General features: G+C 36.7%; 1 protein-coding gene across 1 annotated transcript; it reads right to left on the bottom strand.

Annotated features, from left to right (window-relative positions):
• Positions 1-54,843: 54,843 nt before the first annotated feature.
• Positions 54,844-57,105, bottom strand: PRR32 (proline rich 32). Its single transcript, XM_007182089.2, has 2 exons — positions 56,962-57,105; positions 54,844-55,845 (listed from the first exon to the last, which is right to left on the bottom strand). Exons 1-2 carry the CDS (start codon positions 56,979-56,981, stop codon positions 54,969-54,971), a joined length of 897 nt encoding a protein of 298 aa, XP_007182151.2. The 5' UTR covers positions 56,982-57,105; the 3' UTR covers positions 54,844-54,968.
• Positions 57,106-72,089: the final 14,984 nt, after the last annotated feature.

Raw genomic sequence — 72,089 nt, 5'->3', positions numbered from 1 at the left:
GGTAAGGGTTGCCATTTAAAGTTTTATGCTTTTTTTGTAAGTAAATGATTTCCATCTGCTTTGTAATGAATATAAATGCCGTAACTGCAAAGAGTCAAAAAAACACAACAGTCCTACCTCTTGGGAAAACACACCAGGGGCTGAAAGTACTTGTTATCTCTAAATGAAAGATTCCAATAACTTTATAAGATGAATTCTTTGTATAAAATATCAGCCTAATTGTTCAAACTATTATTAGTAAATGATGAAGATGAAAATAATTGAGCACACAGTTTTCATGTTGTTATCCAAATTCACATCTAAGGGAGACTATATTTAGTTACTGAGAAGCATTTCAAATGGCTATCTATGGCAGGATAAGTTATTTATGTCATTATGTGATACCAAGATATATTTTTACCGTGGAAAACTTGACTCTTCATTAAGTTACCTTGATAAATTAACAAACAGTGTGGGAAATTACACACACACAAACACACATTTTTTAAGTGTATGTCAGAATGAATAAATGCATTTAGTTTTAGATAGACAAAAATTACTGTTCTTAAATAGAAGAAACATTTCTATTTGCTGTGATCCATTGGTAAATCACCTACTTAATCATTGCTCTAAGGAGTCTATTGTACATGGCAAGGTACCATTCCTTTGAGAGAATAGATTCCGTGTTTCCAAATGTCCAGAAAGCATCACTTATAGATGCCTTCTTCTGTTTGTCCTTTCTGGGTATGAGTGTCACTCTACTAGGATGTGGAAAACTTGGTAAATGATTTATCAAGTGAAAGGACCCTATTAACTCCAATGCATTATGAAACTAGTTTTTTATTTTCATATTTTTGGTTATACAACTAACTTTAACAGAGTGTCTTGAAATATCTTGGCCCTAAGTGTAAACAAAATGTACTGTGATTTTATACTTGTGAAAATGATCCAGGTAAAATTACTTTTCACTTCAGAATGTAATAAGTGATCATATATCTAATACCTATAAGTAAGTTGTCTTTCAAATTTCTAAAGTTATGTAGTAGTGTATCCTCCCTCTAACCTCTATCTTTCTGACTGAACAGAGACCAAGGGCCTAGTGACCCACATGTTCTACCATTTCCTTGTCTTCTTTTCTACTTTCTCAAGCAGATTTTGAGACACTTTCATAAAACACAACCTAAAATATGTCCTACACTGTGTGTTTGTTTGTATGTGTGAATCACATTTATACGCATATGAAACTGACTTCCTGATGTGTCCTTTTTACCTTCATTTTCCTAGCTCGAATTGTTAAATATTTCATGAATTTTACATGGATTTGTTATATTCACGAAATAATCCAAACAGTATTTTTTCAATATCTTTGATTTGTCGAGCATTAGGTTTAGCACTGCAAGGGATAAATAAAGCATTTTTACCATAAATATATAACACAGAAAAACAATGATTGGAAGTGTGGGGTAGGCTGACTTTTTTTTTTTTAAACATCTTTATTGGAGTATAATTGCTTTACAATGGTGTGTTAGTTTCTGCTTTATAACACAGTGAATCAGTTATACATATACATATGTCCCCATAACTCTTCCCTCTTGCATCTCACTCCCTCTCACCCTCCCTATGCCACCCCTCTAGGTGGTAACAAAGCACAGAGCTTATCTCCCTGTGCTATGTGGTTGTTTTCCACTAGCTATCTATTTTACGTTTGGTAGTGTATATATGTCCATGCCACTCTCTCACTTTGTCAGAGCTTACCCTTCCCCTTCCCCATATCCTCAAGTCCATTCTCTAGTAGGTCTGTGTCTTTATTCCCGTCTTGCCACTAGGTTCTTCTGATCATTTATTTTTCTTTTTTTCTTTTTTTTAGATTCCATATATATGTGTTAGCATACGGTATTTGTTTTTCTCTTTCTGACTTACTTCACTCTGTATGACAGACTCTAAGTTCATCCACATCACTAAAAATAACTCAATTTCGTTTCTTTTTATGGCTGAGTAATATTCCATTGTATATATGTGCCGCATCTTCTTTATCCATTCATCTGTTGATGGACACAGGTTGCTTCCATGTCCTGGCTATTGTAAATAGAGCTGCAATGAACATTGTGGTATGTGACTCTTTTTGAATTATGGTTTTCTCAGGATATATGCCCAGTAGTGGGATTGCTGGGTCGTATGGTAGTTCTAGTTTAAGTTTTTTAAGGAACCTCCACACTGTTCTCCATAGTGGCTGTATCAATTTACATTGCTACCAATATTGCAAGAGTGTTCCCTTTTCTCCAGACCCTCTCCAGCATTTATTCTTTGCAGATTTTTTGTTGATGGCCATCCTGACCAGTGTGGGATGATATCTCATTGTAGTTTTGAATTGCATTTCTCTAATGATTAATGATGTTGAGCATTCTTTTATGTGTTTGTTGGCAATCTGTATATCTTCTTTGGAGAAATGTCTATTTAGGTCTTCTGCCCATTTTTGGATTGGGTTGTTTGTTTTTTGATATTGAGCTGCATGAGCTGCTTGTAAATTTTGGAGGTTAATCCTTTGTCAGTTGCTTCATTTGCAAATATTTTCTCCAATTCTGAGGGATGTCTTTTCGACTTGTTTGTGGTTTTCTTTGCTGTGCAAAAGCTTTTAAGTTTCATTAGGTACCATTTGTTTATTTTGTTGTTATTTCCATTTCTCTAGGAGCTGGGTCAAAAAGGATCTTGCTGTGATTTATGTCATAGAGTGTTCTGCCTATGTTTTCCTCTAAGAGTTTGATAGTGTCTGGCCTTACATTTAGGTCTTTAATCCATTTTGCGTTTATTTTTGTGTATGGTGTTAGGGAGTGTTCTAATTTCATTCATTTACATGTAGCTGTCCAGTTTTCCCAGCATCACCTATTGAAGAGGCTCTCTTTTCTCCATTGTATATTCCTACCTCCTTTATCAAAGATAAGGTGACAATATGTGCGTGAGTTTATCTCTGGGCTTTCTATCTTGTTCCATTGATCTCTATTTCTGTTTTTGTGCCAGTACTGTATTGTCTTGATTACTGTAGCTTTGTAGTATAGTCTGAAGTCAGGAAGCCTGATTCCTCCAGCTCCATTTTTCTTTCTCAAGATTGCTTTGGCTCTTCGGGGTCTTTTGTGTTTCCATACAAAAAATTGTGAAATTTTTTGTTCTATTTCTGTGAAAAATGCCATTGGTAGTTTGATACGGATTGCACTGAAACTATAGATTGCTTTGGGAAGTATAGTAATTTTCACAATGTTGATTCTTCCAATCCAGGAACATGGTATATCTCTCCAACTATTTGTATCTTCTTTAATTTCTTTCATCAGTGTCTTATAATTTTCTGCATACAGGTCTTTTGTCTCCTTAGGTAGGTTTATTCCTAGATATTTTATTCTTTTTCTTGCAATGGTAAATGGGGGTGTTTTCTTAATTTCACTTTCAGATTTTTCATCATGAGTGTATAGGAATGCAAGAGATTTCTGTGCATTAATTTTGTACCGTGCTACTTTACTAAATCCATCGATTAGCTCTAGTAGTTTTCTGGTAGCATCTTTAGGATTCTCTATGTATAGTATCATATCATCTACAAACAGTGACAGCTTTACTTCTTCTTTTCCGATTTGGATTCCTTTTATTTCTTTTTCTTCTCTGATTGCTGTGGGTAAAACTTCCAAAATTATGTTGAATAATAGTGGTGAGAGTGGGCAAACTTGTCTTGTTCCTGACCTTAGTGGAAATGGTTTCAGTTTTTCACCATTGAGGATGATGTTGGCTGTGGGTTTGTCATATATGGACTTTATTATGCTGAGGAAAGTTCCCTCTATGCCTACTTTCTGGAGGGTTTTTATCATAAACGGGTGTTGAATTTTGTCGAAAGCTTTCTCTGCATCAATTGAGATGATCATATGGTTTTTCTCCTTCAATTTGTTAATATGGTGTATCACATTGATTGATTTGTGTATATTGAAAAATCCTTGCATTCTTGGGATAAACCCCACTTGATCATGGTGTATGATCCTTTTAATGTGCTGTTGGATTCTGTTTGCTAGTCTTTTGTTGAGGATTTTTGCATCTATGTTCATCAGTGATATTGACCTGTAATTTTCTTTCTTTGTGACATCTTTGTCTGGTTTTGGTATCAGGGTGATGGTGGCCTCGTAGAATGAGTTGGGGAGTGTTCCTCCCTCTGCAATATTTTGGAAGAGTTTGAGAAGGATAGGTGTTAGCTCTTCTCTAAATGTTTGATAGAATTCGCCTGTGAAGCCATCTGGTCCTGGGCTTTTGTTTGTTGGAAGATTTTTAATCACAGTTTCAATTTCAGTGCTTGTGATTGGTCTGTTCATATTTTCTATTTCTTCCTGGTTCAGTCTCGGCAGGTTGTGCATTTCTAAGAATTTGTCCATTTCTTCCAGGTTGTCCTAAAATGGACATAGAGTTGCTTGTAGTAATCTCTCATGATCCTTTGTATTTCTGCAGTGTCAGTTGTTACTTCTCCTTTTTCATTTCTAATTCTATTGATTTGAATCTTCTCCCTTTTTTTCTTGATGAGTCTGGCTAATGGTTTATCAATTTTGTTTATCTTCTCAAAGAACCAGCTTTTAGTTTTATTGATCTTTGCTACTGTCTCCTTCATTTCTTTTTCATTTATTTCTGATCTGATCTTGATGATTTCTTTCCTTCTGCTAACTTTGGGGTGTTTTTGTTCTTCTTTCTCTAATTGCTTTAGGTGAAGACTTCGGTTGTTTATTTGAGATGTTTCTTGTTTCTTAAGGTCGGATTGTATTGCTATAAACTTCCCTCTTAGAACTGCATTTGCTGCATCCCATAGGTTTTGGGTCATCGTGTTTTCATTGTCATTTGTTTCTAGGTATTTTTTGATTTCCTCTTTGATTTCTTCAGTGATCTCTTGGTTATTTAGAAACGTATTGTTTAGCCTCCATGTGTTTGTGTTTTTTACGTTTTTTTCCCTATAATTGATTTGTAATCTCATAGCGTTTGGGTTGAAAAAGATGCTTGATATGATTTCAGTTTTCTTAAATTTACTGAGGCTTGATTGGTGACCCGAGATGTGATCTATCCTGGAGAATGTTCCATGTGCACTTGAGAAGATAGTGTAATCTGCTGCTTTTGGATGGAATGTCCTGTAAATATCAGTTAAATATCTCTGTTCTATTTTGTCATTTAAAGTTTCTGTTACTTTATTAATTTTCTCTCTGGATGATCTTTCTATTGGAGTAAGTGAGGTGTTAAAGTCCCCCACTATTATTGTGTTACTGTCAATTTCCTCTTTTATACCTGTTAGCAGTAGCCTTATGTATTGAGGCGCTCCTGTGTTGGGTGCATGTATATTTATAATTGTTATATCTTCTTCTTGGATTGATCCCTTGATCATTATGTTGTGTCCTTCCTTGTCTCTTGTAACATTCTTTATATTGAAGTCTATTTTATCTCATATGAGTATTGCTACTCCAGCTTTCTTTTCATTTCCATTTACATGGAATATCTTTTTCTATGCCCTCACTTTCAGTCTGTGTGTGTCCCTAGGTCTGAAGTGGGTCTCTTATAGACAGCACATATATGGGTCTTGTTTTTGTATCCATTCAGCAAGCTTGTGTCTTTTTGTTGAAGCATTTAATCCATTCACGTTTAAGGTAATTATCGATATGTATGTTCCTATTACCATTTTCTTAATTGTTATGGGTTTGTTTTTGTAGTTCCTTTTCTTCTCTGTGTTTCCCACTTAGAGAAGTTCCTTTAGCATTTGTTGTAGAGCTGGTTTGGTGGTGCTGAATTCTCTTAGCTTTTGCTTGTCTGTAAAGCTTTTGATTTCTCCATCAAATCTGAATGAGATCCTTGCCAGGTAGTGTAATCTTGGTTGTAGGTTCTTCCCTATCATCACTTTAAATATGTCATGTCACTCCCTTCTGGGTTGTAGAGTTTCTGCTGAGAAATCAGCAGTTAACCTTATGGGAGTTCCCTTGTATGTTATTTGTCATTTTTCCCTTGCTGCTTTCAATAATTTTTCTTTTTTAAAATTTTTTGCCAGTTTGATTACTATGTGTCTTGGCATGTTTCTCCTTGGGTTTATCCTGTATGGGACTCTCTGCATCTCCTGGACTTGCGTGGCTCTTTCCTTTCCCATGTTAGGGAAGTTTTCGACTATAATCTGTTCAGATATTTTCTCAGGTCCTTTCTCTCTCCCTTCTCCTTCTGGGACCCCTATAATGAGAATGTTGTTGTGTTTAATGCTGTCCCAGAGGTCTCTTAGGCTGTCTTCATTTCTTTTCATTCTTTTTTCTTTATTCTGTTCCGCAGCCGTGAATTCCACCATTCTGTCTTCCAGGTCACTTATCCAGTCTTCTGCCTCAGTTATTCTGCTATTGATTCCTTCTAGTGTATTTTTCATGTCAGTTATTGTATTGTTCTTCTCTGTTTGTTTGTTCTTTAATTCTTCTAGGTGTTTGTTCTTTAATTCTTCTAGGTCTTTGTTAAACATTTCTTACATCTTCTCTTCTTTGCCTCCATTATTTTTCTGAGGTCCTGGATCATCTTCACTATCATTATTCTGAATTCTTTTTCTGGAAGGTTGCCTATGTCCACTTCATTTAGTTGTTTTTCTAGGGTTTTATCTTGTTCCTTCATCTGGTACATAGTCCTCTGCCTTTTCATTTTGTCTTTCTTTCTGTGAATATGGTTTTAGTTCCACAGGCTGAGGAACTGTAGTTCTTCTTGCTTCTGCTGTCTGCCCTCTGGTGGATGAGGCTATCTAAGAGGCTTGTGCAAGTTTCCTGATGGGAGGGACTGGTGGTGGGTAGAGCTGGCTGTTGCTCTGGTGGGCAGAGCTCAGTAAAACTTTAATCTGCTTGTCTGCTGATGGGTGGGGCTGGGTTCCCGCCCTGTTGGTTGTTTGGCCTGAGGCCACCCAGCACTGGAGCCTACCCAGCTCTTTGGTGGGCCTAATTGCGGACCCTGGGAGGGCCCATGCCAAGGAGCACCTCCCAGAACTTCTGCTGCCAGTGTCCTCGTCCCCATGGTGAGCCACAGCCCCTCCCCACCGCCTCTGCAGGAGACCCTCCAACACTAGCAGGTAGGTCTGGTTCAGTCTCCTGTGGGGTCACTGCTCCTTCCCCTGGGTCCCAATGTGCACATTACTTTGTGTGTGCCTTCCAAGAGTGGAGTGTCTGTTTTCCCCAGTCCTGTCAAAGTCCTGCAATCAAATCCCACTAGCCTTCAAAGTCTGATTCTCTAGGAATTCTTCCTCCTGTTGCCGGACATCCAGGTTGGGAAACCTGACATGGGGCTGAGAACCTTCACTCCAGTGGGTTGACTTCTGTGGTATAAGTGTTCTCCAGTTTGTGAGTCACCCACCCAGCAGTTATCAGATTTCATTTTATTGTGATTGCACCCCATGTACCATCTCATTCTGGCTTCTCCTTTGTCTTTGGTTGTGGGGTATCTTTTTTGGTGAGTTCCAGTGTCTTCCTGTCAATGATTGTTCAGCAGTTAGTTGTGATTCTGTTGCTCTGGCAAGAGGGAGTGAGCACATGTCCTTCTACTCTGCCATCTTGAACCTAGACTTTTCTTTAGTGAAGACATAAATATATGTCACTGCCAAAGTTAACTCTTCATTGTATGACCTGCTTTATTATGATTTATACACTTAGAAGAAAAATAAATGAGAGTTTGAGGTCTCAGAAATCTAAAAAAGGCCAGCCAGCTCTGAATGTTGGTTCATTTGTCTTTTCCTGCATGTTTATAAATGAGATGAAAGGTCACTGAACAGTTAACATGGTTAAGTGGTTGAGTAATGGACAAAAAAAGAAAAATAGCAAATGATCACTGAGCTTCTCAAGTACACTTCAATAATTGTATAATAACTGTCAATCCAATATCTAGCTTTATTGCAGGATTATCTTTGGAAAAAAGTTCCAATGTTAATGCCTAGTTTATGATTATTCACACATAATGTGGATCAAGACACAAATGAAAATCTAGGACTTTATTATGTGCTGCATATTTTACCTTCTTATTTCCCCCATCACGTTATAGTTTGGGGTTCATTCTGATTGTAAGGCCACGGCTACTTCTGGCTAAACTCTGTCCTCTTTTTAGGTTTTATCCTTCATGAAAATGCACACCCACACCATTCACTTAAGCATTTGTTTGCATGGCATTTTATTCTCTAAATGACATGTACAAATATTTTGACCATTTTTTGCTGAATTTAATTGCATATTAAATTACAAAAAGATCAGTTCAAGAGAAACATAGAAAGTTTAGTAAACTAGTTTGTCTGACAGCTACATTGAGCTGGAAATGGTGCTTGGCTAATTAGGTCAAAATTATTGAACCAATTGTTCACAGAGACATAGTTTCACCAATATTTATGTTAAAAACAAATAAGGAAAAATACAACAAAATGGTGTTTCTGTTCTTTTTTGTTAATATACATTTATTTATTTATTTGTTTGTTTGTTTGTTTATTTTTGGCTGCGTTGGGTCTTCACTGCTGCACGTGGGCTTTCTCTAGTTGAGGCGAGTGAGGCCTACTGTTTCTTGCGGTGCACGGGCTTCTCATTGCAGTGGCTTCTCTTGTTGCGGAGCATGGGCTCTAGGCGCACGGGCTTCAGTAGTTGTTGCATGTGGGCTCAGTAGTTGTGGCGCTCGGGTTTAGTTGCTCCGTGGCATGTGGAATTTTCCTGGACCAGGGTTTGAACCCGTGTCCCCTCCATTGGCAGGCGGATTCTTAACCACTGCACCACCAGGGAAGTCCGGTGTTTCTATTCTTAACAATATCAAAAAAGTTTTTTCTCACTTTTTTTTTACTACTTTAAAATACAATAACTATGCAAATTGCATTCATGTTTAAAACTGGGAAAGAGTATTAGTAATACAAGTCTGGGTAAAATGTTGAGTGCAATGTATTATTATCTTATTTTTAATTCTCCCGTACTGGTTAATTTATCTTCCTTAATAACAGGAGCAAGTATTCATTATAAACTGTATAGGAGAATGCATTTTTAATAGTTGCCTCTCTGGAGGTCTGGGCCCCTTTGTTTTAAATGATTAATGTAATTCATATAAAGAGGGGCTGTCAAAGCACATGGATTTATGTATATCTTATCTGACTGTAGCTTTTTGGAAACTGCATTTAAATAAGAATCCTGTTAATTTTATGCATGTGAAAAAAGACAATATTCTGTGGACTTGTTAAATGGATCATGTTTATTCAGTGTATATCCATTGCTTATTTTAAAACATCTGGGTTCTGATAGGAATGAAATAGATTCTATTTGCAAATCGTTCCATTTGGAAATCTCAGAGTTACTGTGTTTTAGTGGATATTATTTCTTTTGAGAAGTCTTTTCCTAGAAAGATGGAAGGAGTGGAAAGAAGTAAAGATATGCTTTGTAACAACCTGATTTTATTCAAACGAAACAAATGTAATTTAAAAATCTCCTCTGGGGAGGAGCTTCAAGATGGCAGAAGAGTAAGACATGGAGATCACCTTCCTCCCCACAAATACATCAGAAATACATCTACATGTGGAACAACTCCTACAGAACACCTACGGAACGCTGGCAGAAGACCTCAGACAAGCAAAAGCTAAGAGAATTCAGCACAACCAAACGAGCTCTACAACAAATGCTAAAGGAACTTCTCTAGGCAGGAAACACAAGAGAAGGAAAAGACCGCCAATAACAAACCCAAAACAATTAAGAAAATGGTAATAGGAACATACATATCGATAATTACCTTAAATGTAAATGGATTAAGTGCTCCAACCAAAAGACATAGACTGGCTGAATGGATACAAAAATAAGACCCGTATATATGCTGTATACAGGAGACCCACTTCAGACCTAGGGACACATACAGAGTGAAAGTGAGGGGATGGAAGAAGATATTCCATGCAAATGGAATTCAAAAGAAAGCTGGAGTAGCAATTCTCATATCAGAGAAAATAGACTAAAAACAAGACTTTTATAAGACACAAAAAGAACACTACATAATGATCAAGGGATCAATCCAAGAAGAAGATATAACAATTGTAAATATTTATGCACCCAGCGTAGGAGCACCTCAATACATAAGGCAAATACTAACAACCATAAAAGGGGATATCGACAGTAACACAATCATAGTAGGGGACTTCAATATCCCACTTTCACCAATGGACAGACCATTCAAAATGAAAATAAATAAGGAAACACAAGCTTTAAATGATACATTAAACAAGATGGACTTAATTGATATTTATAGGACATTCCATCCAAAAACAACAGGATACAATTTCTTCTCAAGTGTTCATGGAACATTCTCCAGAATAGATCATATCTTGGGTCACAAGTCAAGCTTTGGTAAATTTAAGAAAATTGAAATCGTATCAAGTATCTTTTCTGACCACAACGCTATGAGACTAGATATCAATTACAAGAAAAAATGTGTAAAAAATACAAACACATGGAGGCTAAACAACACACTACTTAATAACCAAGAGATCACTGAAGAAATCAAAGAGGAAATAAAAAAATACCTAGAAACAAATGACAATGAAATCACGACGACCCAAAACCTATGGGATGCAGCAAAAGCAGTTCTAAGAGGGAAGGTTATAGCAATACAACCTTACCTTAAGAAACAAGAAACATCTCAAATAAAAAACGTAAGCTTACAACTAAAGCAATTAGAGAAAGAAGAACAAAAAAACCCCAAAGATAGCAGAAGGAAAGAAATCATAAAGATCAGATCAGAAATAAATGAAAAAGAAATGGAGGAAGCAATAGCAAAGATCAATAAAACTAAAAGCTGATACTTTGAGAAGATAAACAAAACTGATAAACCTTTAGCCAGACTCATCAAGAAAAAAAGGGAGAAGACTCATATCAATAGAATTAGAAGTGAAAAAGGAGAAGTAACAACTGACACTGCAGAAATACAAAGGACCATGACAGATTACTACAAGAAACAATATGCCAATAAAATGGGCAACCTGGAAGAAATGGACAAATTCTTAGAAATGCACAACCTGCCGAGATTGAACCAGGAAGAAATAGAAAATATAAACAGACCAATCACAAGCACTGAAATTGAAACCGTGATTAAAAATCTTCCAACAAACAAAAGCCCAGGACCAGATGGCTTCACAGGTGAATTCTATCAAACATTTAGAGAAGAGCTAACACCTATCCTTCTCAAACTCTTCCAAAATATAGCAGAGGAGGAACACTCCCAAACTCATTCTACGAGGCCACCATCACCCTGATACCAAAACCAGACAAAGATGTCACAAAGAAAGAAAACTACAGGCCAATATCATGGAGGAACATAGATGCAAAAATCCTCAACAAAAGACTAGCAAACAGAATCCAACAGCACATTAAAAGGATCATTCACCATGATCAACTGGGGTTTATCCCAGGAATGCAAGGATTCTTCAATATATGCAAATCAATCAACGTGATACACCATATTAACAAATTGAAGGACAAAAACCATATGATCATCTCAATAGATGCAGAGAAAGCTTTCGACAAAATTCAACACCCATTTATGATAAAATCCCTCCAGAAAGTAGGCATAGAGGGAACTTTCCTCAACATAATAAAGGCCATATATGACAAACCCACAGCCAACATCGTCCTCAATGGTGAATAACTGAAACCCTTTCCACTAAGGTCAGGAACAAGACAAGGTTGCCCACTCTGACCACTATTATTCAACATAGTTTTGGAAGTGTTAGCCACAGCAATCAGAGAAGAAAAAGAAATAAAAGGAATCCAAACCAGAAAAGAAGAAGTAAAGCTGTCACTGTTTGTAGATGACATGATACTATACATAGAGAATCCTAAAGATGCTACCAGAGAACTACTATAGCTAATCAAGGAATTTGGTAAAGTAGCAGGATACAAAATTAATGCACAGGAATCTCTTGAACTCCTGTACACTAATGATGAGAAATCTGAAAGTGAAATTAAGAAAACACTCCCATTTACCATTGCAACAAAAAGAAGAAAATACCTAGGAATAAACCTACCTAAGAAGACAAAAGACCCGTATGCAGAAAATTATGAGACACTGATGAAAGAAATTAAAGATGATACAAATAGATGGAGAGATATACCATGTTCTTGGATTGGAAGAATCAACATTTTGAAAAAGACTATACTACCCAAAGCAATCTACAGAGTCAATGCAATCCCTATCAAACTACCACTTCCATTTTTCACAGAACTAGAACAAAAAATTTCACAATTTGCATGGAAACACAAAAGACCCCGAATAGCCAAAGCAATCTTGAGAAAGAAAAACGGAGCTGGAGGAATCAGGCTCCCTGAGTTCAGACTATACTACAAAGCTACGGTAATCAAGACAGTATGGTACTGGTACAAAAACGGACATATAGATCAATGGAACAGGATAGAAAGCCCAGAGATAATCCCATGCACATATGGTCACCTTATCTTGGTAAAGGAGGTAAGCATATACAATGGAGAAAAGACAGCCTCTTCAATAAGTGGTGCTGGGAAAACTGGACAGCTACATGTAAATGAATGAAATTAGAACACTCCCTAACACCATACCCAAAAATAAACTCAAAATGGATTAAAGACCTAAATGTAAGGCCGGACACTATCAAACTCTTAGAGGAAAACATAGGCAGAACACTCTATGACATAAATCACAGCAAGATCCTTTTTGACCCACCTCCTAGAGAAATGGAAATAACAACAAAAGTAAACAAATCAACCTAAGGAAACTTAAAAGCTTTTGCACAGCAAATGAAACCATAAACAAGACCAAAAGACAACCCTCAGAATGGGAGAAAATATTTGCAAATGAAGCAACTGACAAAGGATTAATCTCTAAAATTTACAAGCAGCTCATGCAGCTCAATATCAAAAAAACAAACAACCCAATCCAAAAATGGGCAGAAGACCTAAATAGATATTTCTCCAAAGAAGATATACAGATTGCCAACAAACACATGAAAGAATGCTCAACGTCAGTAATCATTAGGGAAATGCAATTCAAAACTACAATGCTATATCACCTCACACCGTTCAGAATGGCCATCATCAAAAAATCTACATCAGTAAATGCTGGAGAGGGTGTGGAGAAAAGGGAACCCTCATACACTGTTGGTAGGAATGTAAATTGATACAGCCACTATGGAGAACAGTATGAAGGTTCCTTAAAAAACTAAAAATAGAACTACCATATGACCCAGCAATCCTACTACTGGGCATATACTCTGAGAAAACCATAATTCAAAAAGAGTCATGTTCCACAATGTTCATTGCAGCTCTATTTACAATAGCCAGGACATGGAAGCAACGTAATTGTCCATTGACAGATGAATGGATAAAGAAGATGTGACACATATATACAGTGGAATATTACTCAGCCATATAAACAAATGAAATTGAGTTATTTGTAATGAGGTGGATGGAGTTAGAGTCTGTCATACAGAGTGAAGTAAGTCAGAAAGACAAAAACAAATACCGTATGCTAACATATATCTATGGAATCTAAAAAAAAAAAAAAAATTGTCATGAAGAACCTAGGGGCAAGACAGGAATAAAGACACAGACCTACTAGAGAATGGACTTGAGGATATGGGGAGGGGGAAGGGTAAGCTGGGACAAAGTGAGATAGTGGTAGTGTGTATATGGACATATATACACTACCAAATGTAAAATAGATAGCTAATGAGAAGCAGTCACATAGCACAGGGAGATCAGCTCGGTGCTTTGTGACCAGCTAGAAGGGTGGGATAGGTAGGGTGGGAGGGAGGGAGATGCAAGAGGGAAGAGATATGGGGATATATGTATATGTATAACTGATTCACTTTGTTATAAAGCAGAAACTAACACACCATTGTAAAGCAATTATACTCCAATAAAAACATTAAAAAAAAAAACCTCCTCTGGTGTCACCTATTTATAACAGAAATTCCAGTAACTGGTCTGTAAATTTAAAATGAAATCTTTGAGACTGAAACAGTAAACAAAAACTTCCCAAAAGCGAAATTCCAGGACCAGATAGTTTCACTGTTGCATTCTATCAAGTAGCTAAATTAATGCTAATTCATGTCAAACTCTTCCCAAAAATTGAAGAGGAGGAATTACTTCCAAACTCATTGTAGGAGGCCCAAATTACCTTGATACAAAAGTCAGAAAAGGACACTACAAGAAAATAAACAACACAGACCAATATCCCTGATGAATATAGACGCGTAAATTCTCAGCAAAATATTAGCATACCAAATTCAACAGCACACCAAAATGATCATACACCATTATCAAGTGGAATTTTTCCCTGTAATGTTTCACAGTATATGAATCAACAAACATAATACACCACATTAGTAGAATCAAAGACAAAAGTCATATGATCGTCTCAATAGATGCAGAAAAAGCATGTGACAGAATACATCATCTTCTCATGAAAAAAGCACTCAATACATTGGGCACAGAAGAAACATACCTCAGTATAATAAAGACCATATATGACAAGCCCACAATGGTGAAAGTTTGGAAGAGATAAAACATCATACTCAATGGTGAAACTTTGGAAGAGATAAAAGTGCCCACTCTCACCACTCCTATTCAACATTGTACTGGAAGTTTTAGCCAGAGCAATCAGGCAAGACAAAGAAACAAAAAGCATCCATATCTGAAAGGAAGAATTAAAATTGTTTTTGTTTGCTGATGACACGATATTATATATAGAAAACCCTAAAGATTCCACCAAAAAACTGTTAAATCAGTGGATTCGGTGAAGTTGCAAGATACCAATTCAGTATGCAAAAATCACTCAAGTTTCTATACACTAACAATGAAATATCTGAAAAAGAAATAAAGAAAACAATCCCATTCACAATAGCATCAAAAACAATAAAATATTTAAGAATAAATTTAACCAAAGAGGTGAAAGATCTATATACTGAAAACCACAAAACTTTGATGAAAGAAATTAAAGAGGAGACAACAAATGGAAAGATGTTCCAGGTTCATGTATTGGAAGAATTAATATTGTTAAAATGTTCATACTTCCTAAAGCCATCTATATATTCAATGCAATCCCTGTCACATTTCCAAAGGCATTTTTCACAGAAATAGAAGAAAATAATCCTACAACTTGTATGGAACCACAAACGATCCTGAATGGCTAAAGCAATCCCGAGAAAGAAGAACAAAGCTGGGGGCAACACACTTCCTGATTTCAAGCTACTAAAGAGCTACAGTAATCAGAAGAGCATGGTACTGGCATAAAAATAGACACATAGACCAATTAACAGAATAGAGAGCCCCAAAATAAACCCTCACATATATGGTCAGCTAACATTTGAGAAGGGAGCCAAGAGTAATCAATGGGGAAAGGATAGACTCTTCAATAAATGGAATTGGGGAAACTGGATAACCACATGCAGAAGAATAAAATCGGACCCCTAGGGCTTCCCTGGTGGCGCAGTGGTTGAGAATCTGCCTGCCAATGCAGGGGACACGGGTTCGAGCCCTGGTCTGGGAAGATCCCACATGCCGCGGAGCAACTAGGCCCGTGAGCCACAATTACTGAGCCTGTGCGTCTGGAGCCTGTGCTCCGCAACAAGAGAGGCCGCGGTAGTGAGAGGCCCGCGCACCGCGATGAAGTGGCCCCCGCTTGCCGCAACTAGAGAGAGCCCTCGCACAGAAACGAAGACCCAACACAGCCAAAAATAAATAAATAAATTAATTAATTAAAAAAAAAATCGGACCCCTATCTTATACCACTCACAAAATATTAACTCACAATGGATTAAAGACTTAAACATAACACCTGAAACTGTAAAACTCCCAGAAAAAAACAGGGAAAAGTTCATTAATGCTGATTTTGGCAACAATTCTTTGGATATGACAAGAAAAGCACAAGCAACAAAAACTGGAATATGTGATGTCAGTCGATATTTTGTATATGCGGACAATAGAAAGTAGCTGCAACTTTAAAGTGAGATGATGTATATATTTTTTAAGCAGAAAGAATTAAAACAGGCTTCTAACTTAATGACCTTTTAAAATTATACTTCTTTTAGAAATATAAAACATCTGCTGTAACTAATCAAATAATAATAAATAGTATTTCCCTCTCCACCAACCCCATTTCCTTGGCAGTCTAATTTCCTCTTTCTTTCTTTCTTGCCACTATTTTCTCTAGACACATTCAAACACATAAACATAAGTAAAGGGGTTTTTCTGATGTGTCTCATTTTTTACCTAGATTCCCATTATTGTCTCTTAAATGGTCTCATTGCTTCCAATATGGCTTTGCTCCAATCACTTTAAATATAAAGAATGAACTCCTTATTTTGACACCAAGACTCTTAATGATCTGACCCCTACCTATCTCTCTAAAGTCCTGCCATATATAATTTTGCCCCATCCACATATATTTACTTGTACTTCCTTAAAAATGTTATTATGCTTGTTTATTTCTATAGACCTCTACATATCATATTCCTCTTACCTAGAATGTGTTTTCCTCCTCCTTTGTCTAGCTCAAAGCTACTCTTTAATAAAAACTTATTTCAAAATCCAGGGATTATTTCCTGACTCACTCATCCTTTTTCCTATACTACACTGTAGAAAACATCTAGGAAACTGAAGACTTATTGCTCCCCCCAAAATCACAACTCTGGTCAAAACAGTGTATTTTTAAAGTCTGATGGTTATACATTCCCATTGCCTCACTGACATAGCTCCAGGAATGAAACTAAGGACTGATAAATGGGAGATGCTCACTTTCCTATATCCTTGGTAATGTGTTATTTAGACAGCCTGTTGCTTGGATTACTTTCTTACTCTTTTCATCATTCCGAAGAGTTTGGCCTGCCCAGAAGAAAGCAAGAAATCAACAGTAAATCCAATGATTACTAACATTTTACAGTTGTGGAAATTGAACACAAAAGGTTAAACTCCTCTCTGAATTACAGAGCTAGTAAGTGAAAAAACCAAAATTTTGCCTCTGGCAGGCTGATTCCAGAGCACATGCTCTAAACCATTATAAAATATTGATTTTTACCCCCAAATGGACAATATACACACATTACACTGGAGGTGCTCAATAAATTTTGTAGTTTTTAAACTAGGTATGACTACTACGTGCATACTTCTGTAGAACTAGTTACATATTTTAATAAATTCCTTTCCTTTTAGCAAGTATTTATTTTTGACCATCTATTAATTATAAACAACTGTGCTAGTTTAATGCTAATTTGGACCAAATAATTTTGAAGTTTGGAATAGTCTAGGTGTTAAAAAAAATAAACTCTGAAAACAAATGAAAAAGGAAACCTCCAAGGGTTTGTGAAAACAACACTGACTCTGACATCAAATTGGGTCTAAAACCAAGCTTCTCTACTTACTAGCTATGTGACATTGAGTGTACACCTTAGTCTTTCCAAGCCACTCTAAAATGATAATTGTAATAGTGCCTACCCTTTTCAGTATTCTGTGTGTGAGAAAGTACCTAGCACCACAATTATCAATCATTGTTAATTCCCTCCTTTAAGCAGTTAATAGTACTATTTATTCTTTAGTAAGCATCCTTTACCTACTTTGGAGAATAAAGTGACTTCAGCATTTTTGCTGAATCACTGAATGCAATAATTCAGCATTACTACTTATCTTCATGCAAAAAGTACGTCATTTACAAATGATCATTATCTGGTGTTTGACAAATGCTAAGGGACCTCTTAGTATTATTTAGCTCATGTAAGTTTTATATACTTGGAAAGAAATTACATGATATGAAAACAAAGTGTTGAAAAATGATATAGTCACAGAAATGAATTTTTACGATACCAAAAAAAGAAAATAAATCATACTCATTCTTTTTATTTTTATTCAGTTCTCTACATTAGTATCCAGTGGTTGCAGTTCCAGTAACTAGCTTAAAGAATATAAATGTTGCTGATCAGATAGTTACTTGTTCTGAGGACTGAACAAAAAGGAGATTGAATGAAATTAGAGCACAAGTAATTTAAGAAAAGAAAGACGTCACTGCCCATGGCTATCATGAGTTATTAAGAAAAATTGTACTGTTTCTTTCTTTTTATTCCTTAGTTTAGATTTTTAATGGAAGTGTATGAGAACTGTTTTCTCATCACTCTCTGACCAATGCCAAAGAATCAATAAGCTAAGCATTTGCAGCAAAAATGAATGATTATATCACTTACCTTGGTGTATCAGGGCTGATGATTAAAAACAAACACACGCACACATTGGGCAACTTTGGAATCACCTTTAGATGCTTGAACATCCCAGGCAAAACATGCATTATGAATAAAGATGGTCTTTATGTGTAATGATGGGAATCTCATTACACAGATGAACTAATACAAAGACCTGTACAATGAACTGTATATATTAACATCATTCTAAGAATTATGAAAACATTGTGTCTTAAACTTAACGGTTAACAATCATTGGTGGAAAATATGCCATAGAGATCAACAATTTAAATATTGGAAGATTGTAGTATTGACTATGTATTTCACTTTTTTAGAAATAGAACATCTAGAAGCTTATTTCTTTTTAAATGGTCAAGATGACTTTGACTTTATCATGACTGAATGGGCTAAATTAGGGATGTTGGACATTATATTAGGTAGAAACAATTTCGGTTGCAAGAGAAGATCCAAATAACACCGTGTCATATGGGAGTCTACTTTTCTCAAATAATATTTCATATTTTTTGCTACAGGAGCTGATTCACTGACTAAATACAGTAAGGCTGGAATTTCTGTGATTCTATTTTTCTTTCCCACAAGGTTGCAAAACAGTTGCCAAAGTTCCAGGCATCCCATTTATATCCCAACCCATCTACTTGTTTATTTAGCCAGAACTTTTTACCTGACCCTTAGATACAAATGAAACTTGGATTAAAAAGTATTTACCTTTTACCTCATATAGACTGGAGGTAAGTAGGGTATAAAGGTTTGGGAAATGTGTTTTGGGGTTAGCTGGCCTACAGTTTCTGCCACAGAAGTAAAACTTTTTAAAGGAGGTCTATATTACTAAGAGGAATTATGGTCTCTCTATTGGACCTGCTCTTCCAATGTGGTTGATACTGTGGATAACAGCAACTATGTTCTCCCATTAAATGACTCTTAGATATACTATAAGAGAGAGATTATATTAGATAGAACATTTGATTCATCCAATGTGGTATTCATTTTTGTTCTTGTATTTATGCTGAATTTCAACAGACAGTATGAGATGTTTTAATATGTATTTGCTTTATAAATAGATGAAGCATCACATTGTCAATTTAGTAACTTCCTTAGAATCATTGCGATGTCAGTGTTATTTCAATTATAATTGATAAATCAGATGGACCCTCTGAATAAGATAGATTATTGAAGTTTCAGTAAAAAACTTTCAGTAAATTCTAAATAAAAGTACAAGCAGAAACACATGAAAATATATTTTAAATTGGAATATGCCATTGCTCAAAGAAACCTAACCCATCACTAAGGTTCCTTACACTTACAAATCTAGCTATGTGGCCCTACTTCAGTCTGGCTGAATCAAAATCTCTGGGGGGTGGTGTCAACATATCTCTATTGTAAGTCACCAGATGGTTCCTATGCATTGGTTTTCAGACTTGTTTAATAACAAGGACACAAAGTGATGTTGCACACCTTTTTAAAAAAAAAAAATTTATTTATTTGGCTGCGCCGAGTTTTAGTTGCGGCACGTGGGATCTTTGTTGCCACATGCGTGATCTTTAGTTGCAGCATGCAGGATCTTTTATTTGAGGCATGAGGGATCTTTTTTTAGTTGTGGCATGCGGGATCTAGTTCCCTGACCAGGGATGGAACCCAGGCCCCCTGCATTGGGAGCACAGAGTCTTAACCATTGGATCACCAGAGAAGTCCCTGTTGCACACCTTTTAAAAAATATTGTCGCTATTATTTTTAATACAGTAAACTGCAAATAAGAGGAATACTAATAGAGTATATGTGAGCCTCATCAGTAAAGTTGATTTGAAATAAAGCAAATAATTTTATTCTGGGAAATTTGGAGCTCCCAAAATTTCAAGATACATTATCTGATCACACACTTGTAACACTTAAGAGGAAAAATATTAAAAGAAAGAGAATTGTACTTATGGAAATTAAAAAGTCTAGAAAGCTTTGATTTCCAGTTCACTGAAATTCAATTAGACCACTTGTCTGAAAAGAAATTTCAGTTCAAGATCCTTGAAAAGTTCAAGTTCTCCTTGAGATTCACTGCTACACAGCTACTGTTCATCAGACAGCTGAGCTTGCTGATGGGTTAATTAATCACATCAGCCCAACTGGAAAGCAGCAGTTTCAAATTACTCAATGGAGTGTTGTCACTGCCAATGATTTCTTATTCCATACCTTGATGGAAGAGAGTTTATCATTAATGAAAAAGTGGCCTCCAAAACTTGGTTAAGAGCTCTCGTAGAGACAAAAAGAATTAAGTTTCCTCCCCAGATTTCTAAATAAGATGGCATGAAACTCAGAAATATGTTAGCAATGAAGAAATATATAGTAACAGTTGAAAAAATAGAATGCATTTTAAATTCTCCAGATTAAAATATTATAAAGGTAATAATTTCAAAATGATAAAGTATATTCTAAATATGGATTATTTTTCAGTGTCCTCTTCCCCTATATATACCGCTTTTCTTATACAGATAACTTTCTATCTTATCTTGACGTTTTTTATAACTTTCCCTATCATTCTACCTAAAGCAATCTAGAGTTCTCCCAACATTTTAGTAGACTTCAGTTTACCATGTACTTTGTGTTATATTTCAATGTGTCTTTGTTTTTATTAACAACAAATGTGAAAATAAGCCTTCAGTATTTAATAAGCTGGCATTCTGATTAGGCCAGCCTTTATCTTTTCACCTTGTCAAGTGTAAATGATAGCGACGAAGTATCAAAATACATTATTATTTCAAATGATATAATAATATTGACTATACAGATAATGTTCAAAACTTGCCAAGCTGGGTAGTGGACTGACATATTTGTTACTTTTCAACCAATTTTTTAGTGCCTATGCAGGCTACCAGATATTTCAAGTTTTATTTTAGTTTTTTATCCAATACATCTCCTTAATAATTTATAGGTAAATAGGAAAAAATCAGAAGACAACATTCTACCAAGGCATCTTTTGCAGAAATCTGTATGTGCATTATTTATTCTTATAAAAAAATCTCATACTCAAATAATAAAACAATAATAGTAATAATAAGCATGGTAAAAATTGTTAATGCTTAGAACATGTTTTCTATATACCAGGCACTGTACTATGTCAAACTGCAACATGGATTCAGACAGACTTAGTTTTAGTCTGTTTTTACCTTGAGAGTTTCACTGAGTTCTCTAAGCCTCCACATCCTCATCTGTAATACAGGCATAATAAATATAAGTGCCTCATAAGGTTGTGACGAATAGATGTGAAAATGAATGAAAAATGCACATTGTAAAAGCAATATGGTAGATTGTATGATGATTATGAAGATGCTGGTGGTAATGTATTAACTCTGCTTCCTCCTCTTAATTTTTAACCTGTTAGTTAATCTTCGTGTCTCTGTTATCTAGCACAGAAGCTGCAACTTTATAATTACTCAAAAACATTACACTGAACAGAGATTATATCAATGTATGGTCAGAGAAGATCTAAATGGATTTTTCCTTTTACTAAGAAGCCAATAAGTCTGCAGCCACAGGGCTATATATAGACACCCAAATATAAACTTGCCATACTTCTGTTCTCTAAACCTTATTCCACTTCCAAATTTATTTATTTTCAACTTAAGCGCTACTTCTTTGATTTTTGCTTTATTGTACCAGCCCACTATACCATATTTTTTGTTTTAATGTTTATTTTGTTTAATCCGTGATATAAATCTCTTTACATTTGCAACCAATTTTCACCCTTATAATTGATTTTATTAACAAAAGGATAGAAAATATAATCAAATGAAGCATATACTCTATTAATGAATAGAGGAAACACAGTAACACAAAACACACGAAAAAATTGTTTTGTGTATATGTGTCTGTGCTGTGATGCTTGTTGGAGGAGATCATAGAGAGGATGTGACCATTGCCTCTGGGCAATCCGAGGCTCCTCATCCCCTCTATCCTTGGAATGTACAATCCATCAACCATTCCAACACAGTAGGAGCTGTTTCAAGGATGCAGCCTTGAGAGAGTAAGGTGTTGTTGAGACCATTTGGATTGAATATGTGACTGTATCCAGTTAAGGCATCTATGTAAACTGTTAAGATTCTGACTGGGAGGTACAGAGGTCTACTTGTCTTGCGGACCACCAAAAACAAGCATCTTATGTAAGTTCCCTTGCTTATTAAACCTGCCACCTACAAGTCTGGGGTGGTCTGCCTATTTCTTTGGTCCCTTCTTGCCCTCTGAGTACAGGGGCCAGTTTCAGATCTCACCTGGGGAACTCCAGAGGTTGCAAACCCACAATGCTATAGTTTGAGTTATTATTTTTAGAAGATATTGGGAAGTAATCAATACCTTTGAATAGAGGGACATACAACATTAGGTTGTAACTGGTCTAAGAGAGGAAAAGTTTTGCCTAGAAATATGAAGTCAGGTAAGATTCCAGCAGTGGTTTTAAAATAGAAATTTCATATGTGTCATTCTTTTGCTAAAAACAAACAAAATAGGAACTGATGAATCTGGGTGGAAAGATAGCATGAGGGACAGACCAATACCAAAGCTGGAAAATAAATCAGAGTCGGATGCAATGTACACTTATTGTTTGGGTTTAGATTATTGAAATATGTTCTCTTTCTGTCTTGAGATAATTAATACAAATGAAGAGTAATAGAAATACTAATGGTAAACAAACAAAAATACATTTTTTGGGCAATTCTAGATGTCTAGTAGGAATTGTAATTTATAATAAGTTCTTTTGGATATAACAATATGTCATGATTTTGTACAAAGATTAAAACCATATGATGAAAGATTAAAAATAGAATCAATGTGATTCTTAGTAGATACGCATCTAAAGTGAATATTATTTCTGCCACAGGCTAAGAAGCATGATATGAGATTCCTATCAAATGCTGTTTGTTTCTTAAAGAGTTGTTACTAATAACCACTTGGAACCTTATGAGGGAGGTCCGATTTCTATTTTAGAATGTAAGTTTTCTTTTTCTTATTCAATTTGTTTTCTGTCTCCTGGCTTAAATAATCAAATAATTCTTTTAAAAAAGAGGTGTTTGGGGAACTCTGGCGTACGCAGGCAACTTGCAAAAATTAACTTATACCTAATTGAACGTCTCCGTCATCTTAGTATCCCTTTAAAAAAGTTTCAGGGGAAAGGAGCTCAATACCATGGGCTTGCTATATAAACAAACTCAATAAAAGGAATAAAAATGTGTCTGGAGTGAAAAATTAAATGAAAGGAGAGTAAACCTATCAAAACAAATTTCTTTTCTCTAAATTGACATGGCAATGTTGTTTCTTCCACTGCTCTAACCCACAAGGATCAAGCATTCAGATCAATGTCTATTTTATTGGAAGATTATGGACTTGGAGCTGTAGGATGTCTTGAGAGCTTCTCTGGTTGATCCCCTTGCCTTCAGGTGAGACTGTCTCTAAACTAGTTTAGACAAATGAGTACTGTAACTTCAATGATTTCTAGCGAAAGTGATCCCATGCGTTTCCTTTATTTATTTCTTTGTTGAGGAACTCTATTATTTATTTATTTACAGCAAAGCATTAATGCGAGTTCTTCAGCCCAGATATTGCAGACTACCTAGAATAATGCCTGATATATTGTAGCTACTCAGGAAGAGTTAAGTAATTAAAATGGCTGAAAGGTCTTGTGTCTTTTTTCCTAGTTTCCCAGTCTTTTAATCCTCTATTTTCAAAGTATGAAAGAATAATAGAACTTCAAATTTGAAGGAATCTTAAAAATATCCCCACAATTCTCAACTTGGAGTTCTCAAGATGAACTCCAGGCTTTAATACTATGCTAAATGATAACAACAGCAGCAACAGCAAAAAATGCAAATGTACTGTGGAAAGTGTGATACGACAAGGAAAATATCCAGAAAGGAAAAGGTCCCCAGATGAAGGTGAAATGGATAGTGCTCTGGCAGCCATCGGGATTGAGCTAGAGACACCCAGAAAGAAGTCAGCGAAGATGATAATCACCAGACAAAGCAATAGGCCTTCCTCACCCAGGTGAAATCACTGAGGCTTCCATGGAGTGAGAAACATAATTTAAGGAGTCATTAAGCATCCAGTGGCTATTGTTTGAGCTGTTGATTCCCAGGTGGTAATAGAGAAAAATCACAGCTTGACCATCTTGGAAATGATGGTTTCAATGCTGATGAAATTAAGAAATTACACTAAGATTGAAAAAAAAGTTTTCTTCTCTTGCCCACCTCCAAAAATGGATGCTACGTTAGAGTTAGTTCAAAGAAGGGATGAACAACATATTCTCATAAATATTCATCCAATGCAGTTTTTTTAGGGCAATCAAATCATGGCTTCCAGTGAGTGGAGTTCTCAACTATTACAATGGACGAACATGAAATGAATGGGCATGAACACCAGGATTATCAAACAATTTTCGTTATTCAAGAAGTTCACATAATTATAAGTATTTTATAATCTTTTCTCTCAATGGATTTAAAATAATTTTGAAGCAAGAATTTCATATACTGCCCAGATTGTAGAGAAAAGGGAATATAGATCAACTCAGCTATAGTCCAGAATATTTGTATAAAAATGTGCCATTAGAAGTGTTACATGATTTGTAGTTTATACATACAAAGAGAAGCTATCTTTTCAATTTTCCTGACTTTTTGTCACCTCTCACATAGGAGCTGGTGGATGGGGGAGAGTAAAGAGTTTGAGATGGATAAAAATGATTTAAGATCTACTTGGAAATACCTTTGTTTGACATTCTGCTGTTAACCTGTCTCATGTCAATTTAATTCTTAGACCAGCCAGAAGAACCTAGAAGGGTAGAGGAAAATTTTTTCCTCCTCAACAAACTGGAAGGATTTAATTGCCATTAGTTGAAATGGGGATGTTGCAATAGGAGCAGGTCTTAAAGGGTGAAGGGAGATGAAAACCTTAGTTTTGATTGTGTAAGTTTGATATGCTCATTAGACATCCAAATGGAGCTACTAGTATCCACTTGAATATGAGACTGTAGTTTAGAAGAGGGTGAATACCTTAGGGAAATGAAAGATGGTTGCTGGGGATCATGCAAGTCCCACTTAAAGTTAGCAATTATGAATCTAAAACAAGACCAGTTGTGAGTTTTCCTCCAGCTGTATTCAGTTGCATGAGTGCTGTCACAGAGTAGGTGGAAAACTATAATTATTGAAGTTTGTTTTTCACCAGGTGAGTATGATGAAGTAAGAAAACGGAAAGAGAACTATACTCCAATATAAAATAAAATAAAATAAAAAAAAAAGGGGTAGCAATTCCTGGTAATGATAGAGTCTAGGATATGACCATGAGAGTGAGCGGCTGAGGTGGCATCAACATCAAGATCATAGCAGGAGACGATTTTAAGGAGCGTAAAGATTCTGGTATTGGAATGATCCTATACACATATATTGAAATTGCCCAGAACAATTACAAGAGATTCAAAACTGGGATATTTTAGGGATATAAAAGGGAGAAGAATGATCTGAAAGTAGCACTGAAGAGTAAGTATAACATTTACCTCACTCTCCAGGCTCAATAATATAAGTGGTGTTGGAAAAAAAAAAAAATAGCCACCACTTGAGAAGCAGAGTTTCTCAATCTCAGCACTATTGACATTTTGGGCTGGATACTTCTTTCCCTTGTGGTGAGGGCTGCCTTGTGCATTGTGGGATGTTTATCAACATCACCGGACTCTATCCAGTAGGTACTTGTAGCAACATCCGTTTGACCCCCGTCTTGTGACAACCAAAAATGAGGTAGATAATGGAAAAGTTAAGGATAGTGGGGATTTTTCCCCGGGATTTCACCTACTTTTTTTTTTTTTTTTTTGGCCGCACAGTGCGGCATGCGAGATCTTAGTTCCCCAACAAAGGATTGAACCCGTGCCCCTTGCATTGGGAGCGTGGAGTCTTAGCCACTGGACGGCCAGGGAAGTCCCCATCTATTTAGTCCTCACAGTAAAATTATTTCCATCTTAGCCTACTTCTCCTATGGAAAATAATTAACGAAAATGAGGTAAAAACGTGATTTTCCTCAGATGTCACAAACTATCATTTCCATTGTAAAATCATAAAATTTCCTTATGAAAGGAAAACATGGTTAATCTCAGTTGAGTAGATACAGCACAATTTCTATCTTATGGCATAAGGTAGACTCTAGTGTCCTTCACTGAAATTACTGTAGTTTAATACCTTGTCATCTTTCACCTGAATTTCTACAGTTCCCTCATAACACCTACCTCCATTTGGTCTGGCCTCCCTTTCCTACTCACATTGTCACACGAAACTCAGGGTAAATGTAATCAGGTCATGTGACGCCCTTGACTAAACCCAAATGCACATAGAATAAAATGGAACTGCTTACGATCTGTAGGCACTATATGATTTAGCCTTGCTTGCCTCTCCATTACATCTGAGACCACTCTCTTCTCCTCAGGCCAGAAATTCCAACCATAATTGCTATTTTCTTCGAACAACTAAGCTCACAATCATCCCACCTCTGTACCAATGCGTCGTCTGTTTTCTGTCAGGAATGTTCTTCCGTCACACTGGCTCCTCATTATTGAGATCATAACTAATGTATCACCACCTCAGAAAGTCCTTCGCTCACCACTCAGTGTCAATTAGGCACCACCCCAACCTGAGAAAGTGATTGCAAGTCACTATCACATCACCCCGTTTTAGTTCCTTCATTATACTTGCCACTACCTGAAATTATATTATTGGTTTATTTATATATTTACTTGTATAAAATATGCAAGCTCTGTGAGATCAGCAGTATATTCCCAGCATCTGGCTCATAGTAGGTACTTTGTAAATACTTGATGAATGAATGAATGAATGAATGAATGAATTTGTAAAGTGGGGCTTGTAATATTTCCTGTCTCCTCTCTGTTCAATTCACTGTAACTTAAGTTTGGTTGAATTTTTCAGTTTTAATCCCACTATTAATTGACACACAGAAATCCATCTTTGGGGGTAATTCCAAATGTAATTTTGTGAAATATTGTGCTAAGTCAAGAGAGAAAAGGATTCTAATTTTAATCCACTTTGAAATCATTCTGTTTACCTGTTGCCTAAGGAGGATCAAGGAGATTAAATTGGCTCTGAATAACCACGAAACTAATTAGAGGTGATAGAAAAAAATGTAATCTATCCTTTTATAATGACACTTTTAAGACTTCTATTATACACAAATTTGGCTAACATGGCAATGTCTGGTTTGGCAGTGTGAGGATAACATGAAATTTGAGCATTTCTTTCCTTAAGTACTTTTTAATTTATTACTTAGTCTGAAGGGATTGGAGTGGCTCTTATATGATGCTGAATTTTATTTCCTTAGTTACACAGAACAGTTGTGGCATACATTGCAATTAAATTTAATCTATTCTTTGATTTCATCTCAGTGATGTTCTCCAGCCCTGAGTCAAATAAATTATTGTTGCAGGATATCAGTTAGGTTGAGTTTCAGTAATAGCAGATCAGGCAAGTTTTCCCTCTCCCTTTCCCACCTCCTCTACTTCTAGAAACAGAGCCAATAAGTTTTCTTGATTTCACAAATTATTTTCAGAAGGAACAATTGTCTCAGGATCATTGGAGTGCAAATGTTATGCTAATATATGTTAGTAGGTCTAGTTATAACTATTATTGGTGTAGTCTACAACCTTGCTGAAAAAGTAAGCTTTCTATAGATCTTTTCTGCCAGGTATCCAAACATTAGGATTATCCAAGGCTATTACAACTCTGTGTTTTCCAGCAGCAAATGCCATATTCATAATCATTATTGAGAAAAAGAGGCTTTTTTGTTTTATTTTTCTTTTATGCCTTATTCCTTATTCCTTTTAATCCAGTTCTGTGGACCAGTGACAGAAATAGGATTTGTCTATGAAAACTAACCTAGATTTGGCAAATCCCAGTCTATAGCTAGTTCCCAGTTAACTTTCACCAAAGCACTTTATAAAAAGAAATGAAACCATTACCCAGAATCCAATTGTACAGCATAAGTGCCTATTATCATATTTAATTTTCCCTAGATCCCACTACTGGTATTACAGTCTGGCTTAGTACCTTTTTTACTGCAAGCAAGTGTCAAAAATGATACCCACTTTTTAGTATTTGACACAGAATCCAATGAGAAGGATCAGATAGACCCAAGAAGTCATCTTTTCATTCAATGAACAGATATTTATCTCCTACTGTGTGCAAGGAACCATGCTCAGTACTGGAGATACAGTGATGGGAAAGACAGACATGGCCCATGCATAGGCGATTTCCTCTTTCACGGACACTTATGTAAAAGATTATCTATTTGAGGTAAAGTAAAATTACTAGTTGTGCTAACTTCTACTTAGCAGCAAAGATGGAAAACGACTTGCTTACCATAAATTTTCAGTTGTGTATTTAATGGTGTATGTTCTATTCTTTCTATAAAGGCTAGCACTTGGAGAAGTAATGATTACGTCTGCTAATTTATTTAAAAGACTCTCTAATGATGCCTACCAATACTTCCCCTTCCATAGGATCTCTCAAAATATATTTGCACTTATAACTACTCTCTGCTCGTGCATTATTCTGTCTAATGTATAGAATTTATCCACTCTCAACATTTTCCTCAGCATGGAGCATCTTTCACCACAGTGTGTGACTCCGTGTGGAACTCTTTTCTTATATTTTGTTTACCTTTTTGAACTATTCAATATGATATAGCATAACGATAGCAAGCCTGAAAAGAATATATATTTTAAAGTATCTCAGGTTGTTATAGAAGGATAATTTGTTGAGTAAGGAACAAAATATGTAGAAAATAAATGGGTAGAAACCACAGCTGTTGCAATGAAAACTGGAGGAAAAGAAATACCCTCTGCATTTAGATTCATTGCAAACTATTCCTGTTCCAGCTGAAATACACATTCTTAACTAAATAAACAGTAATTTGGGTTTGGGATCATAAATCTGGAAAATAAATATCCTAATGCAGGAACAATAAAAATAATTAGAACCCAAATAACAGAACCCTCATTTAAACATCCCTCCCAACTAATTCTTCATGTTTTGTAGAAATGGACAAATTTTCAAATATACTGGTTATAGAGATTTATCCACGAAACACTTCCAGAGGAATGATATGGAATCAATAAAGATTCAGCTAATTCTTTTGTATCTTCCGTAGCCCCACCAATAATTTTAGGCAAAGAAAATTTACATTTGCATGAAGGCCCAGGGATATTCACTCATATCATGCAACTTCCCACCACACCACAGCAAATTAAATTTGATAATTTTGAAGGCCAGCTTTATGTAGAGGTAAATTGCATGAGGGGTTCTATTTATCATACCAGACAATTAGATTATTACTGAAATTTTTGTCATAACTTTCCACTTTTAGCCTCTTCTCTACTTTGATGTAATTAAGAGGGTAGTTGATGATTAAAAAAATATATTGCTTGGTAAAATGAGTTTCCTAAAGACAGCTTTTAATAATCAAAGATAAGGTTGAGGGGGTATGAGCAGTTGAAGACTATGGAAAGACATTTCCAACAAGGACAGCTAATTGGGATTTGAGGCCTGGGTTTCAACTAACTATTCTAACATATAATATAATACCACTTCTCAATAATGCACATATAGCATCTAAACAACATTAAGAACCAATGGTGTTTATAAAACTCTACTACTAAGACTTTTCTAGATGTCTATGTAGTTTAATAGTGTTTTATATCATAAAATAAGGACATGCTCATTATTAAAATATTTGCAGTAACAGAAAGAGTAAAGCAATTGCTTACCGTTCCACCATCCAAATTACAATTACTATCCGTATATTTTTTATTTATTTCCTTTCAATATTTTCTAAGTATATGTGCATTTTTCTCCCTAGTTATCCACTGAACATAGCTAACTTCATATTTAGCTTATTACATCTGGAATTAATCAAGATTCATGTTTACAAGCAACAAAAACTAACTCTGGACAACATAAGCAGAAAAAATTAATTTATGAAAGGTGTTGAGCAGCTAACCAAATTCATTGGAAAGCCAGAAACTCTGACTCAGAATATAGGCAGGAACCAGTCTCCATTTTCCAGTAATGATAATCTACATAAGTTATACCAACCTACTCACTGAGGCTGAAATATATATCTTCTTAAAAACATCTTAGAGCTAACAAGTAGTGAGGAGTTACTGAGAAAACAGACAGAATAGGAGATTCCAGAGGCATAAGCATAAGTAAAGCACTAAGTGTTGCTTTTCCATAGGAATACTTGCAGATCTGGAAGAAACAGTTTTAGGTGAGTTGAACTACATTGTAAATGGCCTAAAAGGACTTGAGAGAAAGCTAAGACCTCAGAAAGGTCAGACCCCATGTATTAATTTTGTATTGCCACATAAAAATTACCACAAATATTGTGGCTTAAAACAAAACCTATTTATTATCACATAGTTTCTGTAGGTCAGAATTCTGTGCATGGCTTAGATGGGTGTCCCTTTTCAGGGTTTCACAAGGCTGGCATCAAAATGTTAGCTGAGCTGCATTCTCATTTGTAGGCTCAATTAGGGAAGGACCCGCTTCCAAAATCCCTTGGTTTATTGGCAAAATTTGTTTCCTTCCAGATGTAGAATTCATGTAAATTTGCTTCTTTAGAGCCAGCAATGGGGAGTCTCTCTGGTACTTTGAGTCTCTAATTTCCAGGAAAGATGGGATCCTTTGTTAAAGGTTTCACCTGATTAGGTCAGGCCCACCATGGTCAATCTTCTTTGATGACTCAAGGTCAACTGATTAGGGAACTTAATTAAGTCTGTGCAATACCTTCACTTTGGTCATTTTCTATTGGTTAGAACTAAGTCTCAATTTCTGTCTACATTCAAGGGGCGGGGATGATACAGTGGCATAAATAGCAGGAAAGTAACAAAAGAAGAGTAAAAGACACATAAAATGGCTGAGAAAAATAAGAAGTATATACTATAATATATAATATATAATAAACTTGTAGATATAAACCCAAATAGATCAGTAATTACATTAAACATAAAAGGACAACTGATTTAGATAAGACATGATGATTGTCAGATGAATTTTTAAAATTAAATGCTACTGTAAAAAACATAAGGTGAGCAAAAATTTGAAAATAAAATGATAGAAAAAGATAAACAAAAACAAAAATCAAAAGAAAGCTGGTGCTATTATAATAATGTCAGACAGATTCGACTTTAAAGCAAACTTAATTAATATGGACATTTCAAAATGATTTTTTAAAGATTTAGGTCACCAAAATGATGAAATAATTTTATATTTCTATGAATTGAATCATCTAGCTTCAAAATATGAAAAACAAAAGTTGACAGAAACAACGAGGAATGAAATTTATCACTATATGGTATAATTTTAACTATTGTTTCTCATTAACTGATTGAATAAGTGAGATTAAGTAGACAAAAATTAGTACTATTTGAACAATATGTTTAACATGCTCTTAAGTAGTTTACATATATAGGTCAAAACACTCCAAAAGTGCAGAATACACATTATTTTCAAGAACAGAAAGAAATATTTATAAAACTTGGCCACCTGCTGGGCAATAAAGCAAGTTTCAATACATTTCAAGTTTCAACACATTTTAAACGACTGACATAATGCAAACTAAGTTTTCTAACCACAGCGCAGATACGCTAGAAATCATTAACAAAAAAGGAACGTAGACTATTCTCCACATATTTGGAAATTTAAAAATACAACTGTAAACAACCTGTGTGCCAGAACATCATAATGAAATTAAAGAATAATTTAACCTAAATAATATTTAAAACATTAAATATCAAATTCTGGGATATAGTTAAAGCTATACATAGAAGAAAATGTGTTGTCTTAAATGTATATGTCGGAAGAAAATAAATGATGAGCATACCCAACAAAAAAATTCCAATTGATTTTCAGCATAAATGTGAAGAGCAAAATTATAACGCATTCAGAAAGCATTATTGGAGAATATAAAGTACTTCAGGGTAAGGAAAATTTTCCCATACATTATACAAAAGCACTCAGCATAACAAAAAAAAAATCACCAAATTTATCTACATTAACTGTGACGTATAATTTAATTCAAAACTTACCTTAAAGAGAATGAAAAGCATAATGAAGAATGAAAAGATATTTATAAAACATATAACTGACAAAGGGCTTGTATCCAGAATATATAAAAACTTCTACAAATCATTTTTTTTTTTAAAAAAGGCAAGCAATCCAATAGAAAAATGAGCAGGGAATTCCCTGGCGGTCCAATGGTTAGGACCCCACACTCTCACTGCCCAGGTCCGATCCCCGGTCTGGGAACTAAGATCCCACAAGCCCCGCGGTGTGGCCAAAGAGAAATGAGCAAAATACCTAATAAACACTTCACAAAAGACAAAATCCAAATGGGCAATAAAGATATGAAAAGGTTCTCAAAATTATTAGTAAATCATGGGAATGCAGGTCAAACCACACCCACTAAATTGGCAAAATACTTTTAAAGTCCTGGAAACATCAGAAGTTAGTACAGATGTGGAGCAAAAGGAATTTCTTATACATTGTTGGTGAGAGTGTAAATTAGTGCCACCATTTTGTGAAATAATTCAGCATTATCTAATAAGGTTGAATGAACAGATGTTGTTGGGCGGCAGGGATATTGAATAATATTCTTCTGAGAAGGAACTTTGAGACTAAAAAACGAAGCAGGCAACTCCGTAAGTGCAATTATGAAGTTTATTGTGGGTAAATTACATATAGGCAGGATCAGGCTGACCACGATCCAGAGGAAAAAGTAGCTGCACTCCGCACCACCAGAAGGGGCAGAGGAGAATTTAAAGGGGCCAAGGCTAAAGATAGAATCTGACTACTAAGGGAGAAGCACACCTGCGCCAATGGGAAACAAGCATTTCCCCCCCCCCGGGGGTCTCATGACCATTATTACTCGAGGACCATTAATCATCTACATCAACAAAAGGCATGCTTCCAGTTTTCATATCAGATGAAGGCAAGGGTAAAAGTTGATAGGGAACTTAACTGGATTGGGCATGTTCCTTGTGACTAGGCTAACGCTCAGTCTCACAGAAAAGGGAGTGGGTAGGACTATGGGCCTAAGATGGAGCTGACAAAATGAGGCCAGTGTGATGCAGCCACAAAAAATGTGTTACCTTTGACCAGCATTTCACTCTTGGATATACGCCTTAGAGAAATGCTTACAAATGTACACCAAGAGACATGGATTATAATGTTCATAGGATCAGCGTTGTTTGAAATGGTCCTGGAGTGAAAACAACCAAATGTTCATCAACAGTTGAATGAATACATACATTGTAATATTTTATGCAGTGGAGTTTTATAAATCAACAACCATGAGCGAAGTATAGCTATATGTTGCTACATGTGGATAATTCTTACAAATAAATGTTGAACAAAAGAAAAAGAACGCAAACTGATATGTAGATTCTTGTATAAATTTCTTAAAGTTCAAGAACTCAAAATTAGACTATATTGTTAAGGATTCATGTATAATGATAACACTATAGACTAAAGCAAGTAACTGCTTATCATAAAAGCCAGAATAATCTTATTTCTGTAGGGTATGGGGTAGTTAAAGGAATCTGAGAAAGGATACATTGGCAGCTTCTGGGGTGCTGTCAATTTTTAAAATTTTTATTTTGTTTTATTTTTGGCTTTTTTGCTACAGTCAATGTTTTATTCATTGATTTGGGTTGCTTTTATACAGGTGTTTGCTTTACAATCAATCACCATACTGTACAGTTATGTTTTATGTACTCTTCTCATGTTATATCTCACTATAAAAGTTAAAAAAAATTAAAAACATTGAAAATAAATCGAGAGGAGCCAAGGGAAGCTAGGCAATAAGTAACGTAACAAAGCTCTCTGCCTCAGTACTTTTCAAAAGCTATGTAGATGATTCTATCATACATCCATAGTTGAGAATCAGTGTTGAGAAAAAAAAAAAAAAAAGAATATCTTAAGCACAGTGCTTGACATATATGTTCGTGTCAATCAACATCTGTCCTCCGCTGAAGATGATTGACAATTCTTTTTGTCCATCTCTGAGCATGTAGGTCCTGGAGCAAACTATCAAAAATAATTGTTATAATGAGTTTATATCTGTTCTTAAATTTACTAAAGAATTAGAAAGATGTATTTAAATATGTTGTAGATTGGATAGGGTTATGGGAAATGAGAAATTATTTCTGATGGTGTGTAATATATACAGGCTATAACAAAAAACTAGAAATAAATGAATACATTAAAACCTTTCAAATGGGGACTTTATGGTATAAAATGGGAATTTTAGAATTCTTAAAATCATGATTACTTAGGCAAATACCAGTTTTGTAAGTCAATCTTTGCAGTAGTGACTGAAATGGCACTAAAGTTTTTAAAAGTGTGGCAGTTTTTTTGATATACGGTGAAGGGTGTGATGGTATAATTCATAATGGTATTCTGTAATTAAAGGGGATTATTTTTCCTAGACAACTTTATTTTCTTTTAACTGCTTTGGTTTAAGGAAATAGAAAAAAGAATGAAATAAAAGTCACAGAGAGTTCTTTAGGGCTATGAGGGTGTTTTTCCCTTCAGTTCAATTTCAAGAATTGCTTAAACATGGAAAGGTTTGTCTAGCTGTGGCAAAGTTGATTTTTTTGTGAACAGAGAGACACAAGGAAGAAATTTCTGGATAGCTTCATGAAGGAAAGCAAGTTGAGGAAACAAGAGAGATGTTACAGATTCAGCACCACACAATTTCTCTCACTAGAGACTTTTATTCAATGAGTCCAGTATTTTCCAACAGATGGGGCTGATGAGGCAGGTGTGTAAGATTTGGGCTGAGAGAGAAAAGGGGGAAAGGGCCAGCTATGACTGGAGGATCAGTGGCATTATTTCTGCAACCAGAACAGGAGTGGGAGCACTGCAGTGAATGTTATAGCGTAAATTGCACCCCAGAGAGAAAAATGGCTACAGGAAATTACATCCCCACTGCAGCTGTCATAGAGACTGACACCTTGGTAACACATGTTTTACTCAAAAGCTGTTTGTATGAAGACAAAACAAAACAACCAGAAAGCCACGGTTTGGGGGTGGGGGGAATTCAACAATTTGTATACACGCAGAGGGAGACTCATAATAGGGGGTTTTAGGACATTTGTATGGCAAATATATGTTTTGTGGGAGTAATCATCTCAATTATTTTTAAAAAAATCAAGATTTCCATCAAATGCTTTTTTATTATTTAATAGATTTTCTCCTTATGATTATGATAAATTGCTTTTGTATCTCCTTTTATAGATGAAAATTATTTGCTAATTTATCATTTTATCTGAACAAAGCTGTCTGTGCTTTTGAAACCAACTATCTACAAATATTAGCTCATCAGATCTACAGTATGTCTGGGCAATGTCTGTTGGATTTGCTATACTACAAATTTTAGACAATTAAAATAATACTTAATGCTTAAAGACTCATTAAGAAGTAATTTGCTGCCCAAGCACCCATGCACAAGAATTTACATTGCAGTATTTCTTACTGTAACAAAATACTATGAAAACTACAAATGAATAAATTAATGCATAGTTATGCTATAGAATCCTATCCTATTTAAAATTATGAAGAGGAATGAACTAGAGCTTCCTTGTGAACATGATTAGCTGACAAAAACAGAATGCTGAGTGAGAAAAGAAAGTTCCAGAAGAATTCAGAGTATAATTTTCTAGTTCTTACTGAGCACCTACTGTATACCTGGAACTATGCTAAGGACTTTAAATACATTATCTCACTTGATTATCATCTTTATTATCCCCATTTATAGATGATGAAATTGAGGTTTAGTGACTTGCCCAAGGTCACACAGCTACTGAGTTGTGGAGCCAGGATTTGAACCCAGATCAGTCTGATTCCAAAACCTGAACTCTTAACCACTGTGGAGTCAAAGCAGAACTAAAACCTATTGCTCCCAGCATTCATGACACCTTTCTTGTCTGGGTCACCCGAGGAGTCTTCTTGGGGAGAACAGAACACCACAAGCTACATTAACTATATTCATAATCCAGTGAGGTACATGCAAATTAAACTTACAAGAGATAGCAACCGACAACTTCTGAACTAGCTATTCTAGGTTCAGGACAGAATATTTGTGGCACATGTAGTCCACACATACCTACAAAAATGATCAAACACATTGCACACCTCCAAGAGGAGCTATTCTCACAAAATGCATGAGAATTTTGAGTGGTGACCTTGAGTGGTGGGACAGTCTCTATTCACTACTGAATCAAGCACACCAGCACCAGGATACACAGTCTACATTATACCATAGATAACATATTCCTTTCATAAAAGATGCATTTGTTGTGGAGTGTACTTTGACATAATGTTACTGGCTTAAATCAAGGTAGTTTATAAGAAATATTTCTATGAAATAAATATGACCATTTTATTAAATAATCACGACTTCACTACATCTTAGGTATTAAGTCACATGACTCTGGAACTAGACTGACTGTGTAAGAATCCGGCTTTAATACTCATTAGTTATGTGTCATTAGTTAACTTATTTGACATTGCCCTGATTCAGTTTTCTCATCTGTAAAATAGAATTTTTCCCATAAAGGTTTTGTAAGAATTAAGTGAGTTGTTACAGGTAAAGTGCCTAGACCAGTGCCGTGCAGATGGTAAGTACTACCTAATTGTTAGCCATTGTCCTTGTTGCTGTTTATATTGTTGTTGGCATTTTATACTACTAAGCATCATCTTTATGTGGAAGACATCGTTAACTGCCCTTAAGACAAAGAACAGTATTTGAATGCCCTGAGCAATTGGTCGATACCAGAAGTGAGAGTCAAAATATTTAACAATTCTGATACGGGCCCTCAACCAATCAGAGGGGAGACCAGCTATAAACAACATCTATGGCTGTACTGGTGCATACTAGTTCAATATCAGCCCTGGTCAGAGTCTATGAACAATACAAAGTGGAAAACCATCTCAGTTAGAAAGCTCATAAACGTTTGTGCTCAGCCATAGCAAGTGTCTAGCACTCCAGGGTAGGCATTTACCTCATTTGCTCCTATTTTTAATCCCCCTTTCAAATTCTGTCTTTGCAATCTGTTGTAACCACTCTGGAAAAAGGTGTCAGAATGATTTAGTTCTCCCATATTATTTCAGATATATACAAAACTAATGTGAAAAAGACCTCTGGCAGCCCAAATCTTTATGAACTTAGAGAGGAAATTAAGCTGCATATTAAAAACTCACACCAAATTCTTCAGCTCAGAGTGCATATAAAAAAATTGTGTGTGTGTGTGTGTGTGTAGTTTAAAAACAAAGAGAAAGTGAGGCAGAACAAAATGCATGGAAAGAGAAAAATAGAAAAAAAACAGAGGAACACACTACTGTTAAGATTCATAGCAAAGAAACAGGAAATACAGTGAAATTATTTTCCTTACATTTTATTTATTTTTTTAAAGATTTTTTTGATGTGGACCATTTTTAAAGTCTTTATTGAATTTGTCACAATTTTGCTTCTGCTTTTTATGTTTTGGTTTTTGGCCGCGAGGCATGTGGGATCCTAGCTCCCTGACCAGGGATTGAACCCACACCCCCTGCACTGGAAGGCAAAGTCTTAACCACTGGACCGCCAGGGAAGTCCCTTTCCTTACATTATTTTTTTTAAATAAATTTATTTATTTTATTTATTTTTGGCCGCGTTGGGTCTTCGTTGCTGCGCACGGGCTTTCTCTAGTTGCGGTGAGCAGCGGCTACTCTTCATTGCAGTGAGCGGGCTTCTCATCGCGGTGGCTTCTCTTGTTGCGGAGCACGGGCTCTAGGCGCGTGGGCTTCAGTAGTGGTGGCTCGTGGGCTCTAGAGCACAGGCTCAGTAGTTGTGGCACACGGGCTTAGTTGCTCCGCGGCCTGTGGGATCTTCCTGGAACAGGGCTAGAACCCATATCCCCTGCATTGGCAGGCGGATTCTTAACCACTGCGCCACCAGGGAAGTCCCTCCTTACATTTTAATGTGATAAAGTTTGGTACAGTGTAAAATAGAGAAATAAATGGTGCATCTGTCCCTTTAAAATAAACTAGCTTTTAGTCTAGGATTCAAGCACATTTCTGTGGGTGTCCCTTTCATGGAACTAGTTGTACTCAAGAGCTAGGAACTACGGTTGTGAAAACAGTACAGTCTTCCAGCTTCTAGAGAAAGGAAGGGCAGAAAACAGAGAGGAGTCCATTCAAGAGTAACCAAATGAATGGCTCAACACAGATTTAGAATACTCTGTATCCTAAATGTAGCCCAGTATCAAAATAGATCAATAAAGAGTTCCATCATGTTAAGTATACAAACACGAATTCAAATACACTAAAGCAAAATCCAAGAATATAGAGCAGATTTTTAAAAAGAGAAGAGAATGAAGAACAAATATTTTAATGCATTGTTATTTTAATTGAATAGGCTGAATTTATAGCTTTCTGTTTACATATTTCAAAGGGTGATTTGAAACATAAGATGTCAAGTTATGGTGTATGGGAAAGAGCTATGAACAAATAATCAGTCTGAGTTTTAATATCAGCTCTGCCACTAACTTGGCTGTGAGACCTTGGACTACTCATCTCCTCTCTCCAAACATTAATCTTCTTATTTGATTTAGATCAGCGATGCTTCGAATTGCTTTGATTGAGACCCACGGTAAGAAATATACTTTACAGTATGTATTGTATGAGACCCAGCATAGTTTGAAAACACTATACTAGATGATCCTAGGATCCATCCAGAGCTGATACTCTATGACTAAGGTTAATTACGCTGGTTTTGACACTGCAGGAGTCTCTCATTATCTTAATCGGATCTCTTCTGAAAATGCAGTGAAAAGTAAATTTTTAAAAAGTGGAATGCTATATTTCATTGTTTTTAATGAGAAAAGTAATAATGTGTTCCCAGCTCATCTAGTAACACTAATCATCTTCCCAAAATACTCCTAAAGTGCTGTTAAATACCTGTGTAATAATTCATCAAGGATTCTGGCATAATATAAAATAATTAAAAGACCAGTTTTCCAATTAATTGGCAATGAAGCTATTAGTGTTTTTGTACACTATGAGCAGTGGTGTGCTGGAGCTGTTCACAGTGGCTTGGCTCACAAGAGCCAATTTTTTAAATTACAAGGAATATCTAAACCAGTTGTTAAACAGTAGCTTGAAATAGGCTATAGTAGAAGTATTTACACCACAAGAATCACCAAATGCTACATATCAAGGCTTTCTCCTTCTCCCCAAATCCAGACCCAATTGTTAAACATTTACCAGACTGTAAAGTACAGAGCTAGAGAAAAGAAGCCATGACTCAGAGGGTTACATGGTGGTGCTTTCACCCTATTTTGATATATAGTAGTTTTGGTCGTTTTTCTTCCAATAATATCAATATTAACAATTGTTAATTGCCATTATAGATACAGGTGTATGTGCCAAGAATTACACTAAAATTTCATGTAATCTTTACAACCCTTCAATGTAGTTATATTCCTATATTTAGACCCTGAGAAAATACACTGTGCACATTTCCACAAGTGGTAAATGTTGGAATTTGAACTCAGAACTGTTGGATAGTATATCCCATGTACTTTTTCTTTAACACTTCCTTATTGCCATCTGGAGAAATTCTACCAATATTTCAATGTCCTATTCAAACATGTCATTTCCATGAATTCTTCTCTACTACATATATTAGAATTGGCTTGTCATCCTTTTAACTCTTATCATTATGTCTGATTTTCTTATAGCATTTAGCATATGCTTCCATGTGTCCAAATTATATCTGCTTCTTACTCCCTCTACTATTTTGTGCTCAAGAACTTTTCATACATGGATATAAGAACGAATGAAAGTAGAGGGCGACTGCTAATGGGTATGAGGTTTCTTTTGGGAACAATGTAAATGCTATGGAATTAGATAGTGGTAATGATTACACAATCGTGAATTAAAAATGGAGAAAAGACAGTCTCTTTAATAAGTGGTGCTGGGAAAACTGGACAGCTACATGTAAAAGAATGAAATTGGAACATTCTCTAACACCATATGCAAAAATAAACTCAAAATGGATTAAAGAAGTAAACGTAAGACTGGATACTATAAAATTCCTAGAGGAAAACATAGGCAGAACGCTCTTTCACATAAATAGCAGCAATATTTTTTTGGCTCTGTCTCCTAAAGCAAATAAAAGCAAAAATAAACAAATGGGACCTAATTAAACTTAAAAGCTTTTGCACAACAAAGGAAACCATTGACAAAACGAAAAGACACCCTACTGAATGGCAGAAAACATTTGCAAATGATATGACAAATAAGGAATTAATAACCAATATATATAAACAGCTCATACAGCTCAACATCAAAAAAAAAAAAAAAGATGAATAAAAAATGGGCAGAACTGAATAGACATTTTTCCAAAGAGGAAATGCAGGTGGCCAACAGGCACATGAAAAGATGCTCAACATTGCTAATCATTAGGGAAGTACAAATCAAAACCACAGTGAGATATCCCCTCACACCTTTCAGAATGGCTGTCATCAAAAAGAACACAAATAACAAATGTTGGTGAGGATGTGGAGAAAAGGGAACCATTGTACACCGTTGGTTGGAATATAAATTGGTGCCACCACTGTGGAAAAGAGTATGGAGGTTTTTCACAAAAACTAAAAATAGAGCTAGCACATGACCCAGCAATTCTACTCTTGGATATATAGCTGAAAAAAACAAAAACACTAATTTGAAAATATACATGCTCCCCAGTGTTCATAGCAGTATTATTTACGACTGCCAAGATATGGAAGCAACCTAAGTGTCCAACAACAGATGAATGGATAAAGAAGATGTGGTAGATATATGTATATATATATATATATATATATATATATATATATATACACACACACACACACATACACAATGCAATACTACTCAGCCATAAAAAAGAATGAAATTTGACCATTTGCAGCAACATGGATGGACTTGGAGGGCATGCCCTCAAAGACAGAAAAGACAGACAAAGACAAATACTGTACAATATCAGATATGTGGAATCTAATAAATACAACAAACTAGTGAATATAACAAAAAAGAAGCAGACTCACAGATATAGAGAACAAACTAGTGGTTACCAGTGGGGAGAGGCAGGGAGGGGCAACATAGGAGTGGGGGTTGGGTTGGGAGGTACAAATTATTGGGCGTAAAATAGGCTCAAGGATGGCGAATATAGCCAATATTTTGTAATAACTGTAAATGGAAAGTAACCTTTAAAAATTGTAAGAAAAATTGAAAAAAATTTTAAGTTCAATTTAAACAATTGCCAACTCATATAGGTTAAAAGGGTACATTTTATGGTATATGAATTATATCTCAACTTAGAAAGTAAGATATAAAACTTTTCCAAAAACTACTTGGTTCAGCCATATGAAGTTGCCATTTTTGTCTATCAAAATTACTGACTCAGCAATTTAATAGTTTATTTTAATAATAGTAAGGAATCCTTCCCACTAATATGAATAAAACAGGAAGCTTTCTAAATAGCACTAATAATTCTAATTGCAATGAATTCTCAATTCTAAAATACCATTGAAGAGAAAAAAGCAAATAATCTCTTTTGCATTGTCCACCTATCTCTCATACATCCTCTTTTCCTTAAGCTAGTGCAGCAGTCCCCAACCTTTTTAGCACCAGGGACTGGTTTCGTGGAAGACAATTTTTCCTCGGACCGGGGTTGGGGGGGATGGTTTCGGGATGATTCAAGTGCATTACATTTATTGTGCACTTCATTTCTGTTATTATTACATTGTAATATATAATGAAATAATTATACAACTCACCATAGTGCTGGTAGGAGGCGGAGCTCAGGCAGTAATGTGAGCGATGGGGAGCAGCTGTGAATACAGATGAAGCTTCACTCGCTCGCCCGCCACTCACCTCCTGCTCTGTGGCCCAGTTCCTGACAGGACACGGACCAGTAGAGGTCCGTGGCCCGAGGGTTGGGGGCCTCTGAGCTAGTGGATCTTTGCTTGGTAGTTCATTATTGACAATAGGAAAACTGAATTCCAATAATATCAAAACTCACGTGGATGATGCAGTCTCCAAACTATAAAGCATACAAGATCTCAGAAATTCTGGGGTGAGTTGATCAGCTACTGATAAAAAAATAGGAAGCTCACAATCTCTGGGTAGTAATGGTCATGAGCTCTGGTGCAGCCCTGCACACAATGTGGAAGCTGGTAGCACTTCTAGAAAATTACAACAAAACTTCCGTACATTCAGGAAAGCCGTTATTCTGGGTAAGCATAAATAATGAATATGTTGCTCAAAGAAAAACTAGAAAAGTTTAAATTGCAAGAAATGAGGAAACAAAGTCAGAGGAAAGAAAATACCCATAAGCTGAGTGGGGGCAGTGGACAGAGCCATTTACTACAGGCACATTTAACTCGTGAATCTTTCTGTTTCCATAGAGAAAATTACTCTGGGAAATATTTGTTTCATTTGTTACCAAAGATGTTTTTAAGTTAAGGTGGAAAGACATCATTTCAACTTTTCAGCTTGTCTCTTGAGCAGGGTGTACGTTATCAGTCTCCTTCATTCACTGACAGAGTGCGAAGTATGAATATCTAAGGAAGCATTAACAGAGGAGAAGCACTGACAGGGGAGAAGGTATTGTATTTTTAACTATGTATTTAATAAAAGCTACAGAAGAAAATAAAGGCTAGTAAAAGAACATGAGGTGAAGGAAGGTCAAAGAAGGTGCACTTCTTCTTTGTCCTGGTGCTCTCTTACCCTCTCTGAAATCTGTATAAGATTTTCTTTAGAATGTTCTACTATACAGTCATAGGGTAGACTAGAACAAGAGGCATTAGCCACCTGAATCTAGTTTTTTTACATACCATGTAGTTGCCTAAACTCAAGCATAAGTTGACTTACTGCTATGCAGATTCAATTGTGTTACTTTTTAAAACCTGCACCTTCCTGCAACATAAAAATTTATCCTAAAACCCCCAAATTGGGACTTCCCTGGTGGCGCAGTGGTTAAGAATCCCCCTGCCAATGCAGGGGACACGGGTTCGAGCCCTGATCCGGGAAGATCCCACATCCCACAGAGCAACTAAGCCCGTGCACCACAACTACTGAGCCTGCGTTCTAGAGCCCGTGAGCCACAACTACTGAGCCCGCAAGCCACAACTACTGAAGCCCGTGTGCCTAGAGCCCGTGCTCAACAATAAGAGAAGCCACTGCAGTGAGAAGCCCGCACACCACAACAAAAAGTAGCCCCCCCTCGCCGCAACTAGAGAAAGCCTGCACGCAGCAACGAAGACCCAACGCAGCCAAAAATAAATAAATAAATAAAATTTAAAAAACAAACCCAAATTAACAATATAAGTGCTGGACCTACTTCTAGACACAGCATTATCATTGCTTTCCATTATGTAATAATACCACTGGATTGTAAACCTTTTGAAGGCAATCATTTTCTCTTGTAATGTTCTATCTTCTTTAACTTCTAGGTTGGTAGTGGTTAGGTGATTGTGTCTGCATTGTTGCCCATAGAATCCCTTATTGTTTCTCTTCTTGAAAGCATCCTGAGATGACAAAGTCCGGAATTTGAGTTAGGAAGCCTGAGGTCTTGATCTGTGTGAGCGTTACATTCCTTGAACACAAAATAAGATATTTGAACTAGTTTATTTCTAAGTGTGTAATATACATATGCCCATTTTCTGCTCAGATAACACCTTATCTATTAATATTTCACTTTCAATGGATGTGCTTTCCTCTCCCCTAAAATATTCAGGAATGTACATAGTTTAAGGAGATAATTATATAAAAATGAAGGTTCTTGTTTCCCTTCTAGATGATATTAATCATTATCCTGAGTGAAAATTTAAATGTGATCTATTTAAAGGGGAAATGCCATATTCATGGCATGCCTTGATGACTAAAAGTCTTTGAACAAAACCTTTCATTGCATGCTCTGGGAAAAATAGGAAAATACCTTACTGTGCAATTGAATGCATTCGTGGCTGGTGAAATGGCCAGATACTCATAATACTGATTAATTGAGGAAGGTCTCCAGTGGAATGCCTCTCAGGACTTTGCATTGAACCAATTCGACATTTCCTGTTATCAATGATTTTCATATTTTAAAACTACATGTCATAACTTGATGTAAGGATAAAAGAATATGTTACTACTTTGAAGTAAATATTTTTCAAATAACAGAGATTGTAATAATGGGCTTAAATCAACAAAAGAGAATTTAATGAGAGACATGTTAGGTAATTCTTGTGTCTAATTTTGAAGAATCAAATACATAAAGTAGAGCAAGTGAAAATTTAGCTTTCTAGCACCTTGAAATTAAATAAGACACAGGTGTTTCTGTTTACAACAAATTCAACAGAAGTCAAGACTGTGTTGTTAGCCAAACAATCTCGTGAAGGATGGGTGAATGTCTGTCTAGACGCTAGACGTGTTTGATCCTGGATCCAGAGAGTCTCCCTGGGTTTCTGTATATAGTCACAATTCAAAGGAATAAGGTCTCATGTTTTTAGTGTCCTATTTCAGAGGGAAAATAATTTAAGTTATCAGATAAAAGTTTACTCAATGTTTTTAGGAGTACAAAGAACAATAATGGTGTGTCTAATTTTAGGAATATACATATTTGATGTTACATTTCAAATAAAAATAATTGAATACTTTCCACTTAGTGATGGTGTAATATCTAGGTACAGAGAACAGCCTTTACTGCAGTACTGTACAGTGAATTTACTGAAGGTTGTATATGGGGACCTGGAAGGGAGTTGATACCCTCACGTGACTTCACTCTGCACACTAGTTCTAAATAGTCAAGTATGTTAGGGCTGTTCCTCCATCTGTGCCTTTGCAATTGCACTCAGAATAAAATCCAAGCTCTTCATGGCCATAAGTCTCTGCATAGTCTGGACTTGCTTACCTTTCCTACCTCACTTTGTGCTATTCTTCCTCTTTTCACAACCTTTTAGCCCTGGTGGTCTTGGAATTAACCCATGAGTACGGTCAGATTCATTTAATGTACCTAAAACAGATTGAAAATGCCTGTAATATGTAGCACATGTGTGCAGAAAATGCAACTCAAGTAACATTGGTATAGCTTTGTCTAGGAAAGATTAAGAAATTTTATAAATACAATATCTAAGTATTACTTATGCAGCTATTTCCCATAGCTGTAATCATCATCTCTTACCAGGGCTTCCTCAAAGACAGGACTTCTAAGTTAACCAATTCTAACTTTAAAAGGTTTTACCCATAACATCCATCCATTGAAAATATTACAAATCACAGATAATATTTGTCATGTGGGTCAGTGACAAAACAAAATATTTATTAATTTTTGTTCTATTTTATTAATGAGCATGATAGGCTGAACTAAAATGCGTATTTCATTCATTTAAAATAAAATCTTTCTAAATCCCTGGGGTTGAAGGTCTGAATAGACTGAAAAGAAATGTGGGGAGAAAAGAAATTGAAGATACAGTATTGTGGTATGGTTTTGATTAAAGTGAACATTTTCTGAGCTTTGTAGTTAACGACTTGCATATGAAAAATTATAGTTGCTCTTAATCTGCTTTCAGAAGACTGATGCAAATATTAAAAAGTAATGAACTAACAAGATTGTTTGTTAATGCCACATAAAAGTGCTAATTATACACCATTTCCTGACTACAGCTAAACCCAAGAGACATCTTCTAAGAAATTGTTAAATAAGCTTCTTCACTAGAAACATGAATACAGCTGAGTGGCATGATGAATTTCTGTTAAAGGACCTCACTGCTACCTCACCCTTAAAAAAAAATAAAAAGAAAATAAATACAAAAAAAAATATAACATGTTAAATGTATTCAGGGAGCAAAATTATTTTGCTCATGTAAAGTGACTCATTAGTATATTCACACCTTATACTCAACATATGCTTTAAAGGGTAGATTTCATACTGAACTATATTTAGTCTATATTTGCAGGCTTATATTGTAAGGTTGTTGTGAATTTCAGCATTATTACTTTTAATATTTTAATAGTGTCAGTCATAGCAGTAATTTTCCAAAGTACGTTTGAAATGTTAGCCTGGTGTTTGGGTTTGAGGATTCTAGCTATATTTCTACATTATTCCCATTAAGAATATTTTTTATGCAGGTGCAAGAGAGATACTTCATGGGACTTTTTCTTTGTAGAGATACCATTAAAGCAACTGCCTTTTGTCAATTATATTTTTAATTTATTTTTTCATATGAATCCATTTTCCATGTCTAATGGTAGCTTTTTAGCAGGTAATTTATGGTTGATAGCCTGCTGGTCTTTGATCATTTGCTGGGCATGTTGAATGACAATTATTTTTTAATTCTATCAACATCGACATTGTGGTTTCTCTAAACTGGGCTCATGCTTTTTAATGACTTTCCAATCTTATTGAATATGAACGTATTTGGACCCATTGGTTATTAACCTGAACCACAGCTAGTAGCTGCTGCTTCTATGAATAAATTAGAAAAAGGTATCCACTCTGGGTGGACAAATTAGAAAAAGTTGCCTCTCCTCAGGTGTACTGCTTAGCAAGCAGAGTACAAACTGAATTTCAATCCCTACTTTTACCACTTTGGCTAGACACCCTTGTGCAGGATACAAACTGTACAACCATATTCTTGGTAGGCCTGCTCTGAACAGTCATTTTAAAGTGTGATTATCATAAGTCATGGAAAATGATTTATGCTCAGTACTCCGCAGTCAGGGTTAGGTTATATGCAGTTTTAAAATGCTTAAGTCATCCGTGCTTGTCTTAACTTCCAATTTTTAAATTGCTCACGTTCAACAGGAAACAGTGTAGAAGGGCAAGACACTGAGCCAGATATTGTGATAATCCGAGGACCTTTGTTCCTGCCTAGATCAGAAGCGTGACTCACCTACATGCTTCTGACATTTTTCTGGCTACAGTTAACACGTGCTGGTCCAGGCTGCTGGAATTAAAACTAGGATCATTGTAGTTCAATGGGAAATCAAGAACTTTGAAATTAGAAAGGATGGCAAAATGAAAGGGTTGTTAAACTGAACTTATACCTACGTGCACCATGCTGCTTCAGCAGACCTGTCCGGATTTGACCCCCTGCCTGCCTAAACCTGCTATATACTCCAGATCCCATTTTTGGTTCAGCCTCCTGATTCCTAGCCCCTCTTTGCATAGACCCCCCTGCAACTCACTGACGCTCAATGTCTCGTGAAAACAAGCGTACAGCCAAGTATCAGATCTTGGCTAACACCACTAAAGTAGGGCCTCATTTCACAAAGGATCAAGAAACCATATGTTGCAAAGGTACAGTGCTCCAGAGTTTGTCTTAAACTCTTTGACATAAACCTCTATAACTACTCCCATCACTCTTGATTTTTTTCTCACTTTCTCTGAGTACTCATTTATTTCAAATTATGATTACAGAATATACCATTCTGTTTTCTATTATATTATATAATTGTTTCGTTGAAATGTAGAGCTGAAAGAGACCTTAGAAATCATATATGATCTCCTTTTTATCACAACTCCTAAATTTCACTACAAGAGTAAAAATGTTTATTATAAAAATGCAAAAATATAGATAAGCAAAGAGAAGAAAACTGATCGTACTGGCACATACTTTTGAAATTGTTTTCACTTTAAATGCATATAAGTTTTCATTTTAAAAATTATAGTTCTCTGTTATTGCTCTGACGGTGGCATTATATTCTGTCATCTGAAGGGACCACAATTTAATTGGACAGTTGTCTATTTTGAAAAGTTTAGTTTATTTCTAAGTTTTTGCTGTTATAATGATGAGATGAGCCTGGTTGTAGCTAAAAATTTATCCAATATCCATGATTATTTCCTTAGGCTAAAGTCCAATATGTGGGATTCTTGGATCAAAGAACACTACAATTTTAAGGAATTTGTTTAATATTGTAACATGCTCTCACTAAATGTTCTCCTACTTATGCTCCCATAACTAGTGTGTGAGAGCACCCATAGGCCCAAACCCTCCCCAGCAATGGATATAATTATGTGAAAAAAACTTTGCCAATTATGAGAGATAAAAATGTATTTATTTTAATTTATACTTATAAACTATTTTACGTGTTTATTAGCCATTTTTCTTTTTTTCTTTTGTAAACTACCTGTTAATGTCACTTATTCATTTTATATGAGGATATACAATTTTTCTATTGGCTCACAAATTTTGTATTTGTTAATAACATTTAAACCTTTTTCTAGATATCCTGCAAAATTTCTCCAAGCTTTTCATTTGCTTTTAAAGTCTGTTTATGATAATTTTGACACAGAGATCTCAATATTGTAGTGTGTTCTGTTATGATTTTTGACTTTATTGTCATGAGAAGAAAGATCATGATTACATAAATATTCATTTATTTCACTTATATTTTCTTCTAGAATTTATGGCCATTTTAATTTTCTTATTTTCATTTATATCTTTAATACATTTGAAACACATTTTGAAGTATGGAATAACAAGAGGATTCTGACTCTGCCACAAAGTCACATTTTGTTCTTGGTCAAATCACTAAATCTCTTGACTCTCAGTTTCTCCACCTGTAAATTGAGAACCTATCAGACCAACAGAAGACATGGAAATTCTAAATACACATGAGCACATGAGAACTCATTCTACTATAAGTGTATGTTTTCTATCACTGAAGGAAAACAAGTGTTTTCTTAGTAATCAGTCACTTCCACAGGTGTCTGCTTGGTTTTTATTTTCTATAGCACCCAATGTAGAGCTACTCATATAGTATGCATTCAATAGACGCACGTTGAATAACTTTAATCTTCAAGCCCATGGATTCTGTGTTTTACACTCTGTCATGTTTGAATTTTTGCTTGTTTGTTTTGACTAAATGAGCCTAAGACCCAAGACCTAAGGCCTCTTACTAGTTTCCCAATTAAGGGTTGACTGACCTTTGTAGGCTCCACTGCTGGCTATGCTAAAAGGATAACAGCATCAAGTTAAATAGAGAGGATAACATTTAGACATTGGAATTGGCATTTTTCTTATATAACTTCACTTCATATCAAATGCCTAAAGGAGAAATGAGCTTTTACACTGTTTTGAAGTGATATGTGCATGGATTCATTTGACTGGTGATGTTAGCAGTGTTAATTAATCATAAAGTTGGACAATTTGAGATGTACATACATTGCAATTGGTTTGTGAAAATGCCTAGCACTGAAGCAATAAAGTTTATATAAATTCTGAAGAGATCGTTTTTAAAGCCATATCATTCTGTTAAATTTGGGATCATCTGTGATTTTACTGATAGTCTTTGTAAGACTATCTCATAGATAGTTTTAAACTATGAAACGTTATTTATATTTGATTATTTTCCTCCAGTTGTGACTTATTACTAATACAAGATGTTTTTAAATTATTTTATTTATGGATAATCAACTTTTTAGTTAGGGCATTAAATAGTATCTTCAGTACATTTGCTGTATATTGCTAATAGCTATTGAGTGCCAGTGAGCATTAACAGAACGTGTAAGGATTTTATACCTAGAGGAGGTATAAATATGCCCCCTGGGAAAAATAATAGATTGCTTGGGTTCTGGATGAAGTGTAATTAATAAAGCTAGCAACCCCACCTCAGAAAATTATGGTTTAATAGGAGGGGTGAAAAGGCAAAATTAGAAAATAATCAGTGTACCTCGCTAGGGGAAAAAAAGATTGGAGTTTAAAATTAAAAAGAAAAACAAGTTTAGGGTCTGATATACTTGAGAACTTGAAGAGAGAATGCTTTTTTGTGAGTCTAATTCATTGCACACCCACTTCACTAATAAAGTAACCTTGATGATGGTGAGTCTGCTTGTCAAGGCCAGTTTGGGGGATTGATGAAACCTAAACCAGAAAGGGCTTCCAGTTTCACATAGGCAATATGAGATTGGCTGCTATCTGAAGAGAGATGATATTTATAGGAAGGAATGAAGCAGTGGAGATAGATTCATTTTTAGGAAGGCTGGATAGTGTTTCTCTAATCACCTCATCCCACCCTCTCAAATGTGTGGCTCCTACACAGAGCCCTTTCTTTCATGAAACACTCAATCCCTGTAACTTCCTTCTTTCCAAACTGCCCCTTTCGGTCTTCTCTGGATTATATTCTCCCATATCCAAATGTATTACTCTTCCCACAGTACTTCCACTATGAAGCTGCTTCCTCTTCTACAGCACTTCATCTCATCTCTTCTCAACTGACAGTGGCGCTGCCCCTCTCTATTTTTAATCCTCTGTCTTTCTCCATCTGTTTTTCTCTTTCTCACATGCACGAGCACCATCCATCAACCTCCATATTCCCTGTGTTGCTTTGCCTCTGAGTCAAAGCTTTTACAATCAGGGTGTTAGATGAAGTCAGTTATAAATGTATATTTCTCAATAAATTATATAATTAAACACTATTAGATAGACAAAGCCCTTTATGATAGGAATGATGGAGTTGTGTGCTTTACAGTCTTATTTTACTTGGGGAAAGAGATTTTCAGAGTTGGGAAAAATGTGGTCAGTTTACCTCCATAAAGTATTTCGGGATACTAGTCCATTCTCAAAACAGCAATGGTAGAGTCACTTCATGAAAACAAGTTCCACAGATAGTTTCTTTGAGAAATTGGGATGCTGAGAAAGATTTTCTGAATGGCAGTTAGTTCCCAATGGTGGGTGAGAAAGCATATATATTTAATTAGTCTTTGGCAAGAGTAGCACCTTCTCAAGCACTTAAGAAAATGACTGCATGATGAATCACAATTTTTCTGACTTCTCAAATCTAGACTTGATTTGATAAATGCTATACATTTCCATTATTATAAGAAAAAATGAACATCATCACAGAGAAACAGATGGGTTCTTTCACTTAATTTAGTCTCATCACTTGCTCTTTCTGTGGGAATATCACTCAATCCAGCTCATTATAAAGAAGACATGCAACGTTTTGTGATAGCTATGGAATTAACCTATGACATGACATAGTGTTCTTGATCTGTGTAAAATTTCTTTTATCTCTGGTTTTGGCCCACTGATCTTGAAATAGAGTCATTTCACGTAGTTCAGTATTAGGTCCTTTAAAAATCAACATCTCTCAATAGCACTTGATAATTCAATGCCATTGTTACAGTACAATGTAATAGTTATGGAAGGATATCTTTCTCCATACATATATGTATGTGTGTATATATATTTTTTATTACTTAGTTATTTAGTGACAGCCATGCAATAAACCACTTGTTCCATAGTAGATGAAGATAGCACCATGATCTCAACCTTAAGACTCCAGTGAAAATAAATTTTTGGTCCTATTTTATGTTTGTTATAATAATTCTCAGAAGAATAACGTGTAATTTTAATGTCATTCTGGTTTATGAAAGACTTTAAAAATTTTATAATTTGAACTTTAACATTTTCAGTATTCTACAGTTTGATTGGCTACATGTGTACCTCTCCCAATCAGGCTACAGAAGTTGTAAACAGTGGAAAATAGAAATGGCTAATTAATCATACTTAGGGACATAGAAAAGGTCAAAGTTGTACAGTTTATTATTATCTTCTAGAGAATATATAGGACATTAAAATTCTAATGCTACAGTCTTGTGACAAAGAATATAATGAGAACTATAAATAATAAACAGTACAACATGAATCATCTTGTAGCAATGATTATAACTTAGAACAGGAAATACTTAACCCATTCCCATTACTATCAGGAGAAAGGGCTACTTTGTTGATGTTTTTCTTTCCCTCTTGAGGTTAGGAGCTATTTAAGCCACAGAAAAGAAAGGGAAAACATATATGTTCAAGAGTGTTGAATATATTGTATTATGTGCACTTTCCAAAATGAATAGGATATTTTGGTGTAGGATTAATATTAGCTCATATTGCACCAGAATAATTTAAAATTAGCTATTTTAAGGCAAATCATGTGTTTTTTAAACATTTTTTTCTACTTCTTTACTTCTTTTATTTCTTTATTTATTTTGGCTGCGTTGGGTCTTCGTTTCTACACGTGGGCTTTCTCTAGTTGCGGCGAGCGGGGGCTACTCTTCCTGCGGTGCACGGGCTTCTCATTGCGGTGGCTTCTCTTGCTGCGGAGCACAGGCTCTAGGCACGTGGGCTTCAGTAGTTGCAGCACGCAGGCTCAGTTGTTGTGGCTTGTGGGCTCTAAAGCTCAGGCTCAGTAGTTGTGGCACACGGGCTTAGTTGCTCCGTGGCATGTGGGATCTTCCCGGGCCAGGGACGAAGCTGTGTCCCCTGCATTGGTAGGCGGATTCTTAACCACTGCGCCACCAGGGAAGCCCCAAATCATGTGTTTAAAATGGGTGTTTTGCTGTCATTGAGGATGGTGGCACCTATGATAAGATAATACAGTATTTCTATACGGAAGCTGTGAATAAACAAAAATATTTGCATTTCACTTGCATTTAACAACAGGATTCCAGGCTTATTTGATACTTGTGTTTACTGAAACCTGTTATATAGGCACAGAGCTCAGCATAAACTAAAGAAAATGTATTTATCCTACACCACAGAGGTATAAAGGAAACTTCAACGCCTCAGTTTGTTAATAGTTATTTTTTGTTGCATACTGTAGGTGCTCAGTGTTTTGAAATGGCATAGAAAATAACATGCAGAGGGTATTAGGAAAGAGAACAGAGGGTTTAAAAAGAGCAGCTTGTGTTGGTGGCACTTTCTTGTTACAGTAAATTTGTCATGGATTGCTGCAATTGTGAGTAAAGTCTTTCTGAGTGCTTATCGGAGCTACTTCCTTTGAGAAGGAAAACGTATCCTGTTCTGCTGTCACTGACCACACCTTTTGGCAACTCCCCAGAGATGCAGCACTGCCGTTGACACAACAACTTGATTTCTTGTCAAAATATCTTTTAACATCTGGCTCAAAAGATATTTTTGATGACTATAAGCATGCCCAACTCCTCTGTTCATTAAGGCTGAAAATTCAGTAAGTGTTTGGGACGCTGGGACTAAGCTACCTCATAGTGAGCAGCTGTCAAATGATTTGCTGAATGCTTCTGCTCAACCCACCACGGTGAATTGATGGAATTGCGCCAGCTTCAGGACAGAGTGAGGGGAATCTTAGCAAGCTCCATCCAGATGCTCCTTTTATCCAGTGCTCCTTGCACTATCACCTGTAAATTTAGAACAATCTATTCTGAATCAAATGGAGAAAAAGAAACTTCATGGATCCATGTGTCTTTTTTTCCCAAAGTAGTGAAGAACCCACGATTGGTGCTAAAAACACACGAATGGTTTTGCTTATAGGCTAGGTGCCTTTTGGATCTGTAGGTTTTGTCAACCATTAACTGACTGCTTACATCACCTACATCATCAGCTCTGTGCATGAAAAACGCTCATTGGAAGAATCATCCTCTAAAGATATTTCTAATTTAGTGGTTCTTCATAGACAGTGTCGGTGTGTTTTAGGACCACTGTGTGAATGAAGTTGTATAGTGGTCAGAATGGCCATCTTTCCACCCTGCATGCTGTGCCCATATCTTTGTCACTAGAATTTGAAAAAGCTCCCATCTGGGCTTTTGATAATCTCTCAGAGCCATCATGATAATGGGCTGCTGTAGCACTTATGAAGAGTACAAACATAGCAGTGTCAGAGAAAATAATTCCACATGAGTGAAATGTTTTCATTTGCCTTTAAAAGTTCTGAGTATATAATACCCTTTGTTTCGAGAATGGGTGAAGGATTCAGCCCGGTTCCATCTTGTCCCCGGACTTCTATTAAGCCAGCCCTATCTATACCATGTACTTAGCAACAGCGAAATGCTGAGAGACAAACACTAGTTGTAGTGTGAACTTCAAATGACTTTTATTTAAATTGAAAACAATACTTAAAACTGCATTTAGAGTCAAAACCCTTTTGTTTATAAAAATTATAAGGAGTATTCCTAGGTAAGGCAAAGTTATTACTAGGTTAACAAGACCAGATTTGACTTTGGACTTTACTCTTTGAACAAACTGTAGAGAATGGAGAAAAAAAAAAAGTTATTTACAGAAAACAATATCTACATGTGTACTCAGAGGTACAAAGACAAAGCAATGGTGTAGAACCCTCCCATCTCCCCTGCCCCTTTTCTTTCTTAACTTTTCAGCCTGGTTCTGCCTCTAACTGGCTGTGAAATGTTGGCTCTGTTACTCTCACCTCAGTCTCATCTGGCTACTTTTAGTGTTTGGGCATTTTTCTCTATTATCTGGACTTGGGTGTACCTTCTGGACCCTATCTTCATTCACCCATCCTGCACTGAGCAACCCCCATAACCTTAGGTAGGTAGGAATTCCCCACCCCGGACTCTCCAAGTCTAACAAGAACCCAGTGCCTCCTCCCCACGGTCACAGCTGCAAGCCATTAGTAGGGATTCAACTAAGCTACTTACAAAACACTGGCACATTACTGCTTTCATTTCCTTAAAAGTAGAAAACAAAATCCAAGGCTTCAGCTCCCAGAGTGGCATTTTAAAAAATAATTCACAATATTTCAAAGTTTAGAACCTTTATTGAATTTCCAAGTACGTAAGGCACATTAGTGCTAAACAGGCTGCAAGAGGGTAGGGGGTTTCAAATATAAAAACATAAATGAGTAACTTTCACCTCTTTTCCCAACCGTTTTTTTCCCCCTCCTTCCTTTTTTTGCCATCAGTTGTTCTCTCTGTTTGAGGATGCAGGAGCCGGCATTCCCCAGGAAGGGAAATTGGCAAAATAGGAAGGCAGTGGAGGACCAAATATCGGGGGAGGAGCAAAAGCCATAGGCATAGCGAGAAACGGATTGAAACTTGGAGGTCGAGGAGGAATGAAGCAATGGGCAGTAGCGCAAGAAGGTAAACCTGCAGTGCTGGACGACAAGGGCATAGGCCTTGGCCAGTTCTCCACGGGGTGCCGCGGGCCTCCCAGTGGGAAGGAAACATGAGCCAACCTTTCCTTGCAGGTCACTCTCGTACTTCCTGGAGGCACCTCCATCATTATCCCTGATCTAAGGGTGGGGATAGGTGGCGGGCCTCTTACTGGAGAGCCCCTGGATGGAAAGAATCCTTGACCCCTTGGCAAAGCCACATATAACCTTGCATTACTGCCACCTCTCTCAGTGCCCCCGTTGCTGACCCTCGTCCCCCCCACCATCAGTGCGGGAGGGCCGCCAGGGAATTCCCGGGCCACATTAATAGCATCCTGTCCCCTCTGCCTCCGGCCTGCCAGCCCCTCACAGCTATTTACTTCTGCTGTTGCTAGGGACTCTTCCGCAACAGCAGGTGGTGGCCCATAGGGGGGTTTGAGAGCTCTCGAACCGTCGACAGGAATGCAGGATCCTGTTCTCTCTGAGGGACGCTCCAGTTGCTCTCTTGCCAGATCGGTCAGTACATTGAAGGGAGGTCTCAGGGGGACGCGAGGGAGGCCCCAGGACTCCGCATCATCCTTCTGCATGGAACTCGGACACGGGAGGGACACGCCGGGGCGCAGCTCCGGGTTCCCGTGTTCGTCGGCAGCTACTGCTGTGGGTGAAGGGGCGTGCCCTCCAAGGCTTGCCAAAACAGAAATAAATAGGTTAATAAAAATGAAAATGCGGTGACCAGAAAATATCTGAAATATGTGATTGATCGAATTCTCTGGAATACACGGTGGGAAAAGGGAGAGCCCGATCTCCTCCCAGGTGTAGTCAGCAAACACTTCTTCGATTCACTTGCCCTTCACCAGGCGGCCTCTTCAGCATCAGGCTTCGTCGTTTCCCTTTATGGCTGACCTGTGGCTCCACCCCGTTCCCCACAGTCCCACCTCCTCAAGGCAACAAGGCAGCCTAGAAGACTCAGGGAGCTTCCTTAAAAGCCGCAGTGCGGGGCTTCCCTGGTGGCGCAGCGGTTGAGAATCTGCCTGCCAATGCAGGGGACACGGGTTCGAGCCCTGGTCTGGTAAGATCCCACATGCCGCGAAGCAACTAGGCCCGTGAGCCACAACTACTGAGCCTGCGCTCCGCAACAAGAGAGGCCGCGACAGTGAGAGGCCCGCGCACCGCGATGAAGAGTGGCCCCCACTTGCCGCAACTGGAGAAAGCCCTCGCACAGAAACGAAGACCCAACACAGCCAAAAATAAATATGAAAAAAAAAAAAAAAAGCCGCAGTGCCCAGGCACGCTAGATAAACAGAGGAAACACCAGCTCTTTCAGTCCCAGGAGGATCTATGATCCACTAAACCCATCATTTAGATTCTGGTAGCAGTGCTCTGGAAAGCCTTATGAGGGAAAACTTTTTTTTTTTTTTTTTTTTCTCCACAGAAGTCGAAGAAAGGTTAGTTATGCTAACAAACACTCCAGTTTGTTTCTCTTTCATGAAGCATCATTCAACATTTACACCAACTTTTGTTAAAATTTTCTTTCATTCAACCCATACCACACCCTAGAGTAAGAATTTCCTCATATTTAAACCCCGCAATTTAGACTAAGGATTTGCAACTTCAAAATTACATTTAAGACTCCAGTATTCTTAGTACCTGAATTTATGTCCTTCACGCTTTTGTCTGTGATCCCCTTCGCATCCTTCGCAACCCACCCCTCCCTATTGTCCGTGTTGCACTCACACAGGAAAACAATTCAAATTGCCTTTTGCCTTCAACTTAAACAGTTGCACACAGTTTTGTACTTACACATTTTCAATACACGCCATGGAGAAATTTGATCAGCAAAGCCTTCTTTAGGTGATGGAGAAAACCAGCTGAACGCCCACGCCAAGCCAACTCAGTCTGGAGAAATGACTGGTGCTTGTTCTTTAGAGCAGCTTGGCAGGTCGAATGAAGCCAGGGACCAACTGCTTCTTTCTAGATTTGGAGTCCTCTTTATGAGGTTACCAGTTGCTAGGGAAGGGAGGGAGAAAAGGAGCCAGGAGGAGGAGGAGTGGATAAATCTGTGACACTCCTCTGAAGCTAAATGTATGATTCCTTTTTGCACAGTAGTAGATGAACTTAAAGGCATTCGCTACATTAAGCCTGTTGCAGTCCAATTAGAAAGACAAATCATCAAGACGATTTTAGAAGAATCATGGTGGCAGGGTCTTTTGTTAAGAGTTATTTCTGAAGTTTTATTTAGAAAAGGTAGTTGTCAAATCTCCTCTTCCAGGGTGGAATTACAAACATTGAGCAGAGTACCATGCCTAATCTTGTAATTTAAACTTCCAGTTTAGGGGGTGCATACTATTAACTTGGTGGAGAACAGAGTTTGGGGGGTTAAATTGCTTTGCAATCTGAGTCTCACTTGTGAAGATGAAACAAGAATAGCACTATAAAAAAAGTCCCTCTAAGAAGCATATTGGCTTTTACTTTTTAGCCCCTCAATTTGCAATTCTTCCCTTCATCCTACCTTCTAGTTTATTGGCTCAGTATGGTGTATGTGTGTGTGTGTGTGTGTGTGTGTGTGTGTGTACACACATATTTCCCAGAATAGAGCTCTGGAAACTTCCCTGCAAGTGAGAGGGGAAATAAAAGGCATAGGAGATAACATCAATTTACAAATATTAGCTCAGATTTTGCCTGGTAACTTTTTGCATAAGGCACTTTCTGTTCTTCCAGCCTAAATTTCTTCCCCCTCCCTACCTTAAGCAAGTATACTTCCTCAGCTTTTATTTTCTGCCAACGATCTACAGATTAATTGCTCTGAAATTACGACGGCCATCCCCTGATCTAAGATTACTAATCTTGCTCTAGGATAAAGCCAAAAACTTGGCCCACTTCCTTAAATTCACCTAAGATTTGTGCTGTTCAGACTAGACTTCAAAGACCTTAAAATAACTTTCTTTATTCCCAATATCAGAATATGCTGTATATGCTGTTACATTTCAACATTTCAACAGCTATATATATATATATATATATATATATATATATATATATATATTTCAACTTATATGTGGAATGTGTGTGCACGGGCATGCGTGTGTGCAGTGGGTAGGTACAAGATACTAATGCAAAGGAATGGTCACTGCTGTGAAGCAACAGACTCATAATAGAAATGACCTTTTGGGTCTCTAAGTCCACATCTTCCTGCCAGGGTGCCTTGTCCCTCTCTATACACTATCGAGTTTTCTTTATCTCATTGAAAGATGAAAGCGGCATGTTTCCAAAACTTCTCCCAGAGGAATCTGTCCCCTTGCCTAGCATGGCTCACTGTTAAGAAATATCTTGATTCTCCAGCTTCAGTTACTATTTTTCTTTAGTTTATTATTTCCTTGTCCTTATGTAAAAGAAAAGTTATTATTAGCAATGTAATTGTGGTAGAGCCTTAAAGCCCTTTTAACACTTGCCATATCAGAGGGAATAATGAAACTTGGGTTAATGCCTGCTAATAGTTGGTAAGTCGTATTTACATAGTTTATATTTGAGAGCTTGCATTTTTTTCTGAATAATGGCAAGGAATCCCCAGGAAACCCTTTTATGACTATCAAACTATTGCAATAATTGGCTGTTTTTAGCTAGAAATGCCTATTTAGTAAAGTATCGCCTTAATTGGATTACGTGAGAGTGAAATGTAATATAGACAGCAAATAGCTGGGCAGAGTGACAAAGCCAATGGCACCTTAGAATTTTCCAAAACCATAATAGGTATTATAAATTTATGGATTCTAGCTCAGATTTTGCCTTGCAACTTGTTTGCTTTTGTGCAATGAATGTTTGTTGAATACCTACTGCATGCATTCACTGTTTGGTTTAGTGTGGATTATACCACAAAAGTTAAATATGCAACTGGTAGTGACTTCAAGGAATATTCAAACTTTCTGGGGGGAGAGAAAAACATCTATAAAAGAAGAATGCAGTAAGAAAGAATAGACACAGACTATTAGCTGTCATTTTCCACAACGGAAATTCAGAAGAAGAAGCTATAATTTTAGGCAAAAGTAGTTGTGAAATATTTCATGTGGGGTTGGGGCTTGAGTTGTGTTTTGAAGGGTGGGTGCAATATTCCATATCAAGAACAAGTATGAAGGGGACTTCCCTGGTGGTCTATTGGTTGAGAATCCACCTTCCAATGCAGGGAACGTGGTTCAATCCCTGGTTGGGGAACTAAGATCCCCGATGTTGTGGGGCAACTAAGCCCACGTGCCGCAACTACAGAGCCCACAACTAGAGAGAAGCCTGCGTGCCGAAACCAAAGATCCCGCGTGCTGCAATTAAGACCCAATGCAGCCAAAAATAAATTTAAAAAAAGAAGAAGAAAAAGAACAGGTATGGAGGTAGGAATGAAGGGGAAAATTTGGAATTTTGTCGTTCAGATTTTTAATCCAAACTGGGCTCATATTTGGCAGAAATAGAAGTTTAAAGAGCCAATTGGACCTTCTAGAGATAGCAAGATCAGCCAGAAAACTAGTAAAGTTGTACCCAGCAGGGAATATTTGAAGGCACTCAGATTTTATAGTTAAAGATAAAACTAGAATCATCTCAAAACCTACTTTTTGACACAAAGCTGTTAGCTGCTTCAATTATCCACTGAGCTCTGAAAATGAAGTAATAAAGTGTATACTTTTTGTTGTTGTTTCTTTGAATAACTGTTTTGGGGAGGAAAAAATGAGTAATGGAAGTTGAGGATTTGCCAAAAAGTAGCTTAGCTGTGAAAGTAGCTAAGCTATAAATGCCTTTCATTACCCATGGCCTCTAATTTCATGACACAGCTCCAGATATCACTCTCATATCTCTCAAAAGGTTTTGAGGACTTTATTGAAATGCTAAGTGAGAACCATGCAAAGAGATATATTTACATTTGCCCAGCAATTACGAGGTCATTAAAAATGTGGTTGTACTGCCAAAATGATGTTGTTGGTTGTTTTTCAAAGACATTTTGCAGATGTGTAAGAACAGGCAAAGTATCATTTAAAATACATCCTTTCTTTTTTGCTAGAAAAAGAATCCAGGAGATAGAGACTTAAGGATGATTTTCTCTCTTTCCATCAGGCTAATAAGAAGGTGATGAAGAGATTGTCATGCTGATCTCTGGGGAGACAGTTGTCAAAAGATCTCATCCATTAACTCGCTTTCAAAATGTAATGTAGCTATGCCTGTGGAAAGCTCTCAGTTTAGAATGTCTAAAAGTACCTCTAGAAGATAGACCAGATATTTTTAAGGGTGTGTTGCTATTTAATTCAGTGTATTAAGAAGCATGAGATTAATGAAGGCATGGTACTACCCCAGAATGGGCCAGACAGAAATATTCAGTTGCACAACTATAGGCAGTACTCCTGTCCTCTCTGCCACCAGCTGTCCTGCAAACTCTATGTGGTAAGTGACAAGGGTGAACAGGTGAGAGTGTGGTTACTTCACTACCCGTACTGGCAAAAGCAACTAACAACACATGCCTCACTGTTGGACCTATGTGTATGGAGATCAATAGACTACTATTGCTTTTCTCAAGTTCTTTGCTCCAGACTTTTAAAAAGTGTTTTAAACAGGTAATTTATGGCAATGACTCCAAAACAGATTATTTTCTTATAGAAATCAGAAGCTATCAGAAATTCCTTCAACAGATCACTCTAATTTTTCTTGATCTCCTGAGAGTCAGAACTAGAAATTAAGTAACAGCTGGGCAAGCCAGATGAGAAAAATGAAGAAGGAAAAGGAAACTGAGATTTTTTTTTCTTTTACTACTTACTCTATGCCAGATATTTAATACACTTCCTCTCATTTAATATTCACAGCAAACTTTTAAGGCCGTTACTATTATTATATCTATTTTATAGATGAAGATAAAGACAGGGAGAAGTTTAAGTAGTTTTTTCCAAGGTCCCACAGCTAGTAAACAGCAGACAATGTTGAGACACAGACAATCTGACATCAGAGCCCGTATTTCTTCCATTCAACCACGTGGCCTCCTGACTATAGTTCTAGGTGAATCACATAGGTGGCTCAGATCAAAACATATGATCCAGATGTGATCCAGATGTGTACCAGATCCGAGTTTAGTTTATTTAATGCATGTACTCACTGACATTCATCCTAATATAGTTCTGCAATGAAGAAATCATACAAATTGCAGTGCATCTCAGAAAGCCTGCCCATGCAGGAACGTAGCAAGTGACTGAAGATTAGGCATTTGGTGGCAGTCCAGCAAGAGGATGAGGACTAAAAGTCCTCTCATGGAGCGAATAGGGTTGGTGACAGAGAAAAGAACTTAGTCATAGGACAGCACTGAGTGATCATTACTAATGAATTAATTTTAATATGTGCTCAGTATGACCAGTATTAAAATTAAATTGATTTTGAGTTTTTGAACTGCAGGTATAGGGTTGCTCAGACTATTTCTATGTCACTAAGGTGGGACTGAGCTTATAATCATGGTTAGCTCATCCATCTTCCAGTATTGGAGCAAGTGGGAGAACATAGAGTTAATCGTGTGTGTGTGTGTTGGGTGAAGTGGGGGTGGGGAGAGCTGAGTTGTCCAAGTGAGCTATTAATGATAACTCTGGAGAATACCTTTCTGAATTAGGAAAATATATTAATTAAAAAATAAAACAAAATTAATGTATTTTATGTTCACATGGATATATATTATAAATTAAGATATAAACATGGACTAATAAGTAAAATGAGGACAGTTAATGAAAAAAGTTGTTTTACAGTAGCCCATTAAACCATAAGTTTATAACAATTAGACACACACACACACACATGCAAGGGAATTGAAGGCATACTTAATTTCTTGAGCACTAAGTTTAAAAAACAAAAACTATTTTAGATTAGTTTCTTCTTGCTTATAATTAAGACAGTGTAAATTCATGCTGAAAACATTTTATCAAGCTTTATTAAGAATGAATCATATGTGCCAACTTTTGAAGGGCTTCGGTTCTGGAATCAGAGGAACACAGACCTGGGTTCAAATCTCAGCTTTACTACTTACTGGCTTTGTGACCTTGGGCAGGTTGCTTAACTTCTCTGAACCTCATTCTCCTCATTCGTGAAGTAGGATTATAGAGAGAATTATATTAAAGCATGTGTGAAAAGTGACTGTTACAAACTAAGAGATTAAAATATAATCCCTTTCCTTGTGCATATTTGACTCAGTTTTCTTATATGTAAAATGGGAATGATGATGCCTCTTACCTATTTCAGGGCTGTTGAGGAAATTAAATATGATAATTATATGGAATCACTTTGCAATCTGTAAATCACTGTACATATGTTAGGTTAATAAAACCATGGGTTATATTTCAGGGGCAGGAAGATTTGGGGACACATTTTAAATATCACTGTGTAGGTAGCCACCTATTTCGCCTACCCGTAAGGCCGTTCTTCATCTCCTGAATCATTAAGGTGGGGAGGATTAACCACAGTATTAAGAAAAAACCCATGGTGTAAAATGCTTTAAACGTTTCAATTGGTGCTACATAAATCTCACCCATTGTTGTATTTAATGCAGTAGCTGTGTTAGAATAAAGAGTCTGCATTTTTGTATTTGACTATATATTTAATTGGACTTCAGAATCTTGTGTTGCACAGCAGGAATCACTGAAAACCCCTGTGATGATTAGAATGAAAAGCCTTTAAAAAAAAAAAAAAAAAACAAGAAGGTTGCTTGGTTTCCTGATAGTGCAGATTTGATTTATTGATTCTCTGAACGATTTGCTACTTTAGAGAAAATATAGGAACCACAGATATAAATAAGTTCATAGGTCACCTGAAATATGCAATAGCCCATATCTCCACTTGCTCTGGTTTGGCCATATGCAGAATGACCCAGTGCCTCTGGAAGGGTTCATCACTTTGGTTCAGATAGTACTATAGAGCTGTTGAAACTTTAATGCCTGAGTGAGATTCCTCCATTATCTTCTAGCAATCTTAGAAGAGACACTTTCCCATTGCCTGGCCCTCCAGAGTCTGATCTTTTCTTCTGATGATTTTTTCCCCTAAATAAACACACTTATCAATTCATGTCTCTAAAAGTTGAAAGTGGAGGATCTGGGGATCTTATTAAAATAGCAGGTTCGCAGGCTCCACCTCTAAGATTCTGATTTAGCTGATCTGTAGTGAAGTACAGTTATCTGCAGTTTAAATCCTTAATGATTCTGATGTGGGGTTCTTTGGATCACAATAGAGAAATACCGACTAGATGGTCTTTTAGCCTTGAAGCCTAGCTTTTTGAGGACGAATCCAGCCTTCAAGTGGATACTCTTATTCTCTAGGTCTAACCAACTGACTACAGGAGCACTAGAACATAAAACCCTTTTGACCATACCCCATGCCTTCAGTTCCTTTTTGTTTCATAAACCTCCAAATACCATGATTAGTTTTGAACAGATGTGTTGAGTTTAGTTCATCTAGAGCAGCAATTCTGAGTGTGGTCTGGGGAAAACTGGGGTCCCCAAGATCCTTTCCAAAAGTCCACAAGGTCAAAATATTTTCATCATTGTATGAAGGCATTATTTGCTTTTTTCACTCTCATTCTCTCACTAGTGTACAGTGGCGTTTTCCAGAGGCTGCTTGATATGTGATGTCATTGCTTCGCGATTAATGAAACCTGTGGTTCTATATCCTGTGTTTTAAAACTTTTTCAGTTTTAATTTCTAATATGGTAATTATTGATAGATATAACCCACCCAAACAAAAACTCTTTGGAGTCCTGAATAATTTTTCAGAGACCAAAAAGTTTTAGGACTTCTGTCCTATTTAACCAAACATAGTTTTAAAATGTGCATCAGTTAATATAAACTGATGAAGTTGCTACCAAATCTCAAGGAAATCTCAAACCTGATTAAAATATTCAGATTCCTATTTTTTTGCCTCCTCTTATAAATTCTTAAGGTAGAAATGTTAGGTAGTTAGTCAGACATTAGCAGCAAGGAGGTGACAGTGGTGAGAAAGACAAGAAAAGGCAATCAAGTCACACCCAACCATCTGGGGACTCTCCCCTGACCCCACCCAGAACGGGCAAAACTATGGCCGTGTGGTGGGCAGCATATCCTGACAAAGAGGGGCACAGTAACACGAGGGAACCTCCCCGGGCTGCGCATGACCAGACCAGAGAGGCGTATAACCTATAGTAAACACAAACTCATTATACGATCATTATAATAAAATCTACATGGAGAAGGACATGCTCTCACTTCCTCTTGCGAGAGCACCGGAATCACAACTAACTGCTGAACAATCATTGACAGGAAGACACTGGAACTCACCAAAAAAGATACCCTATATCCAAAGACAAAGGAGAAGCCACAAAGAGATGGTAGGAGGGGTGCAATCACGATAAAATCAAATCCCACAACTGCTAGGTGGGTGACTCACAAACTGGAGAATGCTTATACCACAGAAGTCCACCCACTGGAGTGAAGGTTCTGAGCCCCACATTAGGCTTCCCAACATGGGGGTCAGGCAACGGGAGGAGGAATTCCTAGAGAATTAGACTTTGAAGGATAGTGGGATTTGATTTCAGGACTTTGACAGGACTGGGGAAAACAGACACTCCACTCTTGGAGGGCACACACAAAGTAGTGTGCACATCGGGACCCAGGGGAAGGAGCAGTGACCCCACAGGAGACTGAACCAGACCTACCTGCTAGTGTTGGACGGTCTCCTGCAGAGGCGGGGGTGGCTGTGGCTCACCATGGGGACGAGGACACTGGCAGCAGAAGTTCTGGGAGGTGCTCCTTGGTGTGGGCCCTCCCAGGGTCTGCAATTAGCCCCACCAAAGAGCCCAGGTAGGCTCAAGTGCTGGGTCGCCTCAGGACAAACAACCAACAGGGTGGGAACCCAGCCCCACCCATCAGCAGACAAGAGGATTAAAGTTTTACTGAGCTCTGCCCACCAGAGCAACAGCCAGCTCTACCCACCACCAGTCCCTCCCATCAAGCCTCTTAGATAGCCTCATCCACCAGAGGGCAGACAGCAGAAGCAAGAAAAACTACAGTCCTGCAGCCTGTGGAACAAAAACCACATTCACAGAAAGATAGACAAGATGAAAAGGCAGAGGGCTATGTACCAGATGAAGGAACAAGATAAAACCCTAGAAAAACAACTAAATGAAGTGGACATAGGCAACCTTCCAGAAAAAGAATTCAGAATAATGATAGTGAAGATGATCCAGGACCTCAGAAAAAGAATGGAGGCAAAGAAGAGAAGATGCAAGAAGTGTTTAACAAAGACCTAGAAGAATTAAAGAACAAACACCTAGAAGAATTAAAGAACAAACACCTAGAAGAATTAAAGAACAAACAAACAGAGATGACCAATACAATAACTGACATGAAAAATACACTAGAAGGGATCAATAGCAGAATAACTGTGGCAGAAGACTGGATAAATGACCTGGAAGACAGAATGGTGGAATTCACGGCTGCGGAACAGAATAAAGAAAAAAGAATGAAAAGAAATGAAGACAGCCTAAGAGACCTCTGGGACAGCATTAAACACAACAACATTCTCATTATAGGGGTCCCAGAAGGAGAAGGGAGAGAGAAAGGACCTGAGAAAATATTTGAACAGATTATAGTCGAAAACTTCCCTAACATGGGAAAGGAAATAGCCATGCAAGTCCAGGAGATGCAGAGAGTCCCATACAGGATAAACTGAAGGAGAAACACACCAAGACACATAGTAATCAAACAGGCAAAAAATTTTAAAAAAGAAAAATTATTGAAAGCAGCAAGGGGAAAACGACAAATAACATACAAGGGAACTCCCATAAGGTTAATTGCTGATTTCTCAGCAGAAACTCTACAAGCCAGAAGGGAGTGGCATGACATATTTAAAGTGATGATAGGGAAGAACTTACAACCAAGATTACTCTACCTGGCAAGGATCTCATTCAGATTCGATGGAGAAATCAAAAGCTTTACAAACAAGCAAAAGCTAAGAGAATTCCAGACCACAATACCAGCTCTACAACAAATGCTAAAGGAACTTCTCTAAGTGGGAAACACAAGAGAAGAAAAGGAACTACAAAAACAAACCCATAACAATTAAGAAAATGGTAATAGGAACATACATATCGATAATTACCTTAAACGTGAATGGATTAAATGCTTCAACAAAAAGACACAAGCTTGATGAATGGATACAAAAACAAGACCCATATATATGCTGTCTACAAGAGACCCACTTCAGATCTAAGGACACATACAGACTGAAAGTGAGGGGATGGAAAAAGATATTCCATGCAAATGGAAATCAAAAGAAAGCTGGAGTAACAATACTCATATCAGATAAAATAGACTTTAAAATAAAGAATGTTACAAGAGACAAGGAAGGATGCTACATAATGATCAAGGGATCAATCCAAGAAGAAGATATAACAATTATAAATATATATGCACCCAACATAGGAGCACCTCAATACATAAGGCAACTGCTAACAGCTATAAAAGAGGAAATCAAGGGTAAAACAATAATAGTGGGAGACTTTAGCACCTCACTTACACCAATCGACAGATCATCCAAACAGAAAATTAATAAGGAAACACAAGTGTTAAATGACACAATAGACCATATAGATTTAATTGATATTTATAGGACATTCTCTCCAAAAACAGCTGATTACACTTTGTTCTCAAGTGTGCATGGAACATTCTCCAGGATAGATCACATCTTGGGTCACAAATCAAGCCTCAGTAAATTTAAGAAAACTGAAATCATATCAAGCATCTTTTCTGACCACAACGCTATGAGATTAGAAATCAATTACAGGGGAGAAAACGTAGAAAACAGAAACACATGGAGGCTAAACAATATGCTACTAAATAACCAAGAGATCACTGAAGAAATCAAAGAGGAAATCAAAAAATACCTAGAGACAAATGACAATGAAAACACGATGATCCAAAACCCAGGGGATGCAACAAAAGCAGTTCCAAGAGGGAAGTTTATAGCAATACAAGCCTACCTCAAGAAACAAGAAAAATCTCAGATAAACAGTCTAACCTTACACCTAAAGGAACTACAGAAAGAAGAACAAACGAAACCCAAAGTTAGCAGAAGGAAAGAAATCATAAAGATCAGAGCAGAAATAAATGAAACAGAAACAAAGAAAACAATAACAAAGATCAATAAAACTAAAAGCTGGTTCTTTGAGAAGATATACAAAATTGATAAACCATTAGTCAGACTCATCAAGGAACAGAGGGAGAGGACTCAAATCAGTAAAATTAGAAATGAAAAAGGAGAAGTTACACCAGACATGCAGAAATACAAAGCATCCTAATAGACTACTACAGGCAACTCTGTGCCAATAAAATGGACAGCCTGGAAGAAATGGACAAATTCTTAGAAAGGTAAAACCTTCCCAGACGGAACCAGGAAGAAATAGAAAATATGAACAGGCCAATCACAAGTAATGAAATTGAAACTGTGATTAAAAATCTTCCAACAAACAAAAGTCCAGGACCAGATGGCTTCACAGGTGAAGTCTACCAAACATTTAGAGAAGAGCTAACACCCATCTTTCTCAAACTCTTCCAAAAAATTGCAGAGGAAGGAACACTCCCATACTCATTCTGTAAGGCCACCATCACCCTGATACCAAAACCAAAGATACTACAAAAAAAGAAAATTAAAGACCAATATCAGTGATGAATATAGATACAAAAATCCTCAACAAAATACTAGCAAAGAGAATCCAACAACACATTAAAAGGATCATACACCATGATCAAGTGGGATTTATCCCAGGGATGCAAGGATTCTTCAGTGAAAAATTATTGACTTATTGAATGTCTCCTGCATTATCACTACTACATAAGATACTGTAAATGAGGTAAAAATATGTTCTGACTTGAGCAGCTTACATTCTTTTAGGGAAAATAAAAATAAATTATATCTAATGAATGTCTAACTGAAGAATGTTTCCATTATTTTTTAGAACTTAATCAAAAGCAAAGACAGGTGACAGGTAAGCAATCTAATCACAGAGGGTTTCTCAGAAGAGGTAGAACCACAGCTCTACTTTGAAGGATGAAGGAGATTTGAATAGGAAAAAAACATGCTGTCACATGAAATCCATTCCTAAAAGCTACTACAGTTAGAATTTCAAGGGATTTTTATTTTCATCCCTTATCTTCCTATATTGCTTCATTTCATTTTACAAATAACATGATTTTACTAAACAATAACATTTTAAAACAAAAAAAAAATATCTCATAGATCTAAAGCAATATCCAGACTATTAGAGGCTAAAACAAGCTGAAACCCCTGCCTCAGAGTCATAGAAATTAAGAAGGAATTGTTTTTCCAGTGGAATTAACTCAGATAACTGTCATAGACCTTTTATTCACCTTTGGCTATTGGCTAAAGCCATATAGAAAATTGTTACCAAAGCCTGGGTCAAAATCATATTTTCCCTCTGTTTTTACTCTGTATAGCCACCTCATTTTTATATGCCTCTGGGTATTTTTTTGTTTGGTTCTTTTCTTTCTTCTCTCTCTTTTTTTGGGGCTCTGTTTTATGTATTTTTAACTGGTCAGATTATTTTGGACTGAAGGCTCTGTACTGAGACTCAAGCGCTCTCTAGGGAGCTTCAGCTGACATTACATATGAAATGTCCAGTTGCTGCATGGCTTGTGCTCAGAGCTATGTAGGACCACTGGGAGCTTTTCAACTGCTCCGAAAGGAACCAATGTCTTTTCTCTATTCAGTGCTAACAATGGCTTGCAATTCACTTTATTTATGTATTTTTTTAACATCTTTATTGGAGTATAATTGCTTTACAATGGTGTGTTAGTTTCTGCTTTATAACATAGTGAATCAGCTATACATTTACATATATCCCCATATGTCTTCCCTCTTGCGCCTCCCTCCCACCCACCCTCCCTATCCCACCCCTCTAGGTGGTCACAAAGCACTGAGCTGATCTCCCTGTGCTATGCAGCTGCTTCCCACTAGCTATCTATTTCACATTTGGTAGTATGTATAAGTCCATGCCACTCTCTCACTTTGCCCCATCTTACCCTTCCCCCTCTCCATGTCCTCAAGTCCATTATCTATGTCTGTAGGTTTATTCCTGTCCTGCCCCTAGGTTCTTCATAACCATTTTTCTTTTAGATTCCATATATATGTGTTAGCACACGGTATTTGTTTTTCTGTTTCTGACTTACTTCACTCTGTATGACAGACTCTAGGTCCATCCACCTCACTACAAATAACTCAATTTCGTTTCTTTTTATGGCTGAGTAATATTCCACTGTATATATGTGCCACATCTTCTTTATCCATTCATCTGTCAATGGACACTTAGGTTGCTTCTATATCCTGGCTATTGTAAATAGAGCTGCAAAGAACATTGTGATACATGACCCTTTTTGAATTATGGGTTTCTCAGCATATATGCCCAGGAATGGGATTGCTGGGTGGTATGGTAGTTCTATTTTTACTTTTTTAAGGAACCTCCATACTGTTCTCCATAGTGGCAGTATCAATTTACATTCCCACCAACAGTGCAAGAGGGTTGCCTTTTCTCCACACACTCTCCAGCATTTACTGTTTGTAGATGTTTTGATGATAGCCATTCTGAATGGTGTGAGGTGATATCTCATTGTAGTTTTGATTTGCATTTCTCTAATGATTAGTGATGTTGAGCATTCTTTCATGTGTCTGTTGGCAATCTGTATATCTTCTTTGGAGAAATGTCTATTTAGGTCTTCTGCCCATTTTTGGATTGGGTTGTTTGCTTTTTGGATATTGAGCTGCATGAGCTACTTGTAAATTTTGGAGATTAATCCTTTGTCAGTTGCTTCACTTGCAAATATTTTCTCCCATTCTGACCGTTGTCTTTTGGTCTTGTTTATGGTTTCCTTTGCTGTGCAAAAGCTTTTAAGTTTCATTAGGTCCCATTTGTTTATTTTTGTTTTTATTTCCATTTCTCTAGGAGGTGGGTCAAAAAGGATCTTGCTGTGATTTATGTCATAGGGTGTTCTGCCTATGTTTTCCTCTAAGAGTTTAATAGTGTCTGGGCTTATATTTATGTCTTTAATCCATTTTGAGTTTATTTTTGTGTATGGTGTTAGGGAGTGTTCTAATTTCATTCTTTTACAAGGAGTTGTCCAGTTTTCCCAGCACCACTTATTGAAGAGGCTGTCTTTTCTCCATTGTATATTCTTGCGTCCTTTATCAAAAATAAGGTGACCATATGTGCATGGGTTTATCTCTGGGCTTTCTATCCTGTTCCATTGATCTATATTTCGGTTTTTGTGCCAGTACCATACTGTCTTGATTACTGTAGCTTTGTAGTATAGTCTGAAGTCCAGGAGCCTGATTGCTCCAGCTCTGTTGTCCTTTCTCAACATTGCTTTGCCTACTCAGGGTCTCTTGTGTTTACATATAAATTGTGAAATTTTTTGTCCTAGTTCTGTGAAAAATGCTATTGGTACTTTGATAGGGATTGCATTCAATCTGTAGGTTGCTTTGGGTAGTATAGTCATTTTCACAATGTTGATTCTTCCAATCCAAGAACATGGTATATCTTTCCATCTCCTTGTATCATCTTTAATTTCTTTCATCAGTGTCTTATAGTTTTCTGCATACAGGTCTTTTTTCTCCTCAGGTAGGTTTATTCCTAGGTATTTTATTCTTTTTGTTGGAATGGTAAATGGGAGTGTTTCCTTAATTTCTCTTTCAGCTTTTTCATCAGTAGTGCATAGGTATGCAAGAGATTTCTGTGCATTAATTTTGTATCCTGCTACTTTACCAAATTCATTAATTAGCTCTAGTAGTTTTCTGGTAGCGTCTTTAGGATTCTCCATGTATAGTATCATGTCATCTGCAAATAGTGACAGTTTTACTTCTTCTTTTCAGATTTGTATTCATTTAATTTCTTTTTCTTCTCTGATTGCTGTGGCTAAAACTTCCAAAACTATGTTAAATAATAGTGGTGAGAGTGGGCAACCTTGTCTTGTTTCAGATCTTAGAGGAAATGGTTTCAGTTTTTCACCATTGAGAACGATGTTGGCTGTGGGTTTGTCATATATGGCCTTTATTATGTTGAGGAAAGTTCCCTCTATGCCTACTTTCTGGAGGGTTTTTAATCAGAAATTGGTGTTGAATTTTGTCGAAAACTTTTTCTGCATCTATTGAGATGCTCATACTATTTTTATCCTTCAATTTTTTAATGTGGTGTATCACGTTGATTGATTTGCTTATACTGAAGAATACTTGCATTCCTGGGATAAACCCCAATTGATCATGGTGTATGATCCTTTTAATGTGCTGTTGGATTCTGTTTGCTAGTATTTAGTTGAGGATTTTTGCAGCTTTGTTCATCAGTGATATGGGCCTGTAGTTTTCTTTCTTTGTGACATCTTTGTCTGGTTTTGGTATCAGGGTGATGGTGGCCTCGTAGAATGAGTTCGGGAGTGTTCCTCCGTCTGCAATATTTTGGAAGAGTTTGAGAAGGATAGGTGTTAGCTCTTCTCTAAATGTTTGATAGAATTCGCCTGTGAAGCCATCTGGTCCTGGGCTTTTGTTTGTTGGAAGATTTTTAATCACAGTTTCAATTTCAGTGCTTGTGATTGGTCTGTTTATATTTTCTATTTCTTCACGGTTTGGTCTCAGAAGGTGGTGCTTTTCTAAAAATGTGTCCATTTCTTCGAGGTTTTCCATTTTATTGGCATATAGTTGCTTGTAGTGATCTCTCATGATCCTTTGTATTTCTGCAGTGTCAGTTGTTACTTCTCCTTTTACATTTCTAATTCTACTGATTTGAGTCTTCTCCCTTTTTTTCTTGATGAGCCTGGCTAATGGTTTATCAATTTTATTTATCTTCTCAAAGAACTAGCTTTTAGTTTTATTGATGTTTGCAATTTTTTCCTTCATTT

The sequence above is a fragment of the Balaenoptera acutorostrata genome, chromosome X (assembly GCF_949987535.1).
Source record: "Balaenoptera acutorostrata chromosome X, mBalAcu1.1, whole genome shotgun sequence".
In the NCBI taxonomy this organism is placed as follows: domain Eukaryota; kingdom Metazoa; phylum Chordata; class Mammalia; order Artiodactyla; family Balaenopteridae; genus Balaenoptera; species Balaenoptera acutorostrata.
The sequence above is the reverse complement of the archived record's forward strand: the minus strand, read 5'-3'. Positions and strand labels throughout refer to the sequence as shown.

Bases quoted from the DNA above. Each gene is read 5' to 3' on its own strand.
- PRR32 (XM_007182089.2), bottom strand. From the start codon at position 56,981: ATGGCGTGTATTGAAAATGT. The intron at 55,846-56,961 runs GTAAGTACAAAA...TGTTTTGGCAAG, and splicing joins ATGGCGTGTATTGAAAATGT to CCTTGGAGGGCACGCCCCTT.